General features: G+C 36.4%; 1 protein-coding gene across 1 annotated transcript; it reads right to left on the bottom strand.

The window, feature by feature from the left end:
* Positions 1-13,176: 13,176 nt before the first annotated feature.
* On the bottom strand, positions 13,177-35,345 carry LOC110442335. The gene is made up of 8 exons (XM_021485892.1): positions 34,910-35,345; positions 24,253-27,553; positions 20,618-20,987; positions 19,740-19,816; positions 14,652-17,204; positions 14,287-14,480; positions 13,895-14,110; positions 13,177-13,592 (listed from the first exon to the last, which is right to left on the bottom strand). The coding sequence occupies exons 1-8, from the start codon at positions 34,955-34,957 to the stop codon at positions 13,551-13,553; spliced, it is 6,801 nt and encodes a 2,266-aa protein (XP_021341567.1). The 5' UTR covers positions 34,958-35,345; the 3' UTR covers positions 13,177-13,550.
* Positions 35,346-70,530: the final 35,185 nt, after the last annotated feature.

Here is a 70,530-nt window from a genome sequence, read left to right as displayed (position 1 = left end):
TTTTTTTAATTCTCGCAGTTGTTCCGCTACGGCACCATCTGAGTAGTCTCGCAGCAGCTGTTCGATAGAAGGTAGTTCGTCCATGGTGGTCGATTTCACTATAAGCTGATATCGTTGTGAGTTGTATTTATATACACAGTGGTAGTGTAGAGGGTATGTATGGAATGTCTAGGGGGATCTTGGATATGTGATTATACATCGCGATACAAAAATAGAGGGGAAACTAGATCTTAAAAGATAACCACTTACGCTTGACTGATTTATGTAAACTATTCATAAAACGTTCCGGTGTCTCTTCTACTGCTAATCGTCTTCCTTTCTGCTTTGTTTGTTTGTCTTCATTTTTAGTCTCATCAGGCTGGTTCATGCCATTTTTGTTTTGTTCACCGGTTTTATCAGGTTTCTCAATGTCTATTTCATCAAGTTTGTTTATAGTATCTATTTCATTGGGTTTGTCTGTTTCAGCGATTAATCTATCATATTTAGTTTTCGTCATGAGGGCGAGTTCTCTTGCCATCGTTGATAGTTATTGATGAATATCGGTAAAGTTTTAATTACAGCTTGTAATCTTCTTCTCCTCTCCTTAGGTGTTATATTTCTGACTAACACTTCACGAATGGCAAGTTTCTGTTTAGATACAATCTTTTTATCCTCGTCTGACATGGGAACGTTATCCATGACCGTATTATAGATTATTTCTATCATTAGTTTCAATTGTTCTCTTGTTAGTGTGTTTATGATAACAACCTGTTGATGTCGTGGTGCAGATAACAAAAAGTCGAGAAAACGTTTCTTTTTTTCGGCTCGTAGATGATTGGATCCTGTCCCGGCAATATCCTAGTACGAAGTGGGGGGAGTTCTGTCGGACCGTCGACGATATTCAACTGTGGGCTGTGAGGGCTAACATCGACAAAAAGATATCCATATCTTTTTGAAACGGCAGAAAGGTAACTTTGTCTGAAATATCNTCGGCCTGCTCTAATATTTGTTTCATCAGAAATGTTTTACCGCTTCTAGAGCTTCCTGCTAACTGTATCGTGGTGGGACAGACGATGGGGACCATACTTGTCTGTGACATGATTAACACTAAACATGGGTGAGTGATGTATGTATATTTTATTGATATTCTTGACAACATGATTGATACCTGCCACCAGTTTGAAAACAACAAGAAAAAGAATGATTATATAATCATACACAAATTCATCATTATGTTTATAATCATCACTAAATACATTAACAATAGTGCTAAGTGGTACATTTCTACATCGATTGAGTAAATAAAACAAACAGTAACGTCCACACACGTTAGATCTGACACTCTGTAATCGTGTTACATTAAAAGATATACAGTTTGGGAGTGAAAAATATTGTGGTGGATGACCATAGCTATCAAAATATTCACTTTTTGTTGCCGATTCCATAAAATAAGCCACCCAATGTCGACCGCGTTGATGACTTTTGTCAGTATTTACAATATATCCGGTTGGAAATTGTTCTATGTTTTTCGGTATGTGATCCCTCGCATATACACCTATGTTTCGTTCTTTCATGACGGGATCACAATCGATGGCGCAACGAAGTTGATTGGTGTTCATGGTTTTAAAATGTCTCTTGCAGCGTTGATTTCGAAATAGCCTGGATACTCGGCGTAGACGATGCAGCTGATGGCTTTGGATAGTGTACTTCCAAATGTGACTTCCAGTCTAACGTTTCCTTGTTTTAATAAGGTAAGATACTGATTCCCTTGAAAAATGGGCTCCAAATTAAATGTGTATAACGAATAACCGCTGGAAATGCTTTCCCTGTCGATATCTAATCCACAATCAGATAGCCATCTCCCAGTTGTTTTGAACATGTTCCTGAGGACTGGAATGGTGGTTTGACCAGAGGTGGTATCATAATCCAGTTTTATGGTGTTACCTCCTATGGGTATTCCATCCACGTAGAGACCTATGGATGTAACATTGAATGGTTGGAAGAACCACGGGTTTTGATTGTATGCTCCCGTGATGGCGGTTGCATTCACAAAGCCTACGGTAATAAAATTGGGTCTCATTCCTTGAAATATGTTGTCATACGTAAAACTAGTCCCACCAGCGGCAAGAGTGACATTTTTTAGTACACTTTCTGTAAATGGATATTTTGCAGTAGTTGTTGTCAAGGCTTGACTTTGGGCATAGATGACGGCAGGGTTCACTTTGACTTTAGCGATGCGTAATCTAACATCTTCAAACTCAATTTTGTAGTTGGGAGTTTGTTCACCGGAAAGTAAGCAAAATTTTGGTTTTGATCTGTACATCTTCACATTTACGTTGACTTGATTGAGTAAATATCTATCCATTCTGAATAGATCGTGAAATATGGGACCTTCCAAATCGACACTTTTACCACCTTCGAATAATTCGGCTCTTTCTAGTAAAGCTAAATTATTACCCGTCCTCACATCTGTATCATCCATTTCTCCGATGATATCTTTATGCCATAACTGTGTCGTTAACTGTGATGTTTTAGCATCGTTTCCATACTTCAATGATGTCTGAATGTATGCCTTGTATGCATAGTTAGCAGTTGTAGATATCACGGTTCTTCATCTACATCTACATCTACTTGTGAAAACAGAGCAGGTAGCAAAAAATTGACAGGTCCTATGTCCTCTGTAGAGCTGATATTTGATCCGTCCGCCTTTTTTATCTTTATTTTAGCATACACTAAGGAATTTTTCATGTCGATGTATTCCATACCATTTTGACCAGAAACGATATATTCTATGGGTGAATCACCAGTCATTTGTGATATCGGTAGTACGTCTTGATAGTATACATTTTCGACGGCTGTCTGTGTTGGTGGTAATTCAAAAAGTTCCAGTTGTGAAGGTTGAGCTTCTCTGAAAAAGTCCTTGTTATTTGTAGCCATGATGATAATAAATCGTTCTTAATAGACTTCTTACGCTTCTGTTTAGGCTTACGTTTTTGTATAGGTTTACGTTTTTGTGTAAGCTTACGTTTTTGTACAGGCTTACGTTTCTTAACCTGTTTTGTCTTTTTCCCCCGAGTTACTTGTTGGTTTTCTCCGAGCGGTCTGTACCCTTCGACGTTTCCTGCTAGAATGAGACGGTGTCAATTTTCTCTTTCTTTTTTAACTCTGATTTGGCCTGATCTACTATTTGTTGTGACGGTGATATCATATTGATGTCGAGATTATGTGCGGGTAAGGCTTTCTCTCCGTCACTACTATACTTGTCAATGGGAATGATGAATTCGGTTGTATTGTCCGATATACCTCCACCCCTTTGTTTTACATCTTGTATATCTGTATAAGGTTAATCTTACCATCGGTAACCTTTCGATAATACTGTAGCCACTTATCCACATTGGGTACGTATAAGTTGGAAACATTCATCTGTAAAAAGGGTAGGCTTTAAACTGAAGTGTAATCGTTGCTGGACTTTTTAAGAATGAAGCAAAGTTTCCGTCACTGTCTTTTATAGATATTTATATATCTCTGATTTCTGACTTTTTTACAGGAACGTACTGGGGGGGGGGGGGGGGGGGGGGGGGGGTGTCAAGTGATTGGCTCCAGTTTGCAACTTTTTGAGCTTTCACCATTCGAAGTATATTCTGCTTCTCACCATCAATTACGGATTCTCCAACGAGATCGCAATGTATGTATAGATTTTCTTTCGTTTTTGTATTACTCGTTGTTACACAGATGTCAACGAGTGCTACGTTCCATATACCGTTCAGAGTAATGGGTGAATTCAGTTGACAGCGGAAATGGTATGGTTTGTTGTTAGGAAGGTAGTCAAGATTCTTGTTACTGTTGATGATTACGTAGTGTGACATGTTAGCTGTCTGTGACGTCTTTGACATCTTTCTCGGGGATTCATTTGTTATATTTAGAGGGCCACCCCTCAAACTGGACAAACCACTCGATTTGACCTCTCCTCTTACGTTTACGTATTTTTTTGTCAATAAACCATAATGTTTGTTCATCTTTTTCGACTCGTTGTAATTCTGACTGATACAAATTTCCCTGTATGGTATCTCCTAGAAAGTCTATCAATCGATATAGGGGTATTCCCTGCATAAGAAATCTTTTGTGTATCTGGAATATTTCTGATGACCATTGCTGCTGATAGGCACGCTTAAAGAGCTGTTTCGTGTGTGATATACGAACGAACCAAACTTCCTATCTTGAATTTGTAGGGATTTGTTTTTTCCGTTTTAAGTGTCTTTTTCTGATTTTTAAGTTTCTTTTTCCTCAAGTACATGTAAGCAAAAACATCTGCTTGATTGTTGTCATTTACATCCTTTGGAGCTGTTTCATTGAGGGAGCGGTGAGGTGTAGCATTATACATATCGACAAATTTCTGTAACTTGTCGATGTACTTATAGATCCTAAATTTGGTGAAGTAGCGAAATATCATGGTTTTAAATGTTCTATTAACACGCTCTACCATGGGGGCGTGGATTTCGTTTTGTGTGGTGAAATGATGAATGTCGTTATCGACACAATATTTTTTAAACCAGCGATTAACATATTCTTTACCCAGGTCTGAATGAATTTTCTTTGGGGCTCTACCTCTCTCGATTATTTTTTTGAATGCTTTTAATACCTCTTTTGCTGTTTTTGTTTTGATAGGTTCTACCCAGAGAAAGCGGCTGAACACATCGATAACCATCAACAGATATCTCACACCTGAGTTATGTTTGGCAAGTGACGTCATGTCTAATAAATCGGTGTCGTATTGTTCGAAAGGTTCTCCTACTTCTACACGTGCGCGTTTAAATGAACGTTTGACAGTTTTTTGTAGACTGTAATCGTCGAGACTTTGAATGTATCGTCTGATTTCATGTAAACCCGGAGAGTTATGTCCTTGTGATTTCAGTATTTGACGAACTTTTGTTGGACTTAAGAATGTTCCACCGTTATTAAGATTATAATAAATGTCATCCACTCTCTGTTTTTCTTGCTGCGTCAACATTTTCTGTAACGTAATATATTGTAAACGTGAGCACCTATGTCATTCAGAATATATGAAAGAGAACCACATTTTGTTAAAATATAATACTTATGATAAAAAGTATGTTCGTTAACACATAATATAATGATTTAAATATATATATTGATGTTCACGTTTACAATTATATAACAAAAACAAAATGACGGTTAAGATTTTAATACATACTCAAGTTGATGTCTCAGAAGTCTCCACATAAATGAATAAACATGATGAACGTTATGGTTTTATAAAGCGACTCTTTAACATAGATTGAATGATTTCATCAATCTTTTTTCTTTGCCACAGTTCTTTCATTCGCCATTTTAGTGGTTAATTTAAGTTTACATATCAAACAAAGAGTCTCAGTCTGACAATGTCTATTTTCTTCACAAACTTTAGAATGTTCCTACTGAAATGTTGTTTCACATAGTCTTCAGATCGGAAACACTTCTCTTCCATTAAAGGTTGTAACACGTGTGAAGGAATACAGGACTGAATAGTAAATTGACGCCACTGTTTCTCCACTTCTAAATGGTTGACGGTTGACAGGGCTTCTTCGAAATATCGATCTACTATGTCTTCACTATCAAGCATGACGCAGTCGTGTCCTTGCTGGTTAGCTTGACCCTCCACACATCCACCACATACAAACAATTTTGATATCACGCCTTTCATACTCATAGCGTAAGCTAAGCATAACAAGTTTTTCACAATCTTCTTATAAGTTTTTTCCTCGATCCGATTTCTCATGTAGGAATAAAGTCTCTCCTCAAATATTTCCATTATCAATTAGTATGATGCTGTGTAACCTTAGAGGTATAGGGTATGACCATTTGTAAATACACACAATCGATCGACCACTTTTTATGCTCAATTTCGACAGAATCGCTGGATATCCAGGCGCTCAACTGTGCTCCACACATGAAACAGGTGACTTTATCGCAATGTCCTGATTAAAAAAAACCGTTTCGAGCGAGATCGTTTGGAGTCTGATGTATTTGTTGGGGCCAGTTTTGGAATGTTTGTAATCGATCCTCACATTTCAACATAGACTGATGTACTGGTCGTATGTGATAATGACGGTACAATCTGTCGTAATATCTGACATGTTAGTGTATTAAAGCACAAACACACTGTAAACTCTCCGACAGAAACAGTATCTTTTTAAAATAGTCTCCTGTTATTTGTATACTCTTCCCGTCTTCTTTTAAAGTTATTCTTAGCTCACCTTTGACTTTTTTCACGATGATTTCTTGCGTTATTCCGAGTCGACAGTCTACTTTACTATGTGATATACTTGTCAGTGTGAGGTCGTCCGTGGCTATCTGATTGATGATCTCTTGAGCCATTAGTGGTGACTATAAATGTTTGCCTGGTATATATACACAATGTCGCCCTCGCCGCGGACATGTTCGGTCTTGTAAAAAGGGTATTACCTGTTGTGACTTGTTTATTTTAAGAACTTATATATACACAACGTTGGTAGACGTGTCCAATCTTGTTTTTATCTATAAATAAACGTGATGACATCAATCCAAATAGGAAATGAGACACTGTTAACTATAAATATACAGTGAGGGATGAGGGACTGACTCTATGACCTCGATTTAGCAACTTTTACATGCCAAAGAGGGGATCTGCCTTACATTCCAAAAAGGGCATCTGCCTTACATTCCAAAGAGGGGATCTGCCGCTAGGCTATTACATTCCAATGACGTTTACCGGGGTCAGAGCCTCCTGCATGTGGGTGGTCTTTCCAAGGTTACCCCCCTAGGCTATACATTCCGGCCCTATTGCATCATCTGACCTAAATACCGCCGTCACCTCCTCCTTTTAAAGGGGATTAAGGTCAAAGGTCACATTACGTCATCGCCCTAGGACAAATGTTATAATCCCCTTTTAATCCCCTTTAAAAGGGGATGTGGCGGCGGTATTATACCCCTACTCATGTGTGTTCTATATCACAACACGTCTTCCTTATTATAACTCGTGTTCCATTTAATAACTCGTGTTCCTTATCAAAACTCGTGTTCCTTATCATAACTCGTGTTCCATTGAATAACTCGTGTTCCTTATCAAAACCCGTGTTCATTATCATAACGCGTGTTCCTTATCATTACTCGTGTTCATTATCATTACTCGTGTTCTATATCATAACTCATGTTCCTTATCAAAACTCGTGTTCCATATATTACTGTGTGTTCTATATCACAACACGTCTTCCTTATTATAACTCGTGTTCCTTATTATAACTCTTGTTCCATTTCATAACTCGTGTTCATTATCATTACACGTATTCTATATCATAACTCATGTTCCTTATCAAAACTCGTGTTCCATATATTACTGTGTGTTCTATATCACAACACGTCTTCCTTATTATAACTCGTGTTCCATTTAATAACTCGTGTTCCTTATTATAACTCGTGTTCCATTTAATAACTCGTGTTCATTATCAAAACTCGCGTTCCTTATCAAAACTCGTGTTCCTTATCAAAACTCGTGTTCCTTATCATAATTCGTGTTCATTATCACAACTCGTGTTCCATATCATAACTCGTGTTCCTTATCATTACCCGTGTTAATTATCATACCACGTGTTCTATATCATAACTCGTGTTCAATATCATAACTCATGTTCCTTATCATAACTCGTGTTCTACATCTTAACTCGTGATCCATATCATTACTCGTGGTCCTTATCATAACTTGTGCTCCATATGAAAACTCGTGTTCCATACCATAACTCATGTTCCTTATTATACCTCGTGTTCTATATCAAAACTCGTGTTCAATATCCTAGCTCGTGTTCAATATCCTAACTCGTGTTCAATATCCTAACTCGTGTTCTATATCATTCCTCGTGTTCATCAGGATTAACTTTCTAGTTAGTGAAGGTTATCGGATGATAACTACACTGGAACTCGGTTAATTTGAATGATCGGCTATGATTAATTTACCCGAGTTCCATTGGAGTTATCACCCGATAACTTAAACTAAATAGAAAGTTAATCCTTGCATTTATAGTTTTTTTCTTTGATATTAAATAAAACGCATTCTTTTACCCGGAATATATCCCGCGGGAGGATTACAAGCATTTCAAGCAAGCCCGATGTGTGATACGATTACGCTTCGCGCCACGCTTCGAAGGCCACCGTGACATGATACGATCAAACTAGGACTTATACGAACGACAAAATCGGCTGCAAATCTTCAAAATAAACATCACATTGGTGTGTATGTTCGCTCTTTAACATGTAATCATACCTTTTTAGCGATAATTCTTACTTCAAAGTTGCTCCATGCGGCTATTTTTAGCACAACTTGCAAAGTTGCGTAACCCGATGACAAGACAATATCTCACTCGCACTTGTAAACTATTATAAAAAAATCATATCGTTGTCAGTCCATTACCAGTTATCTCCACAGTTATATTTAATACCCAAAGATGTCCCGTTTAATTCCGGAACGCTATAATATGGCACCACGGCTCGCAGTTTTAGAACTCTCTCGTGTTTTTAGACTCCACAGCAACGGTAACTAGGCATAGTGTCTACACAATCACAAACACACGAAGTCATTTTATAATTTTAATTTTAACTTCATCATTACAAAACCAAGTTCGTGTGCTGTGATCTAACTACATGTATCAGTATTTAGGCAGACATATGACATGTAGGTCATGTAAATTTACCGAACCCGTCCTGTGATTACCATACCAGCCTTATCGAGTGCAGTTGAAATATTACGGAAAAATTGCCGTATATCGAACGTTATTGTCAAAATTTAATATACTATCGTATTTCTCGAAACTGTTTATACTATGTCATGATAGTAAACGTATGTAAATGAACACAAACACGTAGAAAAACACAACCCTGTATCAGTCGGTGTGGATCATCATAGAGTCGGGCGCTGTAAACAACGTGACGTCATCGAAATGTATAAATTTCAACAATGTATATATACATTTCAACAATGTATCTTTTGCATGAAGTATCCCCAGTACTTCTGTTTACTTCCGAAAATAGCAATGGAAACCCCCGGATTGTTAACGTACAAATGTGTACACGGTGTATGTATTACTACGCGCACGGGAATGACTGTCGTTATCGAGTGATACATGTAACGATAATGACCTCAACAACGGTTATTGAGTCGATTACACTTGAAACTGTAAATATTATATAGTAACTTGTGCTGCCAGCAAAAAATAAATCAATAGCAGTTGCAGTTGGTATGCGGGACGTCGTTTGTAGGAAGGCCCTATTTGATATTCATCCGAATTGGAACAAGTAACAGCTGAAGCGATTCATTGATATCTTTTAATTCCTCTTTATGGCATCACTTAGTTTAGTTTAAGGTATAACAAAATACAATTTGTTGTTTATAAAATTGTACATTATTCATTGTACACACTATATGGATTAATAAAACAGGTATAAAATCTTTAGATATGGCATCATTATATCAATTAGTCATACAAAATGGAATAAAATCACTAACCCATTTGCAGATCACACTCACATGTACACACACAAGAATAAACACTGACCTTCACATTCTATATACCTTTTATAATAATAATAATAATAATGATACCGAATGACGAAGGTATGTGTAATAGGGTGATTACTTATTTAGCCACATCTATGAAAACATAACAAAAAAAACCATGATTTTTGTCACGACGATATTTAAAACGAGAAAAAAAAGCCATGGAAGAAAATTTACAAATAATAACCTCGATTAAGGTCGATATAATTATTTATCAACCTGAGAGGATAATATTTTTCCGAGGCGGGAGACCGGAGGAAATATACATGTAGAAGTTTCCTAAATCATTTTATCGGCTTAAGTATTGCTGAATTATGTATGACACTATACAAACAAGATCAGATACAATTATATTTCTGTGAGTCGAAGTAACTGTGAGTACTCCAATCCCACCTAAACAGGCTGACAATCTTTATAAGTTACCTATACCATATTAAAGAAGAAAGATTTGGAAAAAATAACATTCAAAAGATCACATTGTCTTTCTACATAATTTCCCCTTTTAGCCATTTTTAGGTTACTTACTCATCTGAGTCGTCGATATAAATTGATCTGTCAGACATCAACGATTGTAATGAAACTGCAGAAACTTTGTCAATCATAAAGATTAACGTATCCTCCGTTTGTGCAATCTCCATTCAACATCTTCATGACGTTGGTATTGATTTGCTTAAAGATATATTAAGTCATAAATCAAAAACCACTTATATTTCTCAAGATATTTGCTTTCCTGTAAATTCTCGTGGAGAGAGAATCGCGAGTGAACATATCATGTGAAATATTGTAAACACAAATCAAAAAGCTGCAGAAGCATAGACTTGATGTTCCTATGCCCTTTGAAATCCTGAGGAATTCTTCGTTGGAAAAAAAGCAGCAAAGAAAGTACTCGTAAAATAAAGCAATTTACAACAGTAAAATATGTCTTTTTATCAAAGTAAAATTTCTATTTTTATATATAAATAAAATATCTTTACTATCAACCAAAAACAAAGATAAATATATAAGTACAAATTATTCGAATATAAATCAAGACTAAATGCGTATTTTTTTGTAGTAGTAGACTCCAGATTTAACAGTACTGTGTCAGGTACGAAAATATCACAGAATGAAACAAAAATATATAGAAGAAAAACAGGCCACACAGCAGTTCCACATATATTAACATAATCACTATAGAGACGTCACAGTAGTATGCTGTTGGTGGTGTGATGAGAAAGTTGTTTATAAGGCCAATGGGGGCTAACTTTTGTCGTTCATTGTATGCGAAGCCTGATCGGACTGCACAATGGACATTTCAATTATATAAGAATGAATCATCAAATTGATAATACTATGAAAATATCTTAATAAGATGAACAGGACGAAACCCATACCACATGCAACCAAGAGGCTTGAAATTGTTTGTATGAGATAAGGCTCAGATTTCCATGAAAAGTCGTTGTCCATATTTCAGTATATTACGTAGGATGTCAGTTGAATTGTAATGTTAACGATCACTCTATTATAGTCAGCACTCAATCTTGACATTTACTTTCGTGCTGTCCTGATTAATGATGAATTAACGCATAGTTATGTTGAATAATAGTTAAATTAACCTGATAAAATTATTAACCTCGACTTGGTCTCGATCGATATCTTTTTCTTAGGTTCATATAACCGCATATGCATCTCTACAGAAGTCCATACCTGACAAATGCTATTTATTAATCGTAAATGTTTAAGTGTCACGGCCACTGTTATTGCATAATACATTGTGATGGGATAAGATATACGCGATGTCAATGTTCTAAACGATTTAAAGTTACACCCCTTAAATATTTATCAATTTAAACTTACATCACTGATTTGTTGCATTAGTTAATGATATAAAAGTATAAATGCATGCTACAAAGTTTCTACATGAAACATATGAAATAAATAGCAACAGCCACTCTATGTCCAAGCTTTCGTCTTTGACCTTCACCAGGGCCGTATCTCTGATGAAGGGCTAAGCCCAAAAGCTTGGACGGAGAGTGACTGTTGCTATTTATTTTATCATTAAGGTATACACCATTGCGTTACAAGGGAATAATTTGTCTCTCCTTTGGATGACATTTAGAGGCAAGTTTCACTATACATTAAACAGTCTAGAACCGTTATCTACCCGTTTGATAAAGGTAATGACTCTCAAGACTGATGACAGAAGGAACGCAATATCTATATATATTAACACACTTGTACTGTTATACAAATATCTGTTTTTGTCTAACTTTCGTTCATTTTACAAACCTTTTAATCACACTGTTTCCTTACACCTCACACATATTAGCATTAAATCTAACACTTAGATGTAATTCTAGGCCAATTTATAATCATTACTACACACACGCACTGAACACATAAAAGAGATAATGCCAAAACCTGCTTTTTAAAGCAAAAATACAATTTTACATCGTACTTGTCAAAACATGTGTTTGTCATGGATTCAGCGAATTTCTATGATTTAATGAAAATGAAATTTTCAAAAAGTAGACAGGTAATAATTATAACGAAATATGTTTTAAAACATTCATAATAAATAACGCACAATAGGTAAGTGGCCTGTTGGTGTGCATAGCAATATTGATATACTTGTAGCACGGTCAGTTGTACAGGTTTCTTTCCCGAATATGAATATATATACATTTAATGGTAAAATATGCAAAAAGAGTAAGGACGTCATGTGTATGTCGACAAGCACTATGAATGCAAAAGGCACATAATGAATTGAGCATTATATTTCAGCGAACAAATTCAACCCTATCTACATATAAAACAATGTCATTGCTAAACTGATACTTGATAGTTGGTAATTATCGGACATTAATTTGACAAAAAGAAAAGAAAAAAAGAAATCACCAAGTCTTTTATCTCTCGCTCAATTTCTTGTCTTCCATACCAATCGATGTATTGATTTTCATATTAGGTGGGTCATATTTTCATCAATATAAAGACGTCAGCAGGCAATTACAAAAGAAAATTCAATCTCAAACGCCATCTGCCTCCATAGTTTGGATGTGCAAGACATACAAATTATAAAAATAGAGTGAGTATGGCCACAATTAAAAGCCTAGCTCTTCCAAAGCACACAATGCGTACCACTCAATTTTCAACTTCTCGTGTATTAACTAACATTCCAGCAGCCAGTGACTGGTTTTGACCAACCAAAGCTTCACTAACGTTCCGTGAATAATACTGTTACAACAATTAATAACCTTATATATATATAATTTCTAAGATTAACAAAATTACAGAAATTGGATGTTCCTCCTAATAATTCATATTTTGCTAATACATGCATGTTTGACATATTATTTATTGTGAGTTTGAGTAAGCAGTTGTTATTATAAACACACAGACATGACTTACAAAAAAAGTATTTTTAAAATGCATCGTTCTTTTCATTTATTGTAGTGTTGATACATGAACATGCAAAGCGTTCACAGTAAACTACATGTATATGTACAATGTATGTTATTCCGTCTTTGCGTATTGCAGAGTTATCTTCTCTTGGGAGCAGATATTGATTGTTACGTCATTGGTTTGTGTGAGAAAATTACGTCGTTTTCTCAAAAATTGATGACGTTACTCTCTTAAACAAGTGACGTAACAATCAATACCTGTTATCAAGAGAAGATAACTCTGCAATATGCAAAGACGGAATAGTCATCTGATTAGGGTTCAATTCGTCTCATCAGCACACCATCACGTGTCTTATAACAACAGAAAACATTGACTTGCATGTAATGTGAACATTGAGGAGTGTCGATGTATATATGTTAACACTTAAAGCTGCTTTATGAAGATAAGTTTGTAATCTAGTATTTCGCAGAGGGAAGACTAGTCATCGTCACCTATTGAAATTAGGGTATGGTATTATTAAAGCACTTCTGCTTTGTGAATTAAAAACCGTTTTGATATTCACTGTTTTCACATCAGCCTGGCCTGAACCTCCTGTGACTTCTGATTATCAAGACTTGCATTCGTGAGAATGGGACACCCAATGGTTCAGCTGCAAAATTAATCATTTAGATATAATAACATTAATACCTACAAAAAATAGCATGGATTGTATAAAATGTCAGTCACACTTAATTCATCACTGTTAGTTTGTACAACTTTATCGTAGCATGTGAATTTTCCATTTCATCGCTTAAATAGAGAACGAATTTAGTCTTTCCCTTCCATGATTCAAGAAGCTTGCTTTGAGAGATCTAGAAAGAGATAAATTTTACTGGAATAGGTCATTTGCAAAATAAAGCCAAACGCATGAATGCGTAATGAGCCTGATACAGATGTTGATAACACGCTCACCTGACACGCCTGGCTGCAGTACCAGATACGTTTGCAACTAGAACAAAGGAACATGGCTGACTTCCCACACACTTTGCAGTTGCCGTTGATTTGCTGTAGCTGTGGAGGTGTTTCTCGTTGCACTACGGTTGATGAATGTATAGTAGTTGTTGGCAGATTTTGTGCAAACCTAGCACCCTGTTGAACCGTAGCGGGTGGATGTACATGGCTGTAAGTCTGAAATATAAATAACATTGTATCAATTCTGGAAAGATACTTATTTTAACCGATTAAGGAAAAAAATCTCAAATAATTAAAACCTTTTATTGTTGGAGCTATATTTTAATACTTTGCTTTAATCAGCAGCCTTATCATTAAGTTATACAAGGGTCTGATATGTATTTGCGTCTTACCATTGCAATGCCAGTGTTGGTTTGAGCATTTGTAGGACTATTTTGCAATGCCTCATGCACAGTTGAAGGCACACGGGCTGCACCTTCCGGCCTGTCGGTAATTTGTTGATGATGAGGCACACTAGACTGTTGTACTGACATGCTGTCACTTGCCATTTCTACCACTTGTACTGGCGTAGTGTGGTGCTGATGAGCTACATATAAAACAAAAATGTTGTGATGTCATTATTGGTTTTTGTCATCAATGTCTTGAATCTTTAATCAAATTTTCAGCCTTCTAATAAGTTTTAACTTGCTAAAAAACACAAAGAAACATATAAAAAGACAGTTCCACATATGAAGTAACATTATACAGTTTTACATACCTGTTACAACTGGACATCTGTTGAAGTCTGTGTTGACCGTGGAAGCCGTTTGACTTATGACCTGTCCATGGGCAACTGTCTGGTGATACGTAATAGGGTAACGAATATTACTGGTAACCTCTATAGGTTTTGAGACACTTTGTCGTTGATGCTTATCTTCCATTGTCGTCTCTGACACGTTCGGATAAAATCCACTCACATTAGTCCGCAAAGGAACTGTTCGTGCACCGACAAGAACTCGATGAGATGGATCATTCAAACTTGTTTGCGGGATGGTTGCCATGACACCGTGAGGACGCTGTAGCACCAGCAATTGATCTTGGTTGCCGGATATGCGAGACTGACTAGCAGGAACTATATTACTTAAACTTTGGTTCGAGACAGTGACCGGAACTCGAAGTCTGTTGGCCAGTTGCGTCTGTATTATAGGATTTACATTCTGACGGCCATAAGGTGTCATAAATCGAGAATGTCCTATAGGAAGATTTTGTGTATGCATTTGGCCTTTACTCATATTTACGTGTATAGGTGTGGCAGGGAAGATGCCCTGTGGCACATTTGCTTGTTGTAGATTTTGTCGAACAGTTTGTGCTTTTGATGGTTGTTGGAACTGCTGTGTTATATGTTGTTGAGATTGTGCTTGTTGCAGTTTATGGCGTTGTTGAAAGTTCTGTTGCTGTCTTTGTAGTTGTTGCTGCTGTTGGATATGTTGTTGAACATGTTGTTGTTGTTGTTGTTGTTGTTGTTGTTGTTGCTGTTGCTGCCGCTGCCGCTGCTGTTGTTGTTGCTCCTGCTGCTGTTTCTGAAGCATAATCTGTTTTCTTTTTTGCTCACGCATAATCATTTCAAGTTGTGGATTCTGGGGCTGATTTGGCAACTGTTGGCTGGCTTGTTGTCGTTGACTAATTCTCTGTGAATACTGTTGTTGTTTTCTCTCTGCTTCTTTTATCTGTTCTTGGGCATCTTCTTGGATTTGATGAAAGATCGTTGGATCTATATTTGGAATTTGTGATTGATCTGTTTTCATTTTTGATTTTTGATTTGTGTTTTCAGGATCTTCAAATCTTTGGCGTTTTGCCAATGCTTCATTCAATTCCCGTTGAACTACGACTTCTGTATCTTGACGCTTATCAAATGTTTGTGACGGCTTTTCAGTTTGTTGTTGTAAACTGTTGCCTGGAGACGTTGTATTCATATTCACCACAGTTTGAGGCGGCGACACGTGTTTTATGTCTTGTTGGCCTTCATTTTGAACTTTCGGTTTCACATTTCCTTCTGATCTGATATTCATGCTGTCAGATGAAGAGGTTTCCGGGACACCTGATGATGAAACTGTAGTTTTTGTGTTAGTAGTGCCTGACCCATCTTTAATGGTGTTGGATGATGATAACTGTCGAGCTAATTTCGTTTTATGTTCCAAAAACGACGGTAAAGGGTAAATCAATTGTCCTGCACTTTGGAATGGAGTTTGACTGTGAGCTTGTGGTGGTCCACTTTTGGGAGACTGGCTGATAGAAGACTCGAATGGAGGCTTTGTCAGTGGATCCTTTCTCTTCATGAAAAGACCTGTTACTTCAATATTTGCTGGTTTCAGGACCTTGCATTTGTCGATTTCTTGATTAAGTTCCATTATGTTCACTCTTGCATTCATGTGAGCTGGAGCCGGATTACCTGATGCATTAGTGCGTTTCCTCTGGGCATGGCGAGAAGATAGGTCATGTCTTTGTCTGTAACGCAAAGCGTTATTGATTTTCCCAAGTAACTCCGCTTGTTGCTTAGATCGCATATCACCACACTGCATCTCATGAGAAGCGGTAGCAAGGTTGACAGCAAGTGTTTGACTGGGATTCCCATTTACAGGCTGGATATCCAAACTGCCACCATTTAGATTGCGGGATTTTCTTTGGATGCCCAATTGTCTTAACAAATTTGCCTTTTCATTCTTTAATCTAATCAATTCTTCCCTTTCCTTTGCCATTCGTGCTTCACGTACTTGAATTTGTCGATATTCTCTAAGGTGTTTACAAACTTCTTTTTCCATGTCCTCCGGTTTAGGAGATATTTTAATAGACTGGTCCATTCGTCCAATATTTTCCCTACTAAGACCGGTGAAAGAGTACTTTTTATCATCTTGTATATAGGACTGGTTTGTCAGCATGCTGCTTTTCTGTAAAGGGCTCGGAGTTGACGTTGAGGATACGGTGTTCACAGCTCGAACCGAACTTTCATGGTTAACTGTCGAACTAATACTGCTATTTTTGGATATGGTGATAGAATTAGTGGATGTATACAGACGTTCTGTGCTTTCCGTGGCAGTTGTTGACGGCGTGCTGCAGGACGAGCTAGAAATGTCAATGTTTGCTTGCAAACGTTTCACTCTGTGTTCTTTCATTTGGTCAACATTGTTTGTTTTGCACGATAAATCTGAAGGTTCACTATCACTTGTAATCGTATGGTTGGCAATAGGATGTATCTTTCGCTCTGACGTTTCCTCTTGCTCTGACGCGTCCTCATGCACGAGTTTAATGTCTGCCTCCGGTTGGTTGCTCTGTTCTGTTTAAACATAATATCAAATTAGGTCAGGCTTATATACTTATATGTGATATAGTTCTGTTTACAACTCTTCAAGTATCTGCATTATGCTGTTATTGAATTTCAGATTGAAGGTTGATTAATGTTATTACTGGATTATTTTCATACAATCAATATAACATTAGCAACCCAAAATAGTTCATTTTTTCATATCGTGGATTCCTGATTTTATGACGAAAAAACGTAACTCAATGTAACACCTTAAAGCACATCCTTACACACAACGAAATGTACCAGGGACCAGCTGTGATTTGTTTTGGGACGGAAGACATGATAAATTAATATGTACATGAAAAGATACATTTCCTTACTGACTATTCAAGGATCCCCATACCGCTACAAAATACTTTAAATGCGCATTGAAAACTGTCTTTTTGTCCGGCATGTATTTGGCTTTGATTATAATTGATGACAAGAAAATCATACTTTCAATAAGATGACATTCTAAACAACATAGTTCCAACAACAAATATGACACACAAAAAAGCTGTATAAAGTCGTATATCTATTAATATTTATCAAAGTTTAAATAATTTGATAAAATATTTGCCTTCCTTTTTTTTTTTTTAATGGAGTCCATGCACTTCAAAAACAAAGAAAGGAACTACATACCATTCACTACTTTGTTTTGTCCAAATATATGGCAATGTTTGCTTAGTTTGAATTATATTTCTGTATCCCAGATAATGTGTGTGAAGTTTGTGTAAGCGGATAAAAAAACATATGTTAGAACGAAGATATGTGATAGCATTGGATACAGTTAAAACAAGTGTTGCCAAGTGCTGCAATACTCACAGATTAGTGGTTATCACACAACAAATAAGTTCTTAGATTGATATTGCGAAATGAAGCCATCAAAATTAAATAAAAGACAAAATATACGAAAAGAAACTGACGAAACATATATCCGGTAAGTTACGTTTTATACCGGATTCATTCGATCTTGGGTCCACTTGGGCAGATGAAAACTAGAGAGAAATACTAAGATTAAAATCGTCAAACTACCAATAACTGCTCATAAAAACGGAATCTAAAGAAAATAACCGGTAAATCATGTTTTACACTTTTATTATGCTTCTATTTGACCTGATGAAATATCAAAAACAATTACTGATTGTAAGATCACTAAATAACATAAAAGCAAATAAAAACGGAACTGAAGAGGAAAATATCCGGTAATTTCCGTCCTTACATCATTTTGTATTTGAAAAACCTTTATTTTTCTTTGAAAACCGGATACATGTTTTTCTCTGTAACTTTCCCTTTATTTTGGAATCAAAACAAAATGTGGAAAGAAGAACAACAATCGAAAGACAGAAAATGATATAGAGAAACGTGACTTGATTATGATCGAAACTCACAACAAATCAACAAAGAAAACCATTGAACGTGAGAAACAGGAATGCCCATAAAACAACTAACCCGGCGGCCAATAATCCGATCTACTATACGGTATGTCATTTAATCATAATGGTCGAAATAAATGCAAAGGAAGATTATACAAGGAAGAGGAATAGACTATGAAAGCACTGTCCAAGTACACTTCTTACAGCATTCAGGAAACCAAAACATAAGAAGTCGTAATTATGAGTTCTAATAATTATCAACGGGAACAATAACTTAATAAACAATACAGAATTAGAACAGCAGACATAAAAATAATGGAGAAATCAAGCTCCCGATAAGTGATAACGAACCAGAAACGGACATGATGATACAGCAAGTAATAACATATGTTAAAAGGTCTCTACCTACCACCAACAATCTGATGAATCAGCAGATACCAGAGAAGCAATATATATGAAACACAAAAGCACCTGTGTAATGTGTCACAGCCTTAAAGAGGAATAAACATTCTCACTTTTATTTAAAAGTCAAGGAAAACCAACCAGGAAATTGACTTCTTCGCTGGACTGTTACATGTATAGCATATAGCATGGAATATCAACCGCATATTTCAAACACTGCTATCAGAGAAATTTGATACATAATTACTGATACACTGTAAAAACTATCTGGCAAAAGTGCGGCACATAAACACAGACATAAACGGCAAGCACTATCTGAGATATACTCGGCACATACACAAAGACATATACTGCAGAGACTATCTGAAGTATAGCTGGCACATAAACACAAACATAAACGGCAGAGATTAACTAAGATATATCCGACACATAAACACAGACATAAACGGGAGAGATTATCGAAGATATATCCGACACATAAACACAGACATAAACGGCAAGGACTATCTGAGATATACTCGGCACATACACACAAACATAAACGGCAGAGATAATCAAAGATATATCCGACACATAAACACATACATATACGGCAGAGACTATCTGAGATATAGCTTGCAAATAAACACAGATATATAAGGCACGGAAGATCTGAGATAAAGCTGGCACATAATCATAGACATATACTGCAAGGACTATCTGAGATATAGCTGACACACAAACAATGCTATATACGGCTAGGACTTACTTGGTGAAGGTTTGACACATAAATCAAGAGGAGCGATGCTGGGATCTGAAGTTTCATCTTTCGGAACTTCGACATCTCTGAGAAAAATAAAATAAAAGACAAGATTAGGGAATGGCATCAACAATGTCCTTCAGTTTCAATTTGATTGTGTAAAATGAAATTTCATTTGTTGTTGGTTACTGTACGTCTTGTATTCAATTGTGTAGGTGTAAGTTTGATTCTCTTAAAACTATCAAATAAAATACTTTATCCCTCAACGTATCTCTGTCTATTTCATGTCTATGGTCAACCCTTTAGTCTCATTCAAGTTTACATTACATGACATTTTACAATCTTATTTCCTATGATTTTTTTCTCTGAAATATTTTTTTTATTGCCGATCATTATGTTTATGTATTTTGTTCCCGACCCCTTTACCATACGTGTACAAAATGCCAGCAATGAGAGCAGATGATGCACCAACACTTTATAATGACCTTCACTAACACTTAACTGTAGATAAATAAAGGAATATAACGGTTACAAATCAGGTGATCAAGGAAATATGTACGACAAAAGAGACGGGTGCTAATAAAACCCCTAAAACGATATAAATTTACGATTTTCACGTTACTATTATGGAGGCACGGCAGTCTAGTGATAGGACGCCGGGCTCGTGACCGAAGGGTTGCGGGTTCGAGTCAAGGCACGGCACTGTGTTGTAAAGGCCCTATCACCACGGATACTAATTTGTGAACCGCTTTGAGACGACCTACGGACTAGGTTGTGATAAAGCGGTATATAAGAACCTCGAATTATTATTATTATTATTATTAAGAAAAGTACTGTGTAGTGAAGATAATCCCTTAATAATGAGAAACACGACTAATACGCATTACCTGCGTCTGTCTGGTGATAAAGTATCCTTTCTCAGATGTTGGATTTCTAAGCATTCAGCAGCTGTATGCTCGTCCAAGGCCGTCGTCGTGGAAACCTCCATCTCGGTGGTGTCCTCTGTCATGTCATTCTTAGTGATCTTGTCCAGGCGTTGTGGAGAACAGTTGTTTGGCTCTAACTTTGCAGTCGTCTCTTGGTTGTCGTTTTGATCTTTTTCCTCCTCTTTTTTGTACTTGTTCTCCAACCAATTGTGGCGCGGAAACTCCTGGACTAGTCTATCCATGCCGCCGGAAGGTGTTACTGACTTAAGCGTACCTTTAATGTTAACTCTTCGTCGCTTCGGCGCCAAAATTGTTGGCAATTCATCTTCATCTGAAAAATAAATAAAAAAGGTCTATGTAGCTTGTACACGTGAACACTTTAAAGAGCATATTTGCAAACAGAGAGTAAATCTTAACTAACAACAACCGATTGAAATTAAATATTGATGAAAATATAAGGCCTACAAGACTGATTCATATCAAATTGGAAAAAAATATGTTTCATAGTTGTAGTAAAATATATAAAGTTTATATTTATAATATATTCGTGTATGCCACGGTGGAGAAAAAAGCCTCTCCTGCAGACATGATGTGTAATTTCCGTATACTATAGAACAAATATGGCATTGCTGTATGTTAGAGCGTATGTGCACATACAGTACTTGTGAATGCTATATAGGAAATAAGGTAAACGTTTATACCACAAACAGCATTTATGAAACAATGCATACTTAAACCGTGGCAGTGGAGTTACGGTTTCCCTGTTTATACAAACATGGTGACAATACAGATTCCGTTTCCGGGTGTGATCAGAAACATTATTCAATTGCTACTTCATGCAATCACTCGCCCATTCTGGAAACGCTACCTTTCAAAATGGTGAAAATGTTTTTAGAACGAGAATTTCCTTATAATAAAGTATAGTATACATAGTTCTAAAACGATGAGATGTACTAATATACAAAAAACTACATACTGATGTCAATATTATCTCATTCTATTTGTGTGATATAAAATACTAAAAACTTATGCATCTTTTCCATACTTTTATAGATCCTGTTAGTACTAGACAATTCATAGTGACCGTTAGTTTCCAGCTTTCTGTGTTGCGTGTATAAGGTAACAAACAGTCATCTAGGTTACAGGTGATACTTACTGTGTGTCAATAGCACTGACACTATCACTCCAACCCACACAAACAGAGAACCAATTTGCAACGGAATGCACTGTTGACTTAAGATCTCCGAAGAACATGCTGATATCGCTATCAGTAGATTTTATGTAGAACAGGGTCAAACATACGCACAAACAACATTGGATCTTCAAACAGGGCAAAGATAAAAATAATCCTAGCGAACGATGTCGCGATGGCCCCGTATAGGATCAATAACCCCGCTACAAAGCGTTTACACTGATAATGATCAAATCCATTTTTGATAATGCTTAAACTTAAGATGACATACTAAGATTTTATTTTAACTGGTATGTTTATTTTAGTTTTTATTATTTCATGTATAACATTATTTATACAATAAACATAATATCACTTCTTGTAGATAACAGTTATGTTATACGAGTTAGCATTGATGCATTATAAAAGTGTATAACCACTTAAAACATCTTTACTAGGTACCTTTTTCTGAATGACTATTGCTGCATTGACCTTTGAACTCGAGTCTTTATCGTTATGCTACATTCGTACGGTAACTTCATTTCAACATACTACGTAGTATTATTGCCAGCCTAATATGCAGGAACTGCGGAAGCAGGACTTACCTTACAATGCCAATGGTCGTAACGCTAGAGTATCTGCAATGATCGCCTGATTTTAGATCCAGCCAGTAATGCAGAGTAAAACTTGTTTTAACACAGGCATTACGGCTTAATCCGCGAACACCGGTACAGGGGGACATTATTCAAACGGATGTAGTATAAGTGGCGGGGCCGGTACGTATGAGGAACTCTCCACTTACACGTTTACTTCCTTGGCTTACTATTGTTCTCATGTGAAAGCACTTGTGAACAGATTACTCATACACAAATGTAGGCATCCAATTATTTTAACATAAACCAAAATAAACAAATAAAAGTCAGATCGGCCAATTTAAAAATGTTACATTCTGTACAGTATTTAGAGGAAATGCAGCTGCTTAAAAATAAAATAACAATAATGAAATTCAAATAAATGGAAATATCTTCATTCCTGTCCAATTAAAGGTGTTGATGATTAACAGAAAATAATACGATTAAACGTAAAGTTGGAGCCATCTACTTGGCATATTTCATATCAAATGCATTATCAAAAAGGTATTGCTAATAAGTATAACATCTCGTGAATTTTCAGTAATTGTTTTACGTTACAAAAAGTAAAAAAATGATCTATAAATAAAATCATATACTTTCGTCTTTTAACATTTTTACCTTTCCTGTAAAGAATCATTAACACGCCCTGTCGTAATGTGCTATCATAGTATAGAAAGTATTTGTTATATAATAAATGAGATCATGTCAGTACTATATTCGGTATGACCTTGCACAAGTTTGAATTAACATTTTAACAGGTGAGGTCAGATAGTGATAAATGACAGCCGGATGTGACCCGAATTATTTGGTGATGCCATGATAAGGAACATCATTGACAATTAACGCTAGAACCGTTTTGCATTTTCTTGCAGCTTTCAGCAATTAATTTTCAATGCTATTCGATGGAAGAAAAACAAAATTAAATTGAAAAAAGTATGTGCCGACCTCGTATGGTAGGATGGTAACTGCTGTACTGGCAACATACTAGAACGGAAAAAATNCCCCATAAAAAAAGAAATAATAAAAAAAGTATGGCTGTCACGAGCGATGGAACAAGGCCAAGGCTATGCTACTTTGGAATGGACGTTATCCGTCCTCAACGTTGATACAGTAGTATAGAAGTCCTTGTGAAGGACGCTGAGGTTACATTATTTATTGTCACAAGCACGGAGCATCTACCAAAGCCATAATGAGACGCAGAACAGGATGTTAATGAAAGGTGATATATTTCTGTTGAGTAGAAAAAAGAAGGAATGTTGGTGTTCGTGAAATTGTGTTTCTAGGAACTTGGTCGAAAGGTAACTTTTAGTGTCGTGCTGTATATAAAAAAAGGTATTCGCAAAAAAAGTAATGATTTATTCACGTAACTGTTCAACTATTTTGTAAGGAGATAGGTCTGAAAAAAATGTTAAGCAAGAAGGAAACCACACAGATATGATATAGACTTATATGTGAAATAAAACTATTGGACACGAAGGATAATCCTATTCTGTAAAAGACTGCCAAAAGATATCCACAAAGTTGTCTTCCTCGTCGGGAGTCGTAGCGGTGCCTATTATCGCACCAGCGAAATACTTGCAAACGCTCTCGAATATGGTGTCTATCCTTGAATCGTATTAGCATAAACTAAGTTTAAAACAAAAACAAAGACAAATAAAACTTTCATATAAAACACATGCTTATTTTGCATCGCAGGGGGTATTGAAGCTGGAAATTTCAACATTCGGGCGAAACATTTCCTTACATCAACCAACGTAAACGGTCCGGATCTTATAACCTACGTCAACACTCACCTAAAGTATGTTTATCCACACCCTCTATGATCCCTTTAATGTCAGGAAATTCTGGCTCTTGTTTCTTCTTTCCGCGTCTGCCCCTTTTTGCAGCAGAAATACGTTGTTTTTTTGGGCAAACTCTTCTTGAAGCCCTTCGACCGTTTACTGAAGGGTTAGATCTAGTGCTTTTACGTTTGTCATTGTCATTTGAGCGATCGGTTATAAGTGAATGATCAATACTGTCCGTGTCATTTTGTGTTTGTTTATTCTTTCTAGGAGATCGTGATATGGTGAGCATTAGTTTCTGTTCAGTGTTTTTAGTAGCAGAGGATTTCGCTTTTGAAAGGTCTGTCTTTCTAACATATTTGCGTTTCTGTCTTACAGCGGTCGCTTTAGTATCAGAGGCTTTGATGTTGTTTACGCTTGATGTCTCTGAAGGGGAGTCTTTGGTGCTCTTTTTCTCACGAGCCTTTCGTTTCCCAGACACTTGCGGTAGCTCTGAAATCACAAGCGCCGATTGTAACTCTGATAGTGTACCTGATACCGAGTCAGTTTCATTAGCTTCATTTTTACAAACAATCTCCTCGTTGGTATCGACAGAAACTGTTTGAGGAATGTCGGTGGATACGGTATCGATATCGCCAGTATTCTCCTCATTCACGTCATCTGTGTCGATCTTCGCATTTTCATTTTCTTCCTGTGGAATGTCTATTTTGAGTGGATGATGATCTTCGTCATCGGAATACCTGACGGTAGCGTCACTCGCGTCACTGTCATAGTTCGTTTCACCCTTAAACGTTTCTTTTGCGGTAATTTCTTTATCCTTAGCTGATAGAGTGCATGTACTAACAAGTGCTGTAACGGCGCTTTCCGCTTCAGCCTTGTTGATACAATCATCGCTCGTCTCTACCGTAACCGTCACCAAGGAAATCATATTTGAGTCATTGTTATCATTCATTGCAGATTCTTCCACAGAATCCGCATTTGATACAATATGTTCTTCAGCTCCGATAAAATCATTATTTGACACAACGTATTCTTGTGCTCCAATGGATTCCGCATTTGTCAAAACAATTTCTTCTGGTTTGATTGCATCTATACTTGACACAACAGAATCTTCCATTCCGACCGAATCAACACATGCTTCTTCTTTATTTTGAGTCAACTTGGATGTGGAGGTAACCTCTGTAGAGATAATGTTCGCATCCATGTTCGTCGATTCAGACATTTGTTCATCGACCTCTTTCTGTTGAAATTCTATCGTTTTATTGTCAAACGGATCAATTTTGCCGTTTCCGTTAACCGAATTCTCGATTACGGACTTTGAGGAGAAGTTTTCTTCTGAATCGGAAACACATTGTGTTTCTTGCGCTCGACATGGCTCATTCCTGTCAATAATTTCCTCTGGTTCCGATGCAGTATGGCAGGTTTCACACGGTTGAATGCTTTTAGAAGCGTTTTCGTCTATAGTCTGTTTCACTGGGAGGTCGATCATATCACCCTCAATAATACCGACTTGATTGCTATCATTTGATGAATTTACTGTCTCTATTTCTTTAACCTTCTCATTACATGACGAGTCATCTTGGGCACCGTCCGGAAAGGAATTGTTCGTTTCAACCATGATGACTGTCAGTGAAGTGACATCATCAGGTTTGGTATCTGCTTCATTTTCAATTTGTTCTTGAGCATCATCAGACACAACACAACCGTCTTCAATTACCTCTTCTTTGTTGTAAGTAGTCGTGTCATCTTCTGTAGTAGTCATTTCTACAGCCACATCCGCATGACCGACTGTTGTGTAGTCCATTAGTTCTAATATGGGCGGTGGAAGCTGAGAGGAGTCTTCTTCATTGCAACATGTTTCAGAAACGCTTATCAACGCAGGTGATTCATCTGGTATCTGGGGTGGAATGGGCGAAGTATTTATAATTTCAGGTGATTCGAGTGTGAACGATTCGGTCTGTGTTTCGATCGATTGCTGAGTAGGGGGACCAGGTATTTTTACAGATTTTAATTTTGATTTCAGTTTTGAAATATCGAAGTGAGGAACATGTGGAATTTTCGATTTGTTTGATGAATCTTCTGCTGACTGCGGATAGGATACAGCATCTGGACATTGCAATGCCTCTTGCATTGATGTGTCACTTTTTACATCAGCTACCTCCTGAACATTTGTATCTTCAGATGAGTCACTACATGACATGGTTTCGCTAATTTTGATTGGATCTGTACATGTTGATTGAGTGTGTGCGACAGATGATAATGGGGAAGCGCATGATTTGTGAGTGTCACTATCCCGGAAATTGGACGACTGCAGTTTCTCCACTTTCACTTGGATGTGTCTAGAAAACATATCTGGATACATTTTCTGTAACGCGACTTCGAGTTTACCTGACGAAATTGGAAGATTACTGAGACTTATTCTAGTTTGTCCTAAATTTGAAAATGCATCAAAGTAGCTCGTTGTTTTTGTTTCAAACTCACATCCTATTTCGTCAATGTTGGCTTTCCATTTCGAACTATTTTCTAATAGCATAATTTCTTGGTCACTCGGAAGGGTAACTGAGTTTTCCTTCATCGACATTGAGTCTTCCAGATCGTCCACTCCTGACGAACAAACCATATCTTTATTTTTGGGAACACTGGAATTTACTTTTACAATGGTATCGTCCACATTGTGCGTTTCCCTAAAGGCCTGATGGGTAAGGTCTAAATCGTTTTGTTGATTTGGTATAAGACATTTGGTTTTAAGAGCACTTATATCATCATTGTCATTGTTTCGATGTATGCCAGGACTTTGTGTCTCTTTATCGATCACTCTGTCAGATCGTCCGCCGCGAGAACGACTTCCTTTAGGGCGTCCAACCGGCCTTCCCCTACCTCTATGTGGAGGTCTCTGAGAGGGAAACGGTCTAGAGTGATGTCCCCTTCGCGATATAGGACCTCTGCCTAACGAGTAACCAAAATGGTTACTTATACCACGTTTCCCTTGCATATCTATTTCTGGATATGTTTTTACTGGTCTAATTGTCAACTTAGGAATTGGTGGTTTGTCTGACTGATTCCATCCAGTGGTTCGTTCACAGTCATGGGATTGCGAGGAAATCCAGTACAAATTGCTGTCACAAGGAATACAAGATTTGTTTTCATGTTCATACGGAAATGGTCTTGCATAACGTAGATTTTGATCGACATTATAATTGCTGGGGTAATCCCAACCTGGGAACTGTTGTTGAGTTGAATCCATCCCAAACATGTTGAACGGGTAACGCTGTCTCCTCTGATACTGCGTATCGTAGAACGGTTCCGGCTGTTCCTGCAAAAACAAGCAACAAACAGTTAACATTTCATCCAACAAAAACATTCATATCCGATTGTATTAAGCCTACAAAGAATTACTTCATTATCTTCACCATATTTCACCAAAACATACCAGTGGAATATCTTGTAACGGAATTAGTTAACAGGAACAAGGCTTCGAGATATTTAAAGCTAGTAAAAATCGACTTTATTTCTCATTTTAATCAAAGCTCATTTTCATTCCTAATAGATTCAATCTAATTAACACAATCCAATGGAAACACACCGTGTAAAAAGCATACACCATGGAAACGTCATGTTAATTAATCCGCGGTCGCAGAGTTTTTAATTTTGAACTCGCAAACCTCGTCTTCCGTTGTATTTCTGCTAATGAGGTTCCGTGAGTCTTTGTACAACCCACTCCTTGCAGAGGTTGTAATATATAACCAACTAAACTATACTTGATTGTTATTGATTGGGAAAAGGGGTATACTATTGAATTGTAAATAATGAATCTAATGAAACCGCATCAAGTGACCGATCAATTTCCATTTCGTGAATAGAGAACTGTTGTCCTTTTGTCATATGTTAGATAACACGCTCGGGAGACCCATCCAGTTCGTTCAAATTAGCATCAATTTCTCTATTCGATCGTGATACAATATTACATTACAACATGTGTTATTGTTGAGCTTGGAAAATTCGTTAACAACATGTGTTATTCAAGGGGTACTTCAATATTATTATTCAATTGTTTTGTAAGTTATACATTACCGTTGTAATGATATACGTTTAGTAAATTCATCTTTTAGTGATTTGGTTTTAATGTGGACACCAGGGCCCAGTTGTTCAACCGATGATTATCTTAATCACTGTTTAACGACATTTTTGAACCTTTTATAATTTCGTCAATATACAAGGTACATTAACTCTGAATACTTGATATCTGGAAAGTTTTAACTCGGTGGATAGGTGTGTTTCAAAGATACACATACATTGAAATTTTCGCTTATCACTGATTTAGCTAATCACACTTTAAACAACTGGGCCCAGTATTCTCATGATAATAAGAGAAGGTTAATGCGCGATCCATTTCCATCAAATATACTATCAACATCCGGCAAATGTCGGACTTTCCCGAAGTGTAGGATGACGTAATAAAAGAGCTCTAAATTATTTTGATACTTTTTATAGAGGGTGTTGCTTTGTAAAACGGATCTTTGAGCTAGCTCCATTCTAGCATAAATATGATTTTTGGGAGATATAATTTGTCGGAACAGAAAATATTAATACGCATGCTGTAGCAATGCCATTACATAAACTAACTAAAACAAAAGCTTGTATTCATTTTGGCTTGATCGCATTTTAGGTCCTATCAACAACTATGGTCATTTGAGGACGAGCAAGGTTTTTGTGATGTAGGGAAACTGGAGAACCCGGAGAAAAACTACTGACCTGCGGAACCATTGAATTTGGAAATTGTTTGATACCTTTGTTAAATGAAATGGAATAGAACTATATTTTAAAATATCAGTTCCTGAACTTTATCCATTCTATATCAAATTATTCCACAGAAACAATAGTAAAACAAACCAAAATTTACAGCAATATCAAACTGGCAGAGATTGTAGTTAACTACAGCTGAAATTCACTAAGCTATATTTACATTTTTTAATTATTTGAAATATCGACAATATTTGTATTCTTATTATTATAGAACTGTTTCAATTTCGTCATGACTACATGTTTCCTGAAACTTAACCCAACTTAACCCAACTTAACACTATGACATGACATTACAAATGAAACAGCTGTTTATCACATATGTCTTTTCATTTTGTATTATAATAATAACCTCATAATACAATAGTTGTATTATATTCTAGAGAATAAGCACATCAGTCGTAAATAATTCGGCATCTGTGACGGATTATTTTAAAGAAAACAATATCGCATGTTACGTTACTATTGACAATACATTGTTTTTTGACAGGTAAATTAGAAAACCTATATTGATAAGGACAAGTACGGAATTCTACTTCACATGAAGATACAACGTCAGCAAAATTAAAAAAAACACACTACAATAGCACTGAAGACTAGAATCGATATTCCATAGGAGGCGCGTTTCATTCACTACATATGCCAAGCGTTATAATGCTTCTTTATCAATGCAGTTCTGCAAATATGATGCACGGTAGTCTAGTGGTAGAACGCCGGGCTGGTGACCGATGGGTTGCGAGTGCAAGTCACGACACGGCATTGTGTTGTATATTTGAGCAAGATACTTTACTCCGCTTGTTCCAGTCTACTCAGCTGTAAATGTGCGCGTGGTTGGGCAGTGCTAGAATTGTAGAATGCTAGCTATGAGCGCCGAAATGGCACCACCGGCTGTATGCTCCCCAGGGAGTTGAGAAAGATATCAGCTGGTTGCAAAGGCCCTATAACCACGGATAATAGTTTGTGAACCGCTTTGAGACGACCTATGGACTAGATTGTGATAAAGCGGTATATAAGAACCTCGAATTATTATTATTAATATTATTATTATTATTATTAAATAGAAGATGTCAGTACCTCGTTCACTAATTCACCTATCTGTGGTATCCTGAAGACTACCCTTGCCGTTAAATGATTTAATTTGGAGAGAGGTGTTCTAGAATAAGTAGAGTCGTTGAATATTTTTATGCGTCTGCATCCCGATTTAAATTTCAAGAAATGTTTTTATCATCTCATCTTTAAAATATACGACGATACTAGTGAAGGTATTTCCTGAAATGTATTTTGTATTTTAAATAAACATTACAATGACATGGTCAAATACGGTATCAATAAATCTTAAGAACGACAAATTATGGTTAGCAACAATGTATTAAATGTATTGAAACATAAAGGCTACGTTTTATAATGATTATATATATCAGTATTCAATTAATAATATAATATTCGTGTGCATCATTTATATTCATATTGTGATTTCATTAACAGAACTTCCATCGGATCAATTAATATTTGATCCCAAATAACAAACTATGTGTTTACCTGTGTTATAGAAGTGACATACCCGCGTTGGCAGTTTATATTAGTCATGAATCGAACCGTTCCTGTGTTTTAAACCATCCAACGCTGATGACACCGTACGTACAAACAATCCAACGCTGATGACGCCATATACAATACGTATAAACAATCCAATGTTGATACATACAAAAGATCCAATCGTGGCTGCAATATGCTAAACTGTACAGGTCATATTACATATCACGTGATATATAGTTCCAGCACGTCAATGTTTACAGGTTGTGCCAATCCTGTCTCGGCTAGTCCTGTGTAACACCGCGCTCTGACTGATAGTGTCTACACGTTTTACACAGCATTGCACAAGTAATGTAGGCCAGTTATGTATCGTGAGTGAGTGAGCTTCGTCCTCCAACTCAACGTCTGATAAGCCGGAAATACTCAACAGCATTCAAATAAACAGTCATACATTTCCTCCTCTAACTCTACACTCTGAAACGTGAGTCCGCATTCAATAGCTGTATGTTAAGTACGATCGCCAAACCTATCATCAAGAGCTCAACACTACAACTGGAGATGTATGTATGCTAACAGCAGAGGTATACGTGGCGCTCTCTGACGAAGTGAAAGTACAAATATATGGCTGTACACGGACGGAAATACATAAATAGTTGCTGAACGTAGAGTAGTAGCTTGGTCAATTATTAAATACTATCTAGTCACGCCAGGCGGATTTAACAATGCATCATATCGTCAATTCATAAGTCTGAAGGTTTTGGTAAATGCTTGGTCGCTGTTATTTCATTTTTATCACTATGTAAAAAGCAAAATGGTCCAAATTCCAATCACATGTACATGACACGGACAGCACGTAACTTCTTTGTGCTTTATTTGGTTACCCACTGACTTTAATCCGTAAACGCTGGATAATGATACTAAAGAATTTATGGATGCACTTTTGCGTTAATATAAAAATATCTCGATGCCTTAATGCCTGAATGAAATATATTCGTTATTGGAAATTGTTTATACAGATGTATCCTGAAATATAATTCTATGTATTTCAAAACTGCAATTTGATTGGGATATTATGATCATGTTTTAAACGCTTGAGTTTGTGAAAATGCCTTTAAGTTTATATGTCTGCGTACGGCTTTTTCTCTGTACTATTGTTAAGTCCAATACTGAGATCAAAGGAAAACAATATCTCATCATGCTTGACCTCACGCGTGTGTTAGCCCAAAGTATGTCGCGTTCAATTGTCTCTGATACTCGTTTGTCAAGTTTGAGTTCCAACCTGGGCAAACTGAACTGAAAAGTTTAAACAAAGGGTATACTTTTTGTGTTCGTTTATTTCTTAGTCTTGTTTGATATTGCTAGGGACTATACGGTACCCTTTGCGTAACAAACATCGATATGTTCTTCACACGATAATTGTAATATGTACAACGGTTGTAAACACAGTTTGAAGTAAGTTGTATTGGTTTGCTATGTTTATTGGTATTAAATATCGATAACAGGAACCCTACAATGTATGTTTGTATACGTCCATCCCTGTATCAACTATACAGAAACAATGTACACTATATATATAAATCTTTGTTTTTATCGGATAACTAGGGGGAAAAGAGTTCTAAATGGTTTGGACATGTTCGATTAAATTGACAACATGCTTTCCTATGTGATCAGATATCAACGACCGAATCGACATTTTAAAAGAGAAAGCTATATACATTACATACATGTATCACATAACATAAAAATAATTGCAAGCTTATGTATATATATATATACATTTCATATCTTATCATATCTTCACTTGTCGAAATCTCATGCTTTATGCTGTAGTTGTTCCTTTTAAATGCTAACAACTTATCATAAAAGCCGTCCTGATGTGTAAACATTTAAAATGTTTATTATTGTAGTTATGTGTGGGTTCAGGGACAAAATCCGGTACAACTTGGTGTGTTTATTTCATAAACCGGTTTGGAGAGCTTTCCAATAGAAAAAAAAAGGTTTATGTTCATATTTTAAACCGGTGCATTACTTTGATGTGTGTCTAAATGCGTCTGTTAAAATTATCGTTTGGTTTGAACCGACTTGTTAAAATCATTTAATAACTTATCACACGTTCACATTAATAGTGTTTTCATACCCACCAAGTTTTAGTTATGTTTTAAAATATCGCTATAAAGCCTAATGTTTTGACGTGTTTTGGCAGTTGTGTCAGTGAATTTCTGCGCAGCGCTCAAAACGTGACGTGCTATCCTGACATTACTTGACCCTGACCTAGATTTGCTTGGCGGGTGTCGTCGATTAAGCTAGTGACGCTTACCTTTCTATAACATATAATTATGTTTAATTTTTCTTGTATTTTGCAATGATCTCAACTTAAAAGATATTTTATCTGTATCTCGCGTTAGGTATATTCGAATGGGAGGTCGAATTTCAGTTTTTAGTAGGAACACAAATTTACATTTATGCAAATTATTCCAATGGAAAGCCATACATCTTAAAGCATTACAGGTAATGGCCTTGACATTGTGAGACAGAATAAACAAGTTTAACTAATTTACATATGCATGAAAATGAAGTGTCACAAACAAGTACTCGTTATTCACTTGCTATATAACCGGACATCCGGTGTGTGCTGAGTGTGGACTTGGTTGTAGTCTGATATCCCTGTCATTGTTATGTTGCACAAACACCTGTGTGTTGTAGATAAATATAGCAGTAGATGTGTAAGTTACATATGATCCTAATATGGTATTGGCGTATAAAACAGACGGTTCGAGGGAAAATATAACAGCAATAGTCTCCAACGTAACATACAAGTATTCATTCTTAATTTTGTTCACTATTTCATCGATGTTGCGTTGAATTACCCCTGGTTTACGCGCTTTTCTTGTGTTAAACTCACGAGTGATAACTAGCTGTGAGGCTTATGAATAGTTGTCAGAAACTAATACATGTCGACTTACAGGAGACGTAAATGTGAAAAACAACGAGTGTTTGCATAAAGACTATATATATACAAGTATATATGGGTCAAAGAAGTAATATAGACGGTAAAATCCCATATAACACTGGATCCTAATAGAGGTATGTCCGTAGGATACGAATTACTTAAAATAGTATATGGCCCCATATACTAGTATGTATATATATCTACACATAACAGAGTTGTATAATATCCTTATTACACAAAGAATGCTACAGCAGTGCCCTATAATGTAGGTAACGGACCTGATGACAGGCGCAGGAACATAACACGAGGTACGACCAACACGTTTACATTAACATATCATCCCATTATAAAGTGTATAAGATCGCCTGTTGTAAACCAGATTATAGGTTAAACTAATGAGTCGAAATACACTCCACATCATAAACCAATATTGATTTCAATGAACATATTACACTTTTTGAATTTGCAAATCTTTTAAGCCAGATATTATCGGCCCAAATAAATGAATGACCAGAAGCAGGTAAACTGATTGTGACCCGCATGCATTGGATTCAAAACTATTAACACCGAGTCTGAAAAACCTATCAATGGGCGGTTCACATAATACTAGAACATTACTGACACTGTCTAGCATCTTGAATAGATGGCGACAGCTGTCCCAGATTGGCAACATCTGAGCTAATATCACACAATGAGGCACTTGCATCATGCAGATATAAATGGTATTATTTATTGCCGAATAGGGCTGTGACGCCTTATTCTGGTGTGTGAACTATATCATGTTAAAAATAGTATTGACATCACAACATACCGGGATGTAATTATCCTACCCATATCGAGGGAGACTTTTATAAGAGTTCATGACCCTTCGTCCCCTCATGTCGAAATCGGGTAAGAAATAGAATTATATTATTTACTAAACACTGTTAATATCAGTTATAACGTTAGCATGCTTAAAATTACCGGGGGTAAAGTGGACATGGCTTGGCTAGATATGACACGTGCCAGGCAGATATAGGTCGGGCACGAATACAGCCTAAGCATAGCGAGTTCCTTCAATATTTATCACGGTCCTTATCACAGACAAGTATATGATAGAAATAATCACATTCAACACTATATTACATTGTTTTAAGGTTCACTCACTTAATTTATTTATTTGAAGGTTTTCCATTGCGACACACAACAGTATTTCAATAATTGGTGACAGTATTATTTCAAATTCTACTCTGATACCGCCCATAAGTCTACCATTAATCACTACTATAAACATTAAATGCTACAAATTTCTTAATACTTATCGCTTCCTGTTGAATATGAAAGTAAACCTCTTTATGCTATAAATAGTAACATTTGCACCTTACGTAAACAGTCTGTCGTACAAACCTGAACACTCGTTATTCCTTCATGTAGGTCCCGTTCACAAGTCATCATACTTAATGTATATCCAGCAGATAACTAGCATCACTTTCTTTATCAAACCAGCATTTGTCGTTTTGTATCAAACCTTCCGCTTCCGGGTATGTTCATAACACTTAAAAATGATTCAGCTACATGACTAATGGCCTCGTCAAAATGACAGTACATAGTTATTATCTTCGGCATACAGTCCTATAAAGACAGTTTGTATGGCGCCGATCGAACATTACGAGTGATAAACATATTGGTTATTGCCGACAGGTTGTCACTGGTTTACCTGTCTCCGATAGATTTACTCAGAGTTCCTGGGTGAATTATAAGTTATTCATAAGTCCATACCGTATGTGTTGGTCGGTGATTGGCTGCAGTACGATATTGATATTTTCATAGCATATATAATTGTTTTTCGCGCTCTATCTAGCAGTAGACACACACTGTACAAACATAGTCCATCACTCCATACGTTGTCACAGACTAATTCATGCTTATTGTATATCGATACTGAATCATTAAACGTGATTCTTACAGTTTTAGTTGGTTTTGTATAATGCAGAACGGTATTTATATGGGTGCTATAGGTCCACGTTACCCTGCACTGTTGTCACACATGTTGTCGCCTAGACAGCGTTTTTGTATCATGCCACACCTGTGCCATTGTCAAGGTTTTAATTGTTGATCGCAACATGCTTAGTGATCTGTTTAGTGATAACATTTAGTGAGGAATCAATGTAGAAATTTTCATCATCAATGCACCCAAATGTTGACTAGTGAGTTTTCCGTTTTTTATATACATCTTTATACTCATATAATGGTCTAGTTGTATCACGTTTAGACGAGAATATCAAAATGCCACATCAATATTATCCCCTGTGCTGTAAAACACCTTCTTGGTTGCTACGCAACAGCCACATTTAAAAAACGCACTTACTATACATCCTTTAAAACACATATCTGGTTTACAATCTCTAGTGTATTTTCATGCGTTTTTACACGTTTTTTGTGTTGCGAGTTGGCTTGACAATAGATGTCTGTGGGAAAGAATATGAATTTTTTGCCGATTTAATGGTTCACCGACAGGTTCAGTAAAACAAGACATATATCAAAACTAAAAATCACATAGGAAAGGACTCAGGATCACTATGTATTGTCAATGTGTCCCACACACAAAGGAAATCCTGACCTATTTTGCCGTAACATACTAAAATCTTATCTACTTCATGGTTATTATTGAAGATGCTTAAATCACATAGCTATAAAGCAGGCCACGGAGATGATCAGCAGTTTATTGAGGTTAAAACTGAGGGCTCTCCGATAGAAAACCCTGGCAACTAAATTCACTTGTCAACATGACACAATTATCCAGAAATGTATTTGTCGACAGGAAACTCGTATTCATGAATTTATTTGTTGACAGGACACACGTATTCATAAACTTATTTGTCGACAAAACACACGTATCCAAACATTTGTCGACAGAAAACAGGCAGTCAGTAATGCATATGCCGACAGGACCCACGTATTAAGATATTTATAAGTCAACGGTACACACTTGTACCGAAATATACTTGTCAACATGATATGCCTATTCAAAAAGTGTATCTGTCGACTAGACAAACATATCAAGATATACCACGGAAAACTCGCGAGCAGACATTTGTTTGCCGACAGAACCCGCATATCAAAATATCGTTGGTCGACAGGACACACGTATTCTCGACAGACCAGTAACAAGGGAATTAAAATGTTACCAATGAACAAATTTAAAAGTACAATCAGGACATTGCACACAGTGAAATAAGTAAGTATGTTGGTTTTAAGTCATTCTAGATCATCACACACACATGATACTGTGGTTATATATAGAACATTATTATCTTTATAGAACACTCGCTTCACGTGACCTCCCGTAAACCTTTCGTTATTGTAAACTCTTAAAAATTAAGAACGGTTACCTCTGAAAAGAAGCATAGAAATGTGATAAAGCAACATGTATTTTAAATAATTTCTGAACATTGCTTGTGACAAATCACGCGTTCAGGTGGTAGTTGCATTCATATAGACCTTAGATGTTTGAAACTGTATCCGTGTGTTGACATTACGGTGTATGTTTCCTGCGCTCAACTTGTCACAACATGTACATTAAGAGTCGCATTCCCCCTGGTAATTGGATATGCTGTCTCATTGTAGGAGCTACCTTTGTCGTAGAATAATTGCATGGGTATCCAAACAAGTTTGACGTTGACCTATTGATGAATTTGTATGCATTAACCAACATTTAAATGTCAGACTTGTAAACAGAGTCCACGTGTTGATAGTCCTTTTGTGAACTAGCACGCTCTCATCTACTTACAGATGTTTTTGCCATTACGTTGTCTTGCATAACTAAACTCATAAAGGCGGTCGAAGAGATGACAACAAATGATCAACATGCTTGTTTATGAACAGGCCACACGTTGATAATGATGATATAAATTTACCTATATGATGATGTCAGGTGGTAAGGGATGATATGCATACACATACTTACATCTATTTTTATTTGATACTTGAATTCGATACACATTTCGAGCTCAAAATCGATAAATCTAGAGCAAAGAACTAACAAAGAAAAGAATTACATGCAGACCCTTGAAAAGGTACCAAGATAATAAGAACAGATGTTCCGGAAGGGTACGCGTCTTCTGATTTCGACGATATCCGCCATGTAAGTCAAGGTCAATTCAAGTAACGTCACGTCCTCATGTCGAAAATACAAAACCACAAGGCACACTAACGAGAATTATCAAAATCATCGACTTGAATATTTTACAAATCGGTAGCAATTCCCCAAGGCTATCATGATGGCAACCATAAACGTTCTCCATAGTACTTATCAACTTCAAAGTATTTTTAAAAAACTCTTCTTTACAAATGACTATGTACTGCATCATTTGATCTTCTTACATCAAATTGTCTTAACGTAAACTGTATGCCGTCATATTCTCTCTCCTATTCTAGCTAAACATTCCCAGCTCACTGTCAGAATTCCTATAGTGCTCTGTTAATATGTCTCAATACACTTTGTTTTCATATATATTCTCATATATATTTCGATTAGTCTGTGACTCATATATGAACATCTGGCAGTTTGGTGACATTGTGATAATTACTACGCAGTATTTCGTTGAATAAAGTACAGAAAAAGTTTGTGTCTGTTTTGGTCATTTTAGGTAAATACGTTTGGAAATGTGAGAAACAGGATCTTAAATGAGTTTAATGTCACATCAAAAAGGAAAATTACTTGTCATACTATGCAAGCCTAAAATGAAATGACAGTTCATAACATAAAACACGGATCAATTGCTATATTTAAGGTATTTACATCAGAAATGGTTGTGTCATGGCAAGATAGGCATTTACACACAAATTAAACAAGTTAATAAGATAATTAGACCTAATATACCGTTACACAGAGGTCATTATCTCCTGCGAGGTTGTGAAAACAGAACATAATTATGTTTCTAACATTTGAATTAAATATGTTTATGTATATATAGGTGACGGTCTTCCGAAGATAGCACTAAAAATTCTCTCAACATTTAAGTGGAGAGTGACACACGGCCACGGTATGTATAGTCTTACGTGTACCTCGACTATTCTATGTACATGTATCGTTTAGATCAGGATGGGTACTAATCAAAGACGAAACGGTACAATTCATCAGTACAAAGAAATACATATATATAATATAAATCATTTGTTAGGTACTAAATCCTCCATTAGCGTGACGTCACACCGTAAGTGTAAACAAGTGATACTAACACTGTGGACAGTAGAGGATGACAATTATTATGGAACAGTGACGAGCCCTTTTGGTTGTTGAAAAACATTGAAAACAAAGGTTCCTTTTGGGTTCTCCAGTTGTAGTTATATGCTGGACGATGTTTCCCTTTAAGACAAGGTTCTAATTGTTTTTGTTTTTATTATTATTTTTAAAGCCATGGCATTTTACATAATATCTCCAACAACATAACAATACCCCAATCTTAAAAAAACAGTCAATATAAGCTACCTTATACATGTATAGTGGTTCGTCAACGAAAATACTTGTGTGCAACACTTTGTCGATTGATGTCTCCATTAGGCCGAATCCTATCACACGTTGTGTTCCCTCAACGTTCAAAAAAGAATATCTCATAGAAACGTCCAGTGACTTTGTTAACATATAAAATAAAAGCCAGTTTTTTCATAGGTTGGGATGTTTTGAAGTAAACAGGAACAAAATATAAATTGAGATTGTTACAAAACTTAACCGTCTCTGCCTGCTAACATATTACACTACGTATTACAATAAGACACGATAAAGACTATTCCTACCTAGCACACGACACAGGGAAGATATTGTAGCATACAGATAGACAACATAGAAGAACTTTACAAAACATAGCATTTTAGTATATTTCTCGCAATCACATTGGCCGGATCCTATACACGTGATCAGTCATCAAACATTCATGTAGACTGGTTATCCGGTGAATACAAATTCCCCGCAACTTGTCGTAGGGCATGCGCAGTTAGACCGGAACGCGATCTGTCAGACGGCAACAGAAGATGGCTACTGGCGACCGGAACGCGATCTGTCAGACGACAACAGAAGATGGCTGCTGGGGAGCGCTGTGCCTCCGTTACATCTCGAAAATAAAGATATTGTTAACACACAAAAGGCCACCGATCGCAAACACAGGATTCAACCCTGAATAAATTTTACCCAGAGGCTCGTTCCAGTAAAGTAAATTCAGAACCTTGAGGGTTTTTTAAATTGATTTGTTGAAGCATTCATAAATAAACAGTTATAGGCTGGTAAATATGATGTGGTATGAACCTCACCTCGCCTCGTTCAATATCACATTTTCAGGTTCATATCACACCAAATTCACCGGCACAAAAGTCTATAAGTGTATAATTTCGGCTCTGGAATATTATATTCCGACTTTTCGTATTGCAGAATTATCTGCTCTAGTGAGCAGGTACTGATTGCTACGTCAATTGTTTGTGAGAGTAACGTCATAATTTTCTCACACAAACTTATGACGTCACAATAAATACCTGCCTACAAGAGCAGATAACTCTGTATTACGAAAAGTCGGAATACATTGAATCGCTGATCACTGTTTGTCATTTTCTGATGATATCGTGATATTTGACCATACCATTTAACGACACAGATGGTGTCAGCTGAGGACAGGCAATCATGTTTACAGGGGATTCAAAGGACAATCATTGTTAAAGGGAGAGGTCATGTTACTGACGCCGATTATGAGAGAAGAAAAGGTGTCATATTTCCACAGAATGGGAATTAACATAGGCAATTCCTAATCCAATTTGAAAAGCAAAAATAATTATTATTCAGATCACCTGTTCAATGACAGGAAAAGGTTGCTGAAGCATTCATTATTGGGAGAAATACTTCACGTTCAGCGAATTTTGTTCATTTGAAAACAAATGAAAAGAGCACAATATGCATTTTAACATTGGTCAACATAATTTTTACCGTTACTTGTCATGTGAGTTGGGGAGCACATCATTTTGCAGAAAATATCACCACTTTTTTAAAAGTGTTTTGATAATGTTGATACATATAGTTTATTTTGGAATCACTGTGATTTGCTTTTTACAGGCAACTACATAAAACAACATAGCAGAAAATAACTAATATGATTATTGTGTTGACGTATAGATATTATATGACAAATCTACATACCGTCCATCTCAGAATGTATCATCTCCGTAAAGTTATAAAGTCATGTCCGCGGCAGTCCAGATTTATACAACAAGAAGGTGTACATAGACCTACTCACAGGTTCTTATCCACCGGTACATTACAGATACCGCAGAGGGTTGCCGAACTCACCATTATCACAGATGATTATCAATGAGTTGTTAGACGAGACAAAACACCCGTGAATCAACTCGGTGTGTATAGCACTAGTCTATACAGGTATTTAATAGAGCGACGACTGAATGAGCTCACATCACTACAATGAATATGACGCCGTGGTCAAAAACAATTAACCAGTGCACTGATATTTAAATTTCCACAAAGAAAGATATATAATGGTAGGTTTTTTTCTTTAGTATCAAAAGAACAATTATTTCGGTAGCTTATAGGCATACCAATTTGCGTCGTTTTAAAAAAAACTCTTTGCCTAATTCCTACTCCGTTCTATTGTTAGGTCTACGATTTAAATGCATACGTATTTATAAACGTTTGCCCTAGATACTAAGTATCTGTGGTACTTAGTATTGACGCAAGACACCAGAGAACAAACAACAGATATCTGGTAACATTAGGAATTGACATGAACGTAATATTATGAATAGAAACTGACTATCTACATTATTTGTTACCAGTTATTTCTTTGTCTTGTTTACTGCTATTCCGTCTTTGCGTATTGCAGAGTTATCTTCTCTTGGGAGCAGGTATTGATTGTTACGTCACTTGTTTGTGAGAGTAACATCATCAATTTTTGAGAAAACGACGTAATTTTCTCACACAAACCAATGACGTACCAATCAACACCTGCTCCCAAGAGAAGATAACTCTGCAATACGCAAAGACGGAATTCTTACCTGTGTTTCAATCGCTTTCAACCTGTGAAACATATTCGAAGCCTTCCTTTCTAATATCTATAGAGTCGGATTTATAAATACGTGTTATCGGTTTGATAACATTGGCGAACATCGGCACGTATTACTCCTACTGATCCCTTATTTTGTTGGTGTAATCTCCCCTATCGAATTAAGATTCTTACCATGATAGTTTAAATTTGTTTTGTCCGGTGCCCAAAGTTAGAAATATGGCACCTTGAATGAGACTTCATTGGCTTATCGTTATACTATCATACACTTTTCAAAATATTTCAAAATTATTGTTGGAAACGAGAGGCCCGTAGCGGATCCCACGTTTATAAAGGTATCATAGCGAATGATATAATATGGTATAATATGACACATGAAATGTATAGCACGCGACATGCATCATATTAGTCCGTGGTTTGCTATAAATGAGTGATATGGATTGAATAACCTTTTTTCAAATTGGAAACGATATACATTTTACGCCATGTGGTTTTAAACTGTTATGTTATTTTTATCCAATAGCTATCACATTATGTGTTGCGGAAGTGAAATAAATATGTCATCAAATTTTAAATTGTCATGGTTATCATGTATCATGTATATAGCCCTGCCTCAGTTGCAATGTTAACGAGCTGATATATGATACGGCTACGAGCCATCTGTCAAGGTATATTGTTACTATATTAAATTACTTCTCTAATTAGTAGTCGTATGAAATATCCCTTTTTCAGTTTTGTGTTTGTTTGTGTTCATTAAAGGACGTGCCAGGTTTTGGTGGTGGAGGATATAAATCCCGGAAAAGACCCACCGACCTATGGCCAGTACCATTTTCCAAAACAATTATAGTATTTTGGATAATTGCAGCATGTTGTACACGTATTTCATGCTCAATATGCGAACAATATCTGTTTACATCTTTTAGAAACCATGTCTTAAGGAATGTGTTATGACATGAAATTTTCGTTGCTAAATGTGTTTTCGCTTTTGATCAAATACAAAATGAGATGCCAGGCTAACACGCGATTAAACGTAACCTCGAGTCAGGAAGGCAGAGTGTCGCGATGTAGTACGTAAACAGGTCTCGGTCGGAAGGATACAAGATGTTATCTATGTAATAGCTTTTAAAGTAAATAAGGAAAAAAACACTCAGCCTGCTATGCATCACAGAGCCAGACAACAAATGATTCACGTCAATATATCCATTTCTAAAAATAAATAATTGAATCTTTGCATATCATTATATTAAGATAGATGTGTCATTTCTTTTTCAAAACATGAACTTTACAATACAAGAAACCGCCGAGTAGGTGGCGGGAACTGACTGCATTAAGACTTATATACATAAAACCTAAGGAATTGTTGATGACATTGCTTTCACAAGCAAGTGTCTACAGCTGAAGGTTTGTGACAATTTTGTTTTCAGATAAAAAGTGGTACATTGTAAAAACGGCGAGTGGCATTGATGCATATTTCCCATACATGTAGCAATGCAGTGTAAAAAATATTTTTTATCGATTTAAATAGCTTTGAAAGTCATGGATTACGCTATTTTAACATTCGTATAATGACACTGGCTTTAAATTCTCTTGTGGATATTTATTTCGTTTTATTTATAATTATAAAAGGAGATTTCTGAACAATATTTAACAATAACAAAATTGATAAAAAAAAAACTTTGAATAAGAATGTATAACAATAAAACTCCCCAACACTACGATAAAGAAATTGTGACCATAAACTGCTCAACCCAACAATAACGAATGAGTAACCAAAAACTGATCACCCAACGATAAAGAATGTGTTAACATAAACTGATTAACCCAACGCAAAGAAAATGTACACATAAAACGTATCAACCATACTATAAAGAAAGTTTACCCATACAACTTCTCAACCTACGACACAGGAAATGTAACAATAAACTGCTCAACCCTCCGATAAAGAAAGTTTACCTATAAAACAGCTCAACCATATGATAAAGAAAGTGTACCCATAAAACTTCTCAACCCTACGATAAAAAAGGTTTACCCATAAAACTGCTCAACCCTACGATAAAGAAAGTTTACCCATACAACTTCTCAACCTACGACACAGTAAGTGTAACAATAAACTGATCAACCCTACGACACAGCAAGTATACCCATATAACTGATCAACCCTACGACACAGCAAGTGTACCCATATAACTGATCAACCCTACGACACAAGTAAGTGTACCCATACAACTGATCAACCCTAAGACACAGCAAGTGTACCCATACAACTGATCAACCCTAAGACACAGCAAGTGTACCCATATAACTGATCAACCCTACGACACAGCAAGTGTACCCATACAACTGATCAACCCTACGACACAGCAAGTGTACCGATACAACTGATCAACCCTAAGACACAGCAAGTGTACCCATATAACTGATCAACCCTACGACACAGCAAGTGTACCCATACAACTGATCAACCCTACGACACAGCAAGTGTACCCATATAACTGCTCAACCCTACGGCACAGCAAGTGTACCCATACAACTGCTCAACCCTACGACACAGTAAGTGTACCCATACAACTGCTCAACCCTGAGACACAGCAAGTGTACCCATACAACTGCTCAACCCTACGACACAGCAAGTGTACCGATACAACTGATCAACCCTACGACACAGCAAGTGTACCCATACAACTGCTCAACCCTACGACACAAGTAAGTGTACCCATATAACTGCTCAACCCTACGACACAGCAATTGTACCGATACGACTGCTCAACCCTACGACACAGCAAGTGTACCATACAACTGCTCAACCCTACGGCACAGCAAGTGTACCCATACAACTGCTCAACCCTACGACACAAGTAAGTGTACCCATATAACTGCTCAACCCTACGACACAGCAAGTGTACCATACAACTGCTCAACCCTACGGCACAGCAAGTGTACCCATACATCTGCTCAACCCTACGACACAGCAATTGTACCCATACAACTGATCAACCCTACGACACAGCAAGTGTACCGATACAACTGATCAACCCTACGACACAGCAAGTGTATCCATATAACTGATCAACCCTACGACACAGTAAGTGTACCCATATAACTGATCACCCCTAAGACACAGCAAGTGTACCCATACAACTGCTCAACCCTACGACACAGCAAGTGTACCCATACAACTGATCAACCCTAAGACACAGCAAGTGTACCGACACAACTGCCCAACCCTACGGCACCGCAAGTGTACCCATATAACTGCTCAACCCTACGACACAAGTAAGTGTAACCATATAACTGATCAACTCTACGACACAGCAAGTGTACCCATACAACTGCTCAACCCTACGACACAGTAAGAGTACCCATAAACCTGCTCAATCTTACGACAAAGCAGGGGTACCCATATAACTGATCAACCCTACGACACAGTAAGTGTACCCATAAAACTGCTCAATCTTACGACAAAGCAAGTGTACCCATATAACTGATCAACCCTACGACACAGCAAGTATAACAATAAAACTGTTATTGGCAATGACGTTCGAGATTAATAATCTATTCAAGAAGAAAAAACGTATGAAAAGTACATTTTCATTAACTACGCTTGAAATCTGTTCGTGCAAACGGTTTTCATACTCTTACTTTTCGAATGTTAAATATACAGACTCTTTGTGTTTCTAAAATATTAAAAAAGAAAGAGCACAAAATATAATGACATCTGGGGAGGCCATCAGAACTAAGTGCTTTTATATTTTATATCGACATATTAAACTTTTTCAGATAATTTGGTTATTGACAAGTTTTGACAAAATATTTAGTTGATGACTCAAGTAGCACAAGGTAATAATAAATTAGTTGCATTAACTGCATGTTCTATACAAAAGCCTTATACGTGTGCTGTTCTACACACTCATGTATGTCGATTAGAAGCGTCTTATTCCGAGTGTTTTACGGATGTTGATTAAATGCTTATCATCACCACACACGCGTATCGATTTGGTCACGTGTTGGCACGTGTTCGACCTGTCAGATGTGTTAGTTCTGCTGGACTGTGGTTGTCGAGGCATCAATAGTCTGTCTTTATTATCATTTGTACAATCATTGATTGCAAATATCGTGTTGGCATAGCAAAGATGTTTACCTTGGTAAGGTAACATGACGGTCCATTTGCGCGTTACATGTTGTTAGATGTTTTTCCCTGAGTAACAAAATGGATACAAAGTAGGGAAGGCGTACTCTGAATATCGGGTGATAAACACAATAGGTTTGGATAATGTCAAATTCAAAAGTAAACAATCCATCAGTTTTGAACAATTAATGTGCTGTAGCTCAGATAAAAGCTCTACATCAGCCAGTCATGGCGTGTTATTGCTATTCAAGGTCAATGTTCTTGTGTATTTTGCCATGAAAAAAGGACGATTTCAGAAAAGTCGAAATATACCTGCCTGCACTACACTTATATATGGATCGGATCATATGGATCTCCAACGTTTTGGCATCTAGCATCACCGATCAGCCCTAGAAGGCCGAAACAGCTGTATGATGCTGTTTATGTTCTTTACCTGTTCCGTCTTTGCGTATTGAGTTATATTTTCTTGTGAGCAGGTATTGATTGCTACGTCATTGGTTTGTGTGAGAAAATTACGTCGTTTTCTCAAAATATGATGACGTTACTCTCACAAACTAATGCCGTAACAATCAATACCTGCTCACAAGAGCAGATAACTCTGCAATACGAAAAGATGGAATAACAAATCTTCACTGCTGCGATAATCCGTGTGTTTGTTGCGTTAATTAAACAACAACACATTTTATTTTTTGCAAACATTTCAGACTACATAAATCATGACCATAAGACTAGAAGAAGAATCAATATATAAAATTATAACGCCGAAACAAAAAGCCAAACAAAGTAGGTAAAGCCTTGGCTTTTCTGTTATAATAATGTCTGTCTTAACAACTATTATGGGAACATAAATATGAAATATTTACACGTAAATCACCAAACCTGACAGATAAGTATTACGGAGTAATTAACTATACTGTTATTATAAATGTAATGCAAGACTGTATTATAATTTATAGTGTATATCTGTATTGTTGATCTGCATTGTATATTGACACTGCTTATATAATGTAAATACATAATGTATATCTATAGTGTATATCGGCGTTGTATATTTATACTCATTATAATGTAAATATATAATGTATATCTATATTGTATATCGGCATTGTATATTTATACTGATTATAATGTAAACATATAATGTATATCTATATTGTATATCGGCATTGTATATTTATACTGATTATAATGTAAATATATAATGTATATCTATATTGTATATCGGCATTGTATATTCATACTGATTATAATGTTAATATATAATGAATATCAATATTGTATATCGGCATTGTAAATTTATACTGATTATATAATGTAAATTTATACTAGATATCTATATTGTATAACGGCATTGTATTTTTTTTACTGATTATATAATGTAAACATTTGTTGAACAAACAGACTTTATATCTATATTGTATATCGGCATTGCATATTTATACTGTTAATATAATATAAATATATTGTACACACATATTGTATATCATATTTTACATCAGCATTGTATATTTATGCTGTTAATAAAAGGAATACACATTGTACTGTTTATATGTAGTGCATCTATAAAATGAAATAATTGTGATCTAAACTACATGTCTGTATTGTACATTTTCAATATGCAATGACAATGTTCATGTATTTTGTAATATAATCTCTACACCTGTATGCGCGAGAACAAATATATATATATATATATATATATATATATATATATATATATATATATATATATGCACAAATGTTATAAAACAATTGCATTTCAAATTCGCTATCAATTTTTCTTGTAAATAACTGGGGTATTTCGCCAAATATTAATATGCAAACGTTAAATACCACGTATACAGCAGACATATTTATAAAACTGATATCTCTCTTAGGACATATTTATATATAGGCATTCAATTAAGCAGAGGCTTTCAAACAGGTTTCCTCTGACCTTGTATTAAATGCCAGCGGTGTATGCCGTATTTGCTTACGATGGTAATTTTATCACGCAAGCGTATTCACATTATATTTTGCAAACCAAACACTGCCTTTGTAAAGGCGCATTGAGGCAGCACACTCACCATTGACGATATTATCAATGCATAGAGCAACCGGACAGGCATTACTAATGCTATCATATGAAAGCCAAGTCATACATCCGAACAAACCGCTAAAACATTGTATCACGTTAACTTAGCGCATCTCAGTTAACTTAGAAAGTTTGATTTAATTAAGTGTTAAATGTTATCGAGAAAGGACATTGCATATTGTTTTAGATTTCTGAAAGAGAGATAAACCTTAATATGTCTGATATGTTCGGTGTATACTAAATACGTAATAACTACAGAGGGTATTCGGTGAGTGAGGATTGACTTTTATTGTAAGTATAATCTATGACCGTCAGGGAGAGGGTGAGTTTTGGAAAGAACTCACAACTTTGAATATAGGTCAGTAGCTATTTTCACGACTTTAACCGGTAACCCAAATATTACAATCTAACTTCACTCTGTACTAAAATTGGGTCGTAACTACAACAAATCCGATAAAATTACTTTTATACATCAATTTACACTCTTAAGCTACTAATGATAAAATATATTCCAGTGATTCTTAAGCAAACAAGCCCAGCATAGATTGGGCCAGACCTAATGGTATAACTGCTACGTGATAGTTTATGCTTGATTTTCATTTATATACGATGCAATAATGATTGGTGATAGCGAATTTCCCGCTGTTGTCGGACTAGCTGTCGTATTGCGCCGTTTCCCGCTCAAATTTAAAGATAAGCAGCATTATTTCCTTTGTTTTTAATTTATTTGTTCAAAAATTAAAAAACAAAAATTGAAATGAATAAATTAGTCGTATTAGATAGCGTCGAATATAGTTAATGATCGATAATAAGCAGTAGTAACCATGCTACATTTGTGTGTATACTGTATACTGTATACTGTCCGCTGCAAATATCAGTAACGGTTATGCTTACTTAAATCAACAATCCGCATAAAAAGGACATAGAAGGGCATTGCCACACCAGATAAATAATAATGAAATCGGACGTTTCTATTTCAATATTATAATGATATGATATTATAATGGTATGTTTCTGCGTGTCGTTGCGACAAGTAAATACCTTATCCTATATAACCAAATAACCTTCTTGAAAGCACACTAATCGAGGCGAACACAAAGAGGCTCAAGTATGAAGTTCATATTTCAGTTTTAACAATTTCATGAAAGGATATGAATGAATAGGGTATTGTTGTGTTCTCGTTATAGGAATTATTTAGTGTCCCTTAGTAATGGTATCAAGGAGGCACGGTAGTCTAGTGGTACGACGCCGGGCTCGTGACTGAAGGGTTGCGGGTTCGAGTCACGGCACTGCACTTTGTTGTATCTTTGAGCAAGATAAGTTACTCCGCTTGTTTCAGTCTACACAGCTGTAAATGAGAACGTGGTTGGGCAGTGCTAGAATTGTTGAACGCTAGCTATGAGCGCCGAAATGGCAGCTCCGACTGTATGCTCCCCAGGGGGTTGAGAAAGATATTGACTGGTTGCAAAGACCCTATAACCATGAATAATAATTTGTGAACCGCTTCGAGACGACCTACGAACTGGGTTGTGATAAAGCGGTTTATTAGAACCTCGAATTGTTATTACTATCTTTTTGAACAAGGTTATGTTTTCTAAATTTGTTCTGTGATGTTTTCTTATACACTTCCTTGTACTATAATATATAGTGTTGACCATTTAAAAGAACGTTCGAAACATGGGCCTTTCCCTGGAGTGACAGCAATTAATGTCAATACCAGTAAATAGTTGTTTTGAGTTGAAAATTGGAATAAGATTGGAAATCTTTGCAAGTCATTTCGCAACTTCCAATTCGTATACGTATATTAATCACTCTTGTTGGTTCTGATTGAAGCGAGCAGAGGTTTTTTTTTTGCGTGACGAAACGGGAGTTTTGGGAATGGAACCACCAGTCTTGGTAAAAGGCGAAATGTTCTATTAACTACGCCGCCCGACCACACTTTTATATTCATAACTAGATTTCAATGTTATCAAGATATTGTCACAATATCAACTGTTGTACTTAAGCGATTGGCAATATTTGTATCTCTACAGTGGGGTAAAACATAGAATCCATATAACATAACTTTAATACGAAATGTTATATCAGCTGTAAAGTAACGTTTCCACTATGATTGGATTTATTTTATAATAATGTTTATATTTATTTGCTTATTTGAAAAGACGTCGAGTCTTTCTTTAAGCCATAGAGTCTATAATGACATTACCTTATTTGGTGTTTTTAAATTTATGCGTTAAATATTTTTTCTTATTTTCTATTTTATAGTCGATATTACAATGACAGTACTTATTTCACCTAAAAGTATCAATTCTGTAAGGACTATGTACAAATTTGCGATTTGTAGATGCTGGCTATATTTATAAAACAATACCTATAGAAAACAGACGTAAAACATATGTCGGGTCTACAACCGTTATATATATTTACTTACGTAAGGTTTACATGTTGACTGCCTCATTTGCACACATACTGTATGTGATCTCTTATGCTTAAATATACCAATGACGAACAGAAATTACAGATTTCATGACATACTGGACGACAGAGAAATTACATCACGCATGTTAGCATATCATCAGCCTCAACTAATTGGCTCAAATAGTCATGTTTAAGACGGTATATTCGTCAGAGCTGGTCACGATTCGTCTGTTGAAAGCGAAAGAGTCGTGGCTTCTTGTCACATTGATGATGGCGCTTACTTCATTTCTATTAATTTCATTTTTTTAAGAAAAGCGGTGTAGGTTTTCTAATATGCACACCAAAAAAGGCATTCACAATTAGTCGATGATATAAAACTATTCGGTATTTGATATAGAAGATATTCATCAGTGATTAGTAATGCATAGAGCCTATGAAAATTAGTTAACTGGAGACGCAGCTTCAGTCAATAGTGACATTATGCGAATGACGTTTTACATGTATTGTCCCTATCCGAGGGAAACACGAATATGGACTAACAAGAGAATAAGCATGTTGCATGGGCCGCTATTGATCCAATCTTATAGGATTCGCTGGGGACTGGATGAGGTATTAACAAAATAACAACATTGCGTTTCCATAGAACTATGAGCAAGCGCGTAAAACAACAAGAGAATTCTGAAATGTTAACAAAACCGTAATTCGATCTCGATACAACCACAGCAAAATACAGGCATAGGCAAAACTTGTATTGACAACTTTAGAAAGTACAAGAATAGGACCAGATGTTACGAAAGGGTAGGCGTTTTCTGTTTTGTCAACTACAACCATTATGTAAATCTAGGTCAAATGTCATGTCCGTCTAGCACGAACCGAGGTAGTGAAAACCTAACAACGATGCATACGTATACTTATGAATATATTAGACAACATCGACCTGCAATAGACTTTTCATGGACCTTAAATTAGAGAGGTCTCTGCAAATGGACAGGAGATTACATTTACTGTTGGTCTTCCAAAAAAATGTTCGGAGGATACACTCATAAAACACTGTAAAAACATTTTGTATCATCTATAAAGTAATACTTTATAAAGCAAGCCAATCACTGAAAGTCTGCTCAATCCTTTATAATAGAACAGCATTGTCTTCGGGATTACCTGCTACCGACACGTTATGGCTCGGGATTCCCTGCTACCGACACGTAACGGCTCGGGTTCCGTGCTACCGACACGTTACGGCACGGGATTCCGTGCTACCGACACGTTACGGCACGGGATTCCCTGCTACCGTAACGTTACGGCTCGGGATTCCGTGCTACCGACACGTTACGGCTCGGAATTCCGTGCTACCGACACGTTACGGCTCGGGAGTCCCTGCTACCGACACGTTACGGCTCGGTATTCCCTGCTACCGACACATTACGGCTAAAATCGTGCTGCTTTTAGTTGATTTGTTTGTGATTTTAAAACGATTCTTAAACTTCGGACTTTTTCACTATCCGCAGCGTTTTTGTATAGAAAATTGCCATCCACCTCAGCTATGTGAGATGTAGAAATTCCAATTAGAAAAAAATCCAATTCCAACTGTAAAAAGCCGTTATCGATTCGTTCTCAACTTCTTCTAAAGTATTCGTATAGAGATAATTCATGATACAATATTGTACATGGTAGCGATAGGTGATATACAGTTAGTATGTAAAAGATAAAAACCACGCCTTATCTAAATAGTATTCAGATGTTTTTACTCAATCACGCAGACAAAGGAAAACGAGTTTGACAGCATTAAAAGATTGAACGACAGCTATAAATACTTTTAAAGACCCAGATGACGGTTGAAATCTAAATACATGACTATTCACAAAATTAAGAGGGTCAATATTGGACGCTGTAATTGTATTGATATGACAACAAACAGCACTTGTTTTGAATGGAAGACTAACAAAGTAAATTAATTTCAACTAACCAGAATTGATGATTACGCTTAATCTAAAATGCTGAAAAACACCTAGAATATTTTCCATATTGATATGAAGCGTGCTTTCTATTACAAGAAACACTCTCTGAACTCTCAATTATTAGAGAAACACGTGTTGTTGTATGGAAGGGGACAACGAAACGACTTCGTTGGTGGTAACCATGCTTAAGTCATTGCAAGTCATTGTTTGTTGTACAGTGTAATTTTAAATTGACTTTATGAATTCCTACTGAATGGGCGAGTAATCAATGCAAGACAGCTGCTATTGTCCAACGACATAGGGAACTCATTATAACCACTCATTACGGTTATATTCTACAGCACTATAACAGGGTTCAAAGGCCGCCTCCGAGATAGAAGTTTGATTCGCTGAGAGGTTATGATAGCTCGTATATAGGTTTATCAATGTACTTATCCTTAACAGTTTTGGTAATAGCATATTTTCTTTTAAAGGTTTATTAATTATTTTGAACTTATCCTGAACAGAATAGCAACTTATCCTTTATAATTTGAAAGTTTGTCAATTTACTTGTCCTTACAATATTGTTTATTGTTTTCGCGTACGTTTCGGTGTTATTGAGTGTTGCTTTTTATCAAAATATTCGAATATGCTCTATAATACTATACATGATTGCATGTTTCGTGACTTGATTATGAACATTAATTATAAAACGTTTTCATAATAATGAATTGCTTTGCTTTATAGCATGATAGGATACACTAGAGTAAGGACCACCCATCCACACACGAGGAGATAATCTGCACTCAATGTTGATACAAGAAGACATTCTAAGAAACTACCAAGGCATAAGCAAAAACTGAGAAATGTCATAAACTCTTACCAACAGGGAACCCAGATCTTTATAATGGATATCTGTTTAGCATATAGCATATTGCGCCATGTTCAACGCAAATTCTTAACGCTTAATTCAGAACAGCGTGTAGGCTTCAATGATCTACGACATAATCAACGATTAAAACAGCTTAACAAAGCATCTTGTTCGAAATCTGAGTTTTAAAACTGATCTCATATCGTGAATAGTGTATATTCAAATATTTCCATTGATAGTTCAATACCTTATATTCCATTGTTACACAGGATATTCATTTTGAAAGACATGAGCCGCTTTTTATAAAAAGGGTTTAAACACATTTGGGTATAGGATTGAGAGACTTGTGGTTTTAACTGTAATTTGCACCTTCTGTTTTTTTTTCTGAATATTGTGTAATAATATACATGTACCGTATACTTTAGAAAGTACAGGCTAATGTTTAAACTTAACTACCTCAGATTTGGAAATAAAATGATTAACATTATACAATAGGTGAGACGTGACATACAATGTTGTCCCCGAAATATGTCGCTCAAACGATCGCTCGAAATCTATTGTCGGAAACAAAATGATTTATTCTGATTCCAATTGTAACCCAATATATCAACCTACGAAATGGAAAGAAAATGTTTATAGTAACATGAATGCAAAGCAAAAACACGATAGTTTGTGCTATTAATATATTTGTCAATGTGACGATTGTACGAACGCTTCATATACGATAGTGTATGGTGTTGTATCAAAAGCTCGAGTGACTAAGATTATTTCGTACTGTACGACAAACAGTGTTTATCAGACGACAGGTTTAACTCGATGTCTGATGCCTTTATATATACACTATAAATATAGAGATCAAATACTTTGTATTTTTCTTACTGCCAAACCAGAAGAGCTGCCGGGTAAACAAACACAAATACATGTCACATAAAGCGTCAATGTGCTTTATAGAAGACATATGCAAGCTGCAGCATGCAACATGCTTCATAGCATGGTCGTGATCGCACCTGCTTATTGACCGCAAGTTCGTTTACTCAGGCCCCGCATATGGCGATGGTAGTGGCACTGAGCAAGACGTTTTCCCTTTCAACACTTGCCTATAACGGACTTTAAATTGGTATAGGATATAACGGTTTCCTTGCTGTCATATTAGAGTGTTAAGGCACCAATGATAAGCAGTTAGAAATATAGCCTGATGAAGACAGCGTCCACGCTTTCTTGGTGGTGTTAAGATACTACACAAGGAAAAAGGTTCGAAACGTATATATTATATAGTTATCATCTTTTGAATAATATAATTTAAATATCAGTATTTTCTAAGTTTGTAGAATTCTACCCTATTCACAACAACGTTAGGAAGATATCGTCAGATGATTACCCTACCTTAAATTGGTGTTATATTTGTCACGTGAAATTCTACAACTTATCGCAGATTAGGGGGACGCCTGTCTATTGTTGTACACGATAGAGGGATTCGTTTACGATTATAAACATACACGAGGTCGAGATATGTTGCCATCTCTGTTTTATCTTTTGAGTGAGTTCACAACAGCACACATAACACTGATCCATTACAGATACAGAATTCACCACCGTGAAACAGCATTAAATATATTATATTGTAAAAACTGTTTCATAGCAACTATGTGTATCTGATCTTCTAACGAACGAAAAAACGTGTTTAAATATATGTAAGGAATCTTGTCAAGAATAAATGTAGATGGAATGTAGTGTTTTCACAAGTCCTTTCCGATGAATTCCATGCATTTGTCTCTGGAAATTTACAACGTTTCCTACATCTTATCATGGAGTGATGAATACATTACAATTATCTGTGTAGTATTATGAGAGCCATGACCGGATATGATTTCGTCTAACATGAAGCTTAAGTACTTAGATGAGTCCCCGTTCAAATTCAAATCTTTTCACTTACCGTTTCAATTAACCAAATGAAAATAAGTTTCCGATATATTGATTTATTATTTTGTGAAACATATTTACATACACGTTATCTTTCCTTTTTAGTAAACAATTAGTTTCGTTGCGTGATATATTTATAGAAATAACACGAATAGCAATTACATGAAGAGGAGGCCGTATGTTATTTAAAAAGTCATGTTGGATTTCTGTCCCTCACACACGTAAATATGTCCGTGTTTTTATGGCCATGGATTTGCAACTTTAACAGCACTTGTATTGAAATATAACATGCTTCACAAAATGCAGCATTGTGTTACTGTATATGAGCGTGTAACGGAATACTTTGAATGACCTTTTTTTGGAAACCATTATTTACACCTTGCCGAGATTCCTACCTTAAGTATATAGCAATGTGGTCCGGTCGCAGAAATTTCCATTGAAAACGAAAGCAGTATTTCTCGAGTATTCCTTGCCCTAACGTTAGATTTTTGAATACTGGATGCAGTACGAGATCTCTAAACGTTTGTTGTTCTAGTCTCCGACATAGGTTGTCATATATTTGGAAAGCGTTAAGTTGAGGAACCAAAACAATCGGAACCACCATCGTTATGAGAAAAAACGTAGTAAAATAATCTTTTAGATATCAAAACATCAATATCATGAATGTATATATCAATTTCCATCAAAAAGACATACATATATAACAGAGATTATGTACAAAGTAAGATACCAAACTAAATATAGCTTTTCTGTATTTTGCCTCAACCAATTATCATATCTTTCTGATTAAACAGTAACTATGAACATCATCATGACAAATTAGTCATAAATACCTACCTGGGGAAACTCCGTCAAATGGCGTAATGAGCATTTTGCTATAAGTTGATCATGAGAGGTATTGCGTGTCGATTGCGTGGCGTCTATCTAGCGTTATTTACATGAGAACTAACACACTTCGTCCTACGTAAAGTCTTATCTACAGTTGTCCTCACATGGCCCTCCACTAAAACACGATGCCCGTTTTCTATGATAATTACTTTAAGGTTTTCATGCATGGTATAAAACGTTAAAAATCGATAATACGGCAGCATTTTGCGATAGGCTATGTGGAGTCAGTGGTATTTATGACTCACGCACTGGATGTTAAGTTCATGTACATTTGTCACCAGGTAGAGCTATATAAATAGACGATAACTTCACGTTATCTCTCATAATGTAATTTACCTGCCATCTTGTACTTGCGTTGTATAACAATATCCCTGGCGATCAATGAAATATCAAACGGTCGACGAGGTCCTCTCCAACCAATTATCTATACAGCAGACTACGGGTGCATAATGGCCGACTACCTTAAATATAGTTCTTGTCGAATAAAATCTCTACCTACGTATTGCTTTTTAACAATGTTACTACGCATGCTCCCGAAAATGAAAGTAGAAGGCCTCCACAGTAGGTGTACACCCGACAACACTTTAACAGAACACAACAGAAATGCAGCTTATCATTAACCTTCAATGTATTCTAAGCAGTCATAAAACAACAATTTAGAGTTAATATTTCGATTGTAAGTGTACACTGCTGTGTATGCGTTCATTAAAGTGTGTAAAAACAGTAACGTATTTAAGTTACAATGGCGTCTCCAACACGGCAGTGAAGTATATATAGCTGACCTCATTACTAGAGGCAGGTGTAGCGTATACACAATTTATAGGTGCGTTGTTTGACAAGCAGTCACATGGAACGCGGGCTTGGCTAACTGTATTGAAATACCGCTCGTATAACTAGAATTTTCTATGAGCTTTATAGTTCAGCTATGAGTCATGTCATATTATCTACCCGAGCGTCTGTATTCACGTTTTAAACTGATATCATTGACGCACCGCTGTATTTCATTATTGTTATAGGCTGGGTTCGGTATGTGGACTGGTGTTTTGACTGAAGCGAATATATGTATTGCGCCAAAGCCGCTCCGGGTTTTAATTGGCGATCACAATTTACGATGTTACCCTTTGAAATGTTTGTTAGGGTCTAATAATAGCTATATTTATTTTTCAAACGATTTATATAAATAAAAATTTATAAAAGCAGTACCTTTACCACCAGTCTGCCATTTAGATTCGGTAAATCACGTGGGGTCCTATCTCTCCAATCATATCGGGGGGTCACACAAGTTTATTTACCGGCGAATTTGAACAGAATATGTTATTAAGTAGATATCGTAGTATAAGAACGGTATATTTAATGTATGAATCACACATACACAACACTATTGCTGTTATATAAATATATATTGAGCAAACTGCTGCCATCGTTTTATATTAACACAATAGACCTTGTAATCTTGTACCGGACTAATATTAGTAGTAAATGAGAACATTATAATTTGTCGTTTTAACTGTTCTTAAAATTAGTTATATTTTTCGGGGAAAGAATTATAAATCATTTCTAGAAATACGAAGCAAAGCAGCACCGATTTGAACAATGTGTTTGTATGTGGAGAAAGCCAAAGCCATGAACCTTTTTACTGCATTTTGTTGCCTTTTCGTCCATTTAGCATTATCAATGGTACTACAAATTAAATATTGAACAATCAAGAAAAAAATGTTCCGAAACAAACATGGAAAAAAGCAAAAGGGGGAAAATGCCTGAAACCCTTTTAATATCGGAAACTTGCAATCTTTTGCAACAGATAAGTTAAGCATTAATTTTAAACCGTTTTTGCGTAAGCCCTGCAAGATTACGGCCAACCTCAAGCGCTGACTGTCAAACGACAATATTATATATATTGAAATGTGAAAGTCACAAGTCATAGCGTTTTATACTGAATGAAGGGTTTACTATACCACACGTTAAACTCATATTGGCTGAAGTGAGAACAGTGTGCTTATCTCAGACAGAATAAAATGGACGCATACTCAAAACAACACACAGAAAAGAAACCCCGTAGCCTTCTGTGCTATCCATGCATATGTACCTCTCATTGAGACTGTAGTTCGTGATTCAAATGCAAAGTGTGTGTTCAAAATAGTATTCAAGTTTCACAAATTGTTAATAGGGAGACACTGAGCGATATCGGTTGATCGTTAATATATCGGTTATCTGGTGTCTTGGTTTATCTACTGATAGACGGAGTGGGTACATAGTCGGCTGGTGATAACTCGTGTCTAATGCAAAGTGCTATCTCGTTTAAATGCGCTTTATCTGTTGAAGGTAGTAACGTACATTTAAAGATGTTTTTCTTTTCTGAATTTTTACAATATCATATAAACATCTAAAGTATTATGTTAATTCGAAAGTGTCAAAACGGTTTTGAACTCTATAGAATGCCATCAGTGATGGAAATATCGATGTCAGAATGTTTTAAAACAAATACTCATAGAGTGAGCCCATTTTAATAAGTAGTGTATTAGTAACAGCAGTTGACAGATGATACCTAACTCAACATTTATACAGTTCATGCGATTACAAAAACTAATTTCCGCTTATTTAAGCATTTCTTAACAATTCGGCGCCATTTCTTAACCAAGCTCGTACTATCCTATCACAAAGAGATTGGATCGTAGAACAAGCACATTGTATACTTTATCAACAACAAAATTCCTTTCAGTTTCGGGTTTTTCGAACCTTTAGCTATAATGCTTTTTATTACCACACGAAAAGCACGACAAGAATGCTTAATATACTGAAAGTCACCTGGAACCAACCATAAAGTTATTCAACAATAAAATCATTATGTGACGCAAACTGTAATTCCTGTCTCATGACGGAGAATGTGTAAGTCAATGACGACTTAAAACACAAGTATTGACATGAACAAACGTTTAATCATTGAGATAGAAAGGAAAATATTATTATCGTAGATAATAAAAACCAGGTCATAATGATAACAATATCAGGTATATAGGTGGGCCAAGTAGTAAACTATTCTACATCATGCATCTATTAAGTAAATCTGAAAAAAGTAACTTATCAATAGTAGCCAAATGTAAAGCTTTGACTTTTTTATTCTTCTTTGCAAATAATCTGCTTCAAATGAACAAAAAAGAATATCGGTCATAGACGACATCGATGTATTGAAATACTCTTTGACCAACTTGTTGGGCTGTGCTAGAACTGTTGAACGCTTGCTGTGAGCGACGAAATGGCAGCACCTGCTGTATGCTCCCAAGGGAGTTGAAAAATATATCGACTGTTGGCAAAGGCCCTATAACCACGGATAATAATTTGCGAACTGCTTTGAGACGAACTACGAACTAGGTTGTGGAAAGCGGTATAGAAGAACCTCGAATTATTATTATTATCTGGGTTTGCTAGTTTAAGGCTGACAAATAATTCTGTATAGGTAAATTTAGATCAGACATATGACATGTGGTATAAAATTTGGAAGTATTATCCTTTCCGCATTGAAAGTACAAAAACGACCATTTTAAGTCTTTATTTTGCGAACCTGCGAAGTCTTATATGGAATGACGACGCATTTAAGTTATTTTTAATAGCATTACGATTCCAGAAAATTTGGTATATTTTTCAAACATCAATAAAATGCGATATCGCTGTTATAAAATATGACATTGTGTTTGCCTTACCCAAAACAAATCACGCTAGCAATATTATAAATATGTTTGAGATAATCCAATTATTTAAATGAGGCAGTTCTCTACGTGCAAAACTTTGTCACCTTTTACTATTGCGCAGCTGTTGTCATATTTCGGAAAAGCAGGCAGTTGTTCTATTTTCCAAGTACAAAGTGGGTGTATGCAGAAACAATCCTATATGAATATGCACACGTGTACACTGATTCAACAAAGAAACTCATACACGGCTCACTAGCTTACATTGCAATATTGAGGCTTTAGGAAAAGTGAAGCATGGTCTACTACGACTTAAAGAATATGATCGCACATGGTCATTGTCTAGTTATACAGGATTGTAAACCAAAGGAAAGTGTCGTTACTAAGCCAAAGTATTATAAATTGTGAAAAATCAGAAAAGGAATATATATGAAAAAAGATTTATCACTGGTGCAAACATCGCTACACGATTATGCAAATCTGCTTTTGATTATTTGAGAAAATGCAATATCAACTCATGCTTTGATAACGAAAAACAAAAGGATAATACCGAACAAACCTAACAGTCGATACCAAAATCAATAAAAGCAGGGCAAATTTGAACAAAGGAAAGATTTACATGGAGACCCTTGTACAAGTACAAGGAAAATAAGTCTCGTGGTTCATGAAAGGTAAGCGTAAATCATCATAAGGATATGCAACCCTCGTTTATTAGACCAATAGTGATATACCATTAGCTATACATTTGATTGATTTGCGTCATCTTAATTAGAAATAGAGTATGGATTTCATTTTTGAACAGCGAAAGAGCAACACAAAGTACCTTATCCGTGGTGTAATCCTTGGGCAACTATCCAATCAACCGACATTGTTTATTGGACAGATGGTTGGCACTAATGATCGCTTTCATACACAAAATGACCACATGTTTGCACCAATAGCACAATCAATTACCTTGAGAATAACAAACCATATTTAATTACTTTTCTGTACTATCTGTTACGATCCAATTGATTTCAACACGCTGCAAAGAAAGAAGCATATCACCAAACATGACTTAATGAACAACACAACCATCCAACATCAATGAGACCTCGTAATGAACCCATAAAAAATAGGAGGCGTTACCAGGTGCTCTGGAATCAAATACCACGTGTCACATTCGTCACAATGTCCTTCAAGATATTAATATTGTGAGCAGTACAATGTAGGAGACAAAGATGATCACAACCAGAATAACCAACACGAGAACAACGAACAACAGAACTATCATTCGAACTCGAAATCGATCAAACTACGGTAAAATATGAACAAATAACAAATTTGACATGGAGACCATTGAAACATACAGGGAGAATAAGACTAGGTGTTTCGGAGGGTCAGCGGCCTCTGTTTAAAGCACACCCACATAAACATTTTACTAGTGTCTCATTTGTTTTGAGTTTGTGACCTTAGGTATCGAATTAGAAGGTTTTCCATGCATGTCAAAACATTGATTCATGTATTTCTTCTGGTTTGTATTAATCTTGATTTTCAACTAATTGATTGAGCGAAACAATATTCAAACAAATGCTTCGGAGAATTGCTTATTGATAACGTTGTATTTTTTTTTTATTTACCAGCATGCGTCTTTGATTGTTTTGTTTTCGAGAAATTAAAAAGAAAAAATTATACCCTCGAGGTCTATATTCGGCTCAATTTCAACTGTAAGATGGGTAAGTAGGGATGGGTGTTGAAGGGAGTGTTAAAGTCTATATTCGGCTCAATTTCAGCTGTAAGATGGGTAAGTAGGGATGGGTGACGAACATACCATGTCCTCAGCGTAAATTAAAGCTTCTCCTGGAGAATACATGTACTTTTAACTTAAAGGTTTATTTGTCAACAGGAAGTATTGTGCAGAACAATCTGATGCTGAGAAGAGGTCATACAACAGCGTATCAACTGTGACATGTTTGATAGGTGGTTACAGTGTCATACTGTAGTTAAATGTCAAGCTATTTAACTGAAGAAACATTTGTGGTCACTTTGATTTCCTGTTCTTGAGGTTGTTTACATTGAAATTCCTGACAATTACACGAGTATATTCACATGATATGGACGCATCTCTGCAAGGCTATTATAATGTCATTATATAGGTAGCAGAGTACAGTAGAAATGGCTTGATCCAAAAAATAAAGAGCATGTCTCAGATAAACATGGATAGCGGATTTATCCTGCACAACACACCCACATATATATATATGTATTTATAAACTACATTTTGAAAACATTTGTTTTAGAAGAATGTTGGTTTTTTTAAAAGTGATTTCCCCAGATTTGAGACCTGTGAAAACCATGGTTACCACATGCAAAAAACGTGATTTTTAATCCAAAATTTGACCCACGCAAGAAGTATTTTTTTCTTAAAACCTGTCTGAAATTCAATATCATCTACACGGTAACAGAAATACTCACGTTTAAGCATAGGTCGTTCAACTGGATTTTTCACAATATTTACACGTGCTGAGTACAAAAATAGACTACATGAAAAGCTGGCTTTTGTTGTGTCGACACCGATTTGTAAATGGCCAAAAATGTAGTCTCAAACCGAATTCGATTTATTATTTTAAATGTGAAGCCTACATAGTCCACTTCATCATGTATATGCCAATTATAGTGCTGATTTTGTTTTAAAGTGTTGATGTAATATTACAGGGGTTATTCATTGTTCAACCATGGCCACCGTACGCTACTGTACACTGCTACCTTAATAAAATTCTATCCTATTACAATATATTTCAATATGATTTTAAATTGATATAGTGTCTCAAACCATTCTCACTTCAAAATTATCACTTTTCATTTTGACCAATGAAAAATTATATGCATACATATGTATCATAATTACCAGTTGATATCTTGAAATATATATTAAACTGGCCAATCAAAAAGTAGTGAAAATTAACAGAGGTTTAATTCGACGTAGCTATCAAAGGACTAGATACAAAAATGTTTGATGTGGTATTCGGTTGGATCGATCGTTTGATGTGTTATTCGGGTAGGATTTAATTGAATTCGTAGCCTAATATACCCTTTACAATTGTAATAGATAGAATTTTAATTGTTTCTGTATGAATATATTCATATTTATGCAATTCAATTCCTTGGATACACGATTTCATGAACAGAATCCTCGATTGCAATCGAAGAACAGAATTCGTATTCCCACGACACAAATCAAGTTTTTTTTACATATATGAGCAGAACCAACAGGACACATTTATGGCACTGCCACACTTAGCTATTAAATATTTACATATTTTTCATTAAAAGTGGGTTTTTTGTGTTGTTTGCAGAAAGCAAATACATGATAAATGTACTATTTGGACATTGTGCCTAATGTTATACACTTACATGATGCCGATACCACGGGGGATAGGGTGCACGTCTATCCATGACTACTCAAACACTCCTGCAACACAGTGAAAATACACACTTCGAAACAACAGTTCGTTATTTATGTAATGAGATTGATGTCATACAGAGTAACATTTTATTTAAAGAAACAATTAAACAAAACAAAAACGTTCTAAAATCTGAGTATACACCAACAAAAACTAAAAGTCTTAACAACTTAACATGTGGTGCAAGGTTGACTTGAGCACAACCTTATCGTAGTTCCACTTACAATGAATATATTAGTATATATGTTATCTGATTGCTTAACATTATAACATGCAATGCGATCAATTACATTATTTTTGATTGACATGTAAACCTCCACAAAAACACGTTACGTACAGTTGTGGAATCGCACAAGTGCGAACGATAAAAAAAAGGACGATCATTGCCTGTGCACATTTGTGCGGACGATCGACGAACGTTGTGCGATAACAATCGCGGTTGGTGTAAATTGAGGAACGCCTTAACAATAAATACGGTTTTGTGTTTAAACATATACACTTGATTTTTAAGTATGTTTCTATATTCAAGCTACATCTATAAGCTTAACTTTCTGTTTATACTTTCTTAAATTTAGAAATGGTGATTTCGGTGCTGTTTAAAGGACCTTAATCGACACATGCAAAATTACAACACAGTCTCGGCAACACAGGTAAACATAGCCACTTTGAACCTGAACCGTAGTGTTCCCCCGCCCGGGTCACTTACGTATCTCGCCAAGGTGTGAAAACCAGGTGAAGGGGAGCTATAGACCAAAGCGAATGCAAATAACGATTATTAATCGTCCAGTTGTGTTTTCATAACGGTCATACGGTATCACATATCAGCTCTATGTGTCAGACAAAGACCAGGTAAAAGTCCGGTCACTCATTAAATTGTTATTTATCTGTTCTGTTACCGAGGAGCCAAACCAATTCATGACAGTCTTACGGTCACTGTATACTGTGTTACACGCATTGTAAAATTGTAAATAATCTTAACTATGGAGATGAGAGAATTACAGTAAAATATATAGTGTACATTATTGCATACGAGCCTTTCGTATTTTTTTCATTCCGTAATATTGATCAAGAAATTGTACTAAATCGCACAGTTGTGCGGAGAGAAGCGCACAACGGGGCGAACGATTGTTAAATCGCACAGTTGTGCACACCATGTGTGGACGATGCGCGGACGGGGTATGAAAGATGTATGCACGGTGTGCGCACGGTGTTTTTGGTGCGTTGTGCGGTCACACAACTGTAAGTATATTGACACGGATTATAACCCTTACTGACAAATGGAGTTCATCAATAGATTAGAAAAATATTAATTCATACTGAAAAAAGGAGTTCATCACTATGTAAGAAAAGGATTAACTCTTACTGAAAAATAACGTTCATCAATAGGTTAGAAAAGGATGAACTCTTATTGAAAACTGAAGTTCATCACTAGGTTAGAAAAGGATTAACTCTTACTGAAAAATGAAGTTCATTACTAGGTTAGAAAAGGATGAACTCTTATTGAAAATTGAAGTTCATCACTAGGTTAGAAAAGGATTAACTCTTACTGAAAAATGAAGTTCATCACTAGGTTAGAAAAGGATTAACTCTTACTGAAAAATGAAGTTCATCACTAGGTTAGAAAAGGATTAACTCTTACTGAAAAATGAAGTTCATCACTAGGTTAGAAAAGGATTAACTCTTACTGAAAAATGAAGTTCATCACTAGGTTAGAAAAGGATTAACTCTTACTGAAAAATGAAGTTCATCACTAGGTTAGAAAAGGATTAACTCTTACTGAAAAATGAAGTTCATCACTAGGTTAGAAAAGGTTTAACTCTTACTGAAAAATGACGTTCATCAATAGGTTAGAAAAGGATGAACTCTTATTGAAAACTGAAGTTCATCACTAGGTTAGAAAAGGATCAACTCTTTTTGAAAACTGAAGTTCATCACTAGGTTAGAAAAGGATGAACTCTTATTGAAAACTGAAGTTCATCACTAAGTTAGAAAAGGATTAACTATTACTGAAACAATAAGTTCATCAATAGGTACTCAACACTTTTCAACAAAGAGTCCGTGGTGTTGGTAGTGTTCTCCTGTCGGTAGGTGGCAGTTAAAGCTCTGGATCCGGCAATACCGAAACTGTCTGTGAGTCACCTAGGTATTATATAAATTAGAAATGGTTCAATATTCTGTCATTAACAAATATTTGAATTCCATTTAAAAACATGATGTTGGTGCCGTGATTCGCACTACAATCCCGTAAGAGATTGGCCTGGGTGAATATTTAATTTATTTAAAAGCACAAACACGATTAAGCATTTGTCATTGAAATTAGATTCTGAATAGTTTTAAAGGTTCATTGTGTTATTCATCGATTATGTATGTCCGAAGTCAATGATAATGGTTATATGATATACATGCAGTAACAATATAAAAATTTTGACCAATGACGTTGAACATACAATACCTCACCATAGCCAATACAATCTGATTGATAAACAAATTAACTGACAAAATAGTCATAAAAAAGCGTTTATTGAAGGACTGACGTGTATATTCATAAACAGTTAATACCGTAAGACCTACATTTGTTTACAAAAAGAATGAGTTTCAGTCCTTACATTAACGTTCAAAATGCCATAGAAATTATATAGTCGATTCAAAGTTTTCTCGCGGTTGATAATAAATATTGAATAAATAAAAAAAAAATCCAAATGGTGCACGAAACAACCATTATTGCAGGACAAAAGATTGTGTTTCTATTGTTTTCCCGTCAGCCCTTAAACGTCAATGGGAAACCATTTCGGAATCCGTGAAATATGAAAATGATGTCGAGACAATACTTGTCCTCGATATTGTAACAGTAACGAGAAACCCAAAACATCTTATGATTCAAAGTTACTCATAATTAGTATGTGTTGGTGTTATGGTGTCATAGTTGCGCTTTGGGTATGTTTAAAGAACTCGTGCAATGAATTACATATATAACATTACAGTTATCTGTCTACATCGCTATCGTTATCTGATCTAAACCCCCAAAAATGACTTCTAAAAGCACAATGGCCTGCAACAAACACGAAATATCGGAAAGCAGATCTCAAGTATGCAACAAGACATTACTTCATGAAATACTTTAAATACAATACAGACCTTGTTAGACAGAACTCCACTCCATTATTCGTTAACACAGGTATTCGGCACACGTGACATCGTTAAAACGCCTCCATCAAATGAGAATTTGGACTTACAGTCCACAAGATCAAGTGACTCAGATTATCGAATTTTTAACAGTTGTCTCAACCTAGCTATATGTTGTATTCACAAAGCACAATCTCAGCATGACCGACAAGATAAAGGCATGTATCTTTGATATGTAGTATTTACCTAGGCAGTAGATCGTACAATGTCCAACTACTATCTGTTATCTAAGAGTACAGAGATTATCTGCTCGGTATGCAAGGCCCATCTAACAGTAAATGGATGATTTACACGTTACATACATATGGGTTGTCCGTGTTCAATAAAGTACTAAATCTCGTCTTAAGAATACTTTCTTACCCATTCCATAAATATCTTATTATTATTGGTTAATCTAAGTTTTCAATAAAAACTCAAATTAGAAAAACGTAAGATATATACAGAGTCATGTTGTCTGTCTTGTTTGTTATGGATAGACATGAACGTCATCTTAATTGACTGTAATGAAACTGGAATATTTATATCCAATGCGGCGACAGGGAAAGGTTGGACTGCAACGCTACTTTCGAGTCTGGTTCGCATAAAGAAACTTCAATTCTGTAGTATATGTCTGAATTAAACAGAAAAATATGTTGAAGATAACAAGTATTTTCAACAGTGGCATGACTAGCCGTGTAACGTTATCTTGTATAGGAAGAAAAATCAACAGAACTCGTAGTGCGTACATTGTACGCAATTGTAGTATTCTTCAAGTTCCTCCTCCGGATAAAAAGCAAGACCTTGTCATGAAAATTCAAATACGCATTTGTTTGCATAAAGATATGTAGAAATCGGGGACGGTATAACAAACTGAGTTTAACCAATTGCATTTTGCGTTTGTTATCAATTCGAAGGGAAAATGAATCAAAATCTGTCCGGTAATTCCGTGAAAGCCTTAAAAGAAAGTGGTTTTATATATTTGAGATGTGTTCCCGGTATAAGATCAAGACTTTTCCTTCGTCAAATATGTTAGATAAAAATAAGCCGGTATTTATATATTTTATTTACCTTCTTTTTACAATTTTACATAACGTCCTCGACGACTTGGTGGTATATTGTAAAGGTAATAGAGAGGGAGGACAAAAAGTCGTTTGATATTTTTTTCCTTTAAGGGATTTTTGTCGAGGACATGCTTGTCTTTCATCAATTTCACACGTAGAGAATACGTCTAGCTACCACTGGCCCGCAGTTAAACATTTAATCAGGGAATAAATGGCCTCGTTTCATCTGTCAATAGTCCCGTTATCGAATTCGTGGCCTGAAACAAGTCATGTACCAACGACATGTACTTGAAGTAATGAATAATGAAAGATGAATTAAAAACACTCATCAGCAACAAGATAAGAACTCCGATTCGACGTGAACAGCGGCAAAAATAATCCAGGGGACTCCAACACGAAGGGAAAATAATCCAGGGAACACCAACACGAAGGGAAAATAACCCAGGGGACTCCAACACGAAGGGCAAATAACCCAGGGGACTCCAACACGAACGGAAAATAACCCATGGAACACCAACAGGAAGGGAAAATAACCCAGGGGACTCCAATACGAAGGGAAAATAACCCAGGGGAATCCAACCCGAAGGGAAAATAACCCAGGGGACTCCAACATGAAGGGAAAATAACCCAGGGAACACCAACAGGAAGGGAAAATAACCCAGGGGACTCCAATACGAAGGGAAAATAACCCAGGGGACTCAAACACGAAGGGAAAATAACCCATGGAACACCGACACGAAGGGAAAATAACCCAGGGGACTCCAACATGAAGGGAAAATAACCCAGGGAACACCAACAGGAAGGGAAAATAACCCAGGGGACTCAAACACGAAGGGAAAATAACCCATGGAACACCGACACGAAGGGAAAATAACCCAGGGGACTCCAATACGAAGGGAAAATAACCCAGGGGACTCAAACACGAAGGGAAAATAACCCAGGGGAATCCAACACGAAGGGAAACTAACCCAGGGGACTCCAACACGAAGGGCAAATAACCCAGGGGACTCCAACACGAAGTGAAAATAACCCAGGGGACTCCAACACGAAGTGAAAATAACCCAGGGGACTCCAACACGAAGGGCAAATAACCCAGGGGACTCCAACACGAAGAGAAAATAATCCAGGGAACACCAACACGAAGGGAAAATACCCCGGGGGACTCCAACACGAAGGGAAAATAATCCAGGGAACACCAACACGAAGGGAAAATACCCCGGGGGACTCCAACACGAAGGGAAAATAAACCATGGAACACCAACCCGAAGGGAAAATAACCCAGGGGACTCCAACACAAAGGGAAAATAACCCATGGAACACCAACAGGAAGGGAAAATAACCCAGGGGACTCCAACCCGAAGGGAAAATAACCCAGGGCACCCCAACACGAGGGAAAAATAACCCAGGGAACACCAACACGAAGAGAAAATAACCCAGGGGACACGAACACGAAGGGAAAATAACCCAGGGGAATCCAACACGAAGGGAAACTAACCCAGGGGACTCCAACACGAAGGGCAAATAACCCAGGGGACTCCAACACGAACGGAAAATAACCCATGGAACACCAACAGGAAGGGAAAATAACCCAGGGGACTCCAACACAAAGGGAAAATAACCCATGGAACACCAACACGAAGGTAAGAACTCCGATTCGACGTGAACAGCGGCAAAAATAATCCAGGGGACTCCAACACGAGGGAAAAATAACCCAGGGGACTCCAACACGAACGGAAAATAACCCATGGAACACCAACAGGAAGGGAAAATAACCCAGGGGACTCCAATACGAAGGGAAAATAACCCAGGGGACTCCAACATGAAGGGAAAATAACCCAGGGAACACCAACACGAAGAGAAAATAACCCAGGGGACACGAACACGAAGGGAAAATAACCCAGGGGAATCCAACCCGAAGGGAAAATAACCCAGGGGACTCCAATACGAAGGGAAAATAACCCAGGGGTCTCCAACACGAAGGGAAAATATCCCAGGGGACTCCAACACGAATGGAAAATAACCCAGGGGACTCCAACACGCAGGGAAAATAACCCATGGAACACCAACGCGAAGGGAAAATAACCCATGGGACTCCAACACGAAGGGAAAATAACACATGGAACAACAACACGAAGGGAAAATAACCCAGGGGCCTCCAACACGAAGGGAAAATAACCCAGGGGCCTCCAACACGAAGGGAAAATAACCCATGGAAATCCAACACGAAGGGAAAATAACCCAGGAGACACCAACACGAAGGGAAAATAACCCAGGGAACACCAACAGGAAGGGAAAATAACCCAGGGGACTCCAACACGCAGGGAAAATAACCCATGGAACACCAACAGGAAGGGAAAATAACCCAGGGGACTCCAACATGAAGGGAAAATAACCCAGGGAACACCAACACGAAGAGAAAATAACCCAGGGGACACGAACACGAAGGGAAAATAACCCAGGGGACCCCAACACGAAGGGAAAATAACCCAGGGAACACCAACACGAAGGGAAAATAACCCAGAGGACTCCAACACGAAGGGAAAATAACCCAGGGAACACCAACACGAGGGAAAAATAACCCAGGGGACACCAACACGAAGGGAAAATAACCCAGGGGACACCAACAAGAAGGGAAAAACACCAGGACATCAAAACAAATTAAATTTGACTATCATATCTAGTCAAGTTGATCACCTTATTATCAAAGTATCATATATACCGAGCATTAAGGACATTAACAATCCGGAGAGGATAAACAAAACTTACGTTTTTAACATTCGAACACAAATTCGAAGGAGGAGGACAAAACGTGAGCAATAGGGGAAACAGTTACACTTAGTAAAATGGTATCATATGTTCAACAACAATTAACGTCTTTTTCTACACTGACGACACCTGCAGTTTTGTAAGTCTATGACAATTCTAAACCATGTCACTAAACTACATCAGCAAAGTATCGATACTTTTTGCGCACAACTAAGAGATCATGATGGTGACTACAACGTCTAATGCGAGTAAATAATGTCTGTCCAACATTTGTTGTGAAAATGGAAATAACTAAGTCTTCTAAATTCAAATTACATTATGAATGTTTATTTTTTACCCAGAAAAACTGTTAGCGAGCCCACAAAACAAAATACCCCCGCTTTTCCGTATACTTGTTTCTGGAGCAAAAAGTTAAAGTTTGAAGAGCCATAACTACACGATAAAAAGTCAATTGATAAAACTCCTCTTTTCATGCATATCTACCTAAGGTGTCGTTTAATTGTGCAAAGTGACAAACAAGAGGCCAAGAGGGCCTGTATCGCTCACCTGGAAATGTTAGCAAAATTGAAGTTAGAATAGCATGATGTTACTGAAAGTGTACATGTATTACATGGTTAGTCAGGGG

This window comes from Mizuhopecten yessoensis, unplaced genomic scaffold (assembly GCF_002113885.1).
Source record: "Mizuhopecten yessoensis strain PY_sf001 unplaced genomic scaffold, ASM211388v2 scaffold716251, whole genome shotgun sequence".
Classification (NCBI taxonomy): domain Eukaryota; kingdom Metazoa; phylum Mollusca; class Bivalvia; order Pectinida; family Pectinidae; genus Mizuhopecten; species Mizuhopecten yessoensis.
The sequence above is the reverse complement of the archived record's forward strand: the minus strand, read 5'-3'. Positions and strand labels throughout refer to the sequence as shown.

What these genes read in the sequence shown, in the direction of transcription:
- LOC110442335 (XM_021485892.1), bottom strand. Translation starts at nt 34,957, where the DNA reads ATGATGACTTGTGAACGGGACCTACATGAAGGAATAACGAGTGTTCAG. An exon ending in CAGATGTCCAGTTGTAACAG is followed by an intron (nt 14,481 to 14,651) that starts GTATGTAAAACT and finishes TTTTATATGTAG; the next exon opens with CTCATCAGCACCACACTACG. An exon ending in CCAACACTGGCATTGCAATG is followed by an intron (nt 14,111 to 14,286) that starts GTAAGACGCAAA and finishes TTTATATTTCAG; the next exon opens with ACTTACAGCCATGTACATCC.